This window comes from Chiroxiphia lanceolata, chromosome 3, assembly GCF_009829145.1.
Source record: "Chiroxiphia lanceolata isolate bChiLan1 chromosome 3, bChiLan1.pri, whole genome shotgun sequence".
NCBI lineage: Eukaryota > Metazoa > Chordata > Aves > Passeriformes > Pipridae > Chiroxiphia > Chiroxiphia lanceolata.
Window position 1 is genome coordinate 103,970,439 of NC_045639.1, and position 72,089 is coordinate 104,042,527.

Genomic DNA, 72,089 nt, shown 5'->3' on the forward strand with positions numbered 1-72,089 from the left:
CTTTTCTGTACACGTTGTATATGCTTCACTGTCATGTTTAAATTCTTTGATTAACTCTCTCTCTAGTTTTCACATATTCACCCTCTGTTGCTTATTCTTAGTGGATTGCTTTACTTTTCTGGTTTTGCTGTGAGTTTGTTCGCTCAGAATTTATCTATTTATTCCTTAATATCTCTGTTAATGGAATTTGGGCCATTTGTAATATCTAACATAACGGAAGTGTATACACAATTAAGTGAAAGTACTGTAAGTACCACATCAACTACACTGACAGCCTCATATTTACCTCATCATGCTTTATGGATTTGGGCTCACTGGCTCCCATCCTACACATTCCCCATGCAACTACAAAAGTTTTTGTATTTCTAATTATTTATCTTCTTAAAGGCTTTGAAGAGAGAGGAATAATCAGATTAATCCTACCCTGCTCCTATCCTCCCTTGTACAGTGGAGGAGGAGAAGTCATCTTCAAAAGGGAACTCTTCGCTGCCCAAAACTTTTTCTTCTAACTGTATAACAAAGTTTTGCTAGCTTTATTTATTAATATAATAATTTTGCAGAAGCAAAAATTAACAAATGTATAAGGGTTGAAGTTTTGCTCTTCTTTTTGTACTGCTAGAAATCCTTGTCCTGCTTCCTGTTGCCTAGCTTATAATTCAGTACACTTAGTTCTAGTCATTCACTATAATCACAAAATTCCCATGTCCATAGCTCTTTCTATTGCTCATAAATTAATCCAAACGTATGTCAACTCATCTATTTTCTATCCTTAAAGTACATTAGAACTACTAACCCCTCCCCCCATAGATAGCTTCCTTTCTTGTAAATGCTTCTCCAGCATAAAATTGAATAATTAAATTCTCTCAGGAATGGTATCTGTTCTTGTGACTTCTAAACATTTCAAGCAGTTTACATGTTACCAGTGGTTTGTGGTGAGGGGTTTTGGATTTTTTTTTAATGGTTTTTGTTTGGGGTTTTTTTGTTTGCTTCTTTGTTCTGTTGTTTTTTCAGTGGGTTTGGATTCTTTTTTTCCCCACTTCTTTTTACAACTTGATGGTTCACCTTATCAAAAAAGTTTCAGTATTCAGAGTTGCATTCCTTATTCAGCTGCATCTGATTGTATATGTACTATATATTTGGTATAGACTACAAGTTAGTTCTTTTTACATTTCCCTTTCATATCATACAAAATATATAATACTAATGTTCTCGTCAGAAAATATATTGGTTTTGTAATACCTATAAAATCATGTTGGGTTTTTTTCTCATAGAAACAATTGTTATGTTCTTTGTAACTGTGCTCCTAGCAGCATGTAGATATATTTGCTTTCAGCTTTGTTTAGAAACCAAGAATTTAAATATTTCCTCATAATTTAAAATTTACACCAAAATGCAAAATTATTCATTAGTCAAACTTGATTTCTAGGGTGACCCTAGATCACACAAAGTGTTTTGGTTTTTTCATACCAAGAATTACAAATTACATAAACTGGAACCACAGACTCCATTTCTTCTGTGGACATCAATTATTTTTAGTGACCTGTAATTAGAAAGCAACCTTTCAGACAAGTTCCTAAAATCCTGGGTTTGATCAATAGGAAAATGACATAAGGGGGATGTTCACCTCATAGTTTGCTCCAATTATGGAAACAGCTACAGTTCACTTGTATTTAATGGATTTAGTTTCATCATGTTTACATCTTAGAAATGCTACTCTAATCTACAGGTTAGCCTACTTTGACTCCAGCATCTAAGGCTGTTTGTAAAGCGGTAAAAATAGGTTAAACTAGACAAGTTAATCTGTTGTAGTAATAAAGCTGAGAACTCACTACAACACACACTGAACTAAACATTTCTGTCCTCTGGCACTTATTCTAAATGACCAAATCAAGGAAAACTTCACACTTCGAAGCTCCTGCCATCCTGTTTATACATGGCTGCCATTACAGGATTCTTCTCTCGTGACTTGAACCTCATGTTTTCATTCAATTTTTCTTTTTTAAAAAAAAAAATCATCTCATTTCTATTTATGAATAGAATAAGCATCTACATAATTGTATTTAAGGAATGCGATGGAAAAGGAAGAAACAGTGAAAACCTGAATGGGAATAGTTTTTCTAACCTTCATCCATTTTTTATTTGATTTTTAATGCAAAAAGTATTGAAGACTATGTTTTGTGACATACTGTCCAAGCAGATCTAGTTCCAGTTTTCTGTTGCTTCTGCTTAGGGCTAACCTTCATTTTGGAAGAAATCTGACCATAAAATCATTTTTGGTTAGATTAATCCATTTGTTATATTTCTGAAATATTATTCCAAACAACGGAGTACTTACTAGGGAAAATGATGGGTCTTTAAAATTAACAGCATTACAAATGCTTATGACTAAATCCTTTAACAACAGAAGAAACAGTCATAGTCAGCTGTGACAGTGAAGTCTATCCGGATTTATGTTTTTCATCTGGTCAGAAGTTGCTTTGCATATAGAAACTGGTACACATACAGTTTTTCTAGATATAAAGTCTATTTATGTGCGAGTTAAAATAGATAATGCAAAATTGGTTTTGGAAACATAAGACATAAAATAAATTAATACATATTTCTTGCAAATTATTGAAAACTATTATTTAATTGTTTAATTATTTAAAAACCTTTTTTTCTCTTCAGTACTATTTGTTCCTGTGCTATTTGCCAATCAAGGTCATTGCAAAGAATGATCTGTATATAAACATGAATGTTTATGGTTAAGGCAAAATTTTAATTCAAATTAATAAGAAGCTTGAGTTCCATATTGTTCCGTACTGTTCACTTCAGATTCATGCACAGCCAAAGTTGAACATCTTTTGTCATTGCCAGTACGTGAGGAATTGCACAGTGATGCTCTTCAGATTCTTACTTTTCCTGGGTCTTGGATAAAGTCCAGATGCCCAATGCAATTGAAGTCTTTCAAAGAAAACCTCTGAGATAATTTCCTTCTAACACGTCTGTTTAGATTGAGGAATGGAGACAAAAGAAACGCTTCTTACTGCAGAAAGATTTTTTTCCAAGAGACAAATTAAAAAATGAAGCTGGTCAACATGGGGGGGGGGGGGGAACAGGGAAGATTACTTTTAAATATCATTTTAAGAATTGTGATTGAGGAGGATCTATTTTAAGGGACTATTGATCTTTACAGGCTTATGTTTATATGGCAATTCTTGTCTCTTCCAGGCTGTGTAAGTAATTTCAGTTAATCCTAATTATCAAGTAAGCTTAGAACTCTGAAGGCTTGCATATTTGGTTTTGTTCTCAATAAACTCAAAGTCAACATCATTTCTATGATGAGCTAAAATAGATAAGAAGGCACTTATTGAGATATTGAAAGTATTTCTGTTCTGATAAAATCCAGGTAGTTAATCCAAGACTCTAGACAAGCTTTGAAAACTGATTGAGGTAAGTAAGAGCCCTGAAAGATCATGTTCTGATATGGTATATGATCCAAAATTCATCCAGATTGCAGACTTGCAAAAAGATATGGTTCTGGGAGGTTGTCAGAAAGATACGTAAACAAAAATGAAAACCCTGTCAAAATCTTCAAATAAAGAATTTTAATTCTTTAGGCATCAGAAAAAAACATAAGCCACAACCTTCTGTGGCTTTCTTAACCTTATAGTGTGGTTTAAAAACTACTTTTAAACCATTTGAATTAAGAATTCTAGATTAATGGAATATACTTTAGCTTCTTATTTTTCGGCAAGGATTACAAACAGCTGGAGAATCGACATATGTGTACTCTCCGGTCACTTTTATAAATTGCTTTTGAAAAAATTTATTTCTGGTACATATTGCTACAGAAGTTCTCATTAAAATGCCTTTGGGTCAAACTGTTACATTAATTTTATCTTGGTTCTTTAGTGAGAATATCCATACTTTTAAAGCTGAAATGCCATGAGGAGAAATACTTATCTGAGATTTAGCATGATCCAGACTTTTTCTTAGCATCCGGGAAAGGCCTGGAAGATCTACCCGGGTATATATTTATTCATACCCTTTGTAAGTTCACTTATATGCAAATGGCACATGGAATATATACAATGTTTAAGAAGAATTTTGGGGGTTTTTTTTGTCTGATATCTAAAATACAAGATGAATTACATTGCTATTTGATCTAAAGCTATTCACTCTAGAAAATCAAAACAGAACCATTGAATATGGTGTCAATAAACAATTTAACATGGACAACATTATTTATTTTTATGACTCAGTGAGAATGGTTTATAACCACTATAACTCGATTACAAAAATTGATTGGAAAGAGTGGTTTATATATCTATCAACACTGATATCAATATATATCCTTCACATATATATGTATGTGTATATATATATAATTTCCATAGATAAAGTAGTACTTTATAGATAAAGTACTCAGTACTAGTACTTTATAGATAAATACTCAGATTCTTGAAAGGTGAGAGTATCTCATTCGTTCAATTACATTTAGAACAAAAATTTTGGGTCTTTGAAAGAAATGTCATGCAGCATAGTGCAAAAAGCATATTTAAATGTATTACTTTTACAGGTATGAATGTACATAAGGAGATATGAATACAAATCCCAGAGTAGACAAATTTATAGAGTCTGAACTATGTTTTTGACAGTGGCCAGTGGCCGAAGAGTAGCACAAGTGTGGAGTAATACACCCAAAATTTCCAATGTCTGACAAATTGCAGTTTAGTTACAGACTAACATTTTTCTTTTTCAGCATATAATAACCCTTGATAACTTTGGCACAATAAATTGGCTTAATCCCTTTTTAAAATTCAATTACACTTTTGGCACCTATAGCATTCCAACAATGAGTTTGACTACAAAAATTTACCAGGTAAAAAAATATTTCATTTTGTCTTTACCTGTTGTTATTCCTACCTAAACAGAAAATTTTTCTGTGGGTTACTAACTGTGGAAACCATAAAGGAACTTCAGCATATTTTATTTGATAGCTAAGTGCAGGTACAGTGTCATGGAATTAAAGTCAGCTGGAGCTATATGTGTCAGTATCTTCATAAGTGCAAGCATTAAACTCATCCTGCCTCTTCCTTGCATTCATAAAATGAGATAATAATGATTGTTTTCTACACCCCTTGGAAGTAAGGTATGAAATAGTCATTAACTTTATAGCAAGAAAATAATGAATAGCTCAGTAATAAGGAAAACCAAAAACCATATAAAGAGCTGCAGGAACTAGAAAAGAAAGAAGATGTGGAATCTTTTCACTGAGGTTGACAGGAAAATGGCAGAGAAAGAATTGAAAGGCATTTTTTTGGCACACCTATGCCAGAGCACAGAGATTGCCTCAGTCACCCCACAGGGTCCCTTTCAATTCCATAGACTTGTTTCTTAATGTTTCTTACTCAGCTCAACTTGTTCTTTTTCACGCTCTTCAAAAATCAGCAGTAAAGGAGTTTTGACAGTATACTTTGATATTTCAGAAACCCAGTAAGGTGCCTACAGAAAGGGAAAATAATTAAGAAATAAATAAGAAAGTATTAAGTTAATAGGGATTATTTATAACATTTTTCACAACTGCATAATTAAAAACCTGATGTGTGCTCACTCAACATGGAATAAAAAAAGCTGATCCCAAGTACCTTGGCACAAGATTAGAGTTAGTATTTAGTATGAAATTAAATGGGGGCAAATATAAATTTTTACTGTTACTTTCCTACTACAAAATTGGAGTGTCCTTGCTTGTTCCCACTGAGTCATATCTTTGAAGGTGAAGATTAATCAGAAAGTGTTGCTCAGTCAGATTGTAAGAGGTAAACATGACGTATGGGTATATCAGGGAGATGCATAAACAAAAATTATTAGATTGCACGAAGGTAAAGACTAGTAAAACTTTGTAGGTGCTTACCTTGTGCTGTTGTAATCAATGTTCTGCCTATTTAAATGGAATAAAGGGTGACATTCCTGGTTTATTAAAGCAGCTCTACACATGCTTTACCTTAAAGTGTCTTGTTGTTTTACATGCATTTTTTTGGCAGTAGAACTACAGAGTCCATAGGTATTCACATGCTTTGGGACCTCTAGGTATTTCTGCTTTAAAAAAAAAATGAATTGGTCCTTGACAGTTCTGATACCAGGAAAATGGTATATATATTTCACTATTATATATTCACAAGTATCAGTATGTTAAAAAGCAGCAGTCTGCAACAACCCAGTTCTCTTCATTGATATTTCACAGTCCTGCATCTTCAAAAATAAATTTAAAACTTAATTAGTATCTAATGCTCAGTCTTTTTATAATAGGTTGGTAGTTTTTCTAAAGAAGCCTAAGTGATAAAAGAAATCAGTTAATATTAGAAGATAAATTGTCCAACTCCTACCTTCATCCAGCTCAGGTAAAAGTGAGCAAGAGCCCTCTGGGCAAGTTAAATCTGCAGGCATCCAAAGGAAAGAAGGTGATAAAGACTATCAACCAGGTGCATTTTATACAGACTATATTTTGAGTAATTCAGATACTTTTAAACACTAAGGCCAGGCAACCCATTACTATGGCCCCTGAGACTGACAGGTTTATGCAATCACCTAAAAATATTTTACAGATGAAGTCCTCAGGTCTGTGATTAGAAACTTACGTTGCTATTGGAAGAGCAAAATTTTTAACTGCTGTTAATTTGGCTACAATTATATGAAACTTGCAGGTAAAATGTATGGTTTAGTTACAAGTGAAAATGCTCACTTACCTCCAAGCTATGGTCACGCATGTCAAAAGTATTTTGAAAGTTGAATGGCAATTCTTAAATCAGCATAAAGCAGCAGAGCAAAAAATATTTTTTCATATCAAAATGGAAGACAAGTATTGTAAAATCACATTAACCTTTAAATGATTTATTTAAAGCACATATTTTAATATCTTAATTTGCAGGATGGATAACAGGCTATTTAAGGAGTAGATATATGCTGTGGCAGACAAATAAACGTAACAATACAAGTAAACTGGAGGCATGATGAAACTCATTTTTCTGTATGATAAGTAAGTTCAAAGTAAGCTTATTTACCTATTTCTGAAATTACAGATGCTAAGATCAGTTCACTGATGAGGCCTAAGTACTGCTGGTAGAAAGCCTACACAGCTTCCATCCTAACTGATATTAAACAGCTATTGACAACCCTAATGGCAGACAAAACAGGATGAAAACTGGAACTTTTTTCTCCTGCCTCCACACTTGTTTAGTCTTAAAATGGATTTCAGGCACAGAGTGGTTTAAAAACCCCTTGAGTCAGAAAGTTCAGAAAAGAAAGAGATTGAGTTTTATTTTAAGCCACAAGGAAAAGATTTTTTTAAAAGTAATAAAGAAAAGAAAATTCAGTGTGAATTTTCAACTTATCTGAAGATTTAAGCATACACACTTAATGTTCAGCCTTGCGAACTACAGCTGCACTCACAAATCCCCAATCAATACCACCTCATATGTCTAATAGAATAATGGAATGACTGAAAGCAGTGAAAGTGAGAATTTTTTCTCTTTTTTTCTTTTTTTTTTTTTTTAATGTACTGGAAAAGATTTTACTTCCTATCACGAAGGACAGGACTTGTTATCTTACATAAACTGAGAATTCCTAAAAATAAATCCCACCTCACATCAGATGTTTTTAAGCTCCTATTATTCTCTACAAACCATAACGACTTTGTGCCTCAGAGTATTCTTGTAGGACACTGGGGATTGCTTTGGTCCTGAAGGCTTGAAGCTCCTTGACTGGAGCTGCTTTTGGGTGAATGTCCTGCAGTGAAAATGCCTGCTAGAATGGAACAAGCCTCTTTTCCTTTTAAAACAGTTCTGCAAGTCAGTGTGATAGATGTGCTGTTGGAGTACCAGAAAGGCTAAAAAAACTTGAAAAGAGAAGCATATATTAGGGGGCCACAATCATCCAAGATGGCCCTAGGGATGGTCAGTACAGTAAAATGGATGCAGTAAAAGTGGAAGAAATTATGGCTTTGACTTCTCAGTGATTCTTAGTGTGAAAATATCCAATTTTCTCATTTCAAACCAATCAATTTCATGGAACTCTTTTATTTCTTCTCCTTCTCTTTTCTGCCATTATCAGCTTCATGGAAGCAGTGAGTCCACTGACATTGCAGATGCAAAGACCGTACATAAAAAAATAATCTAAATATATCTTCTGATGTAAATACATGGTATTCCACTTATTTCAGAAGATTAATAGGGGCATCTAACATAGAATTAGTCCAATCTCTTCCTACTCTCATTATGTAGAAACCAAAACTTCGGTGAGATCAGTGGAAAGACTCTTAAGGTCTGACTATATGAATGCATGACTTATTCAATGTACGATTTTGCTAAAGCAACTAACAAATTTCTGAAACACTACATCAGAGACAGCAGGGAAAAATTAGCTGTTAATGATCATTTTTCAGTCTTATTAAGGCATATACTTTTTTCTGGTATCACTTTCTCCAACCAGTCTGGTAGCCTGATTTGCCTGGGCACAAAAGAAAATTTCTTTTTCTTTACTTTATACTAATGTAATGCACGTACTTCTTCATGATAAATGCAGCTATATTTTAGTAGTGTACAAATTAAAGAAGAAAAAGCCAGACCATTAAGAGGATGTTAAACACAGATATAGACTGATGATACAACTAAACCCCATAACTAAGAACTGAATCTAAGGACAACAAACAAAAAAAATTTCTTCTGTATTCACTTTGTGCAAGCTTTGCCTTTGTCTGCTGTGAAGAAAATTATCCCATGTAAGTAATATCATCCAGGTGTATTTGGAAGCAAAAGTTAAGACTGAAAAGAAATGCTACTATAACATCAAAGTTATGTGGTGTTACAGAAAAACTAAATATTTTAAGGATTGTCCATAAACTAAGACTATAGAATCTTTTCTAAACTATAAATTTTAAATTTATAAAATACTTATTTTAACCTTCATAATTTAACCACAAAACAGAGGTAAGTTTCTCAATTATTTTAACTGCATTTGTAGAGTGTAGCATATTAAGATAGTAACCATGAGATTTAAACTTGTAAAAGTAATTAAAATGCTGTAATGTACTCATTTGTATGTTTTGCCTACATTTCTTGGGATGCCGTGAAAAGATAAACATCTAAAATGGATGTGTTTAAAATTTGTTTCATTGGAGGGGAATATGTAAGTGAGTAAATATCCTGGATTCACAATATGTCGTGAGTTGACCTTGGCCAGATTCTAGGCACTCACTAAAGTCGCTCTGAGCTTGGAGAGGTCACACAGGCAAAACAGACTCAACGTGGGGTTAATACTAAAATTTATTACTAGCAGGATAAGATCTAAAGAGTGAGAAATAAAAGTCTTAAACTCACTTTCCACCCACTCCTCCTTCCTTCCATGTTCTCCCTCTTCCCCCTGCAGCAGGGCAGGGAGACAAGTCCACCTATCAGGCAACAGGTCACCCAAATCTGCTGTCCCATAGGTTACTCTTCCATGGGCTGCAGGGGGACAGCCTGCTTCACCATGGTCCTCCCCACAGGTTACAGGGGGGATCACAGCTCTGAGTCCTTCCCCCGCTCTGTGGGGTCCCTCCCATGGGTAACAGTCCTTGACAGACCTCTCCAATGTGGGTCCATCCCTCAGGCAATAGTTCTTCCATATCTACTGTCCCGAGGGTCACTTCTCCATGGAGTGCAGGGGGGGTCTCTGCACCCTGCTGGTCCTTCATAGGATGCAGTCCTTTGTAGGGTGAGCTGTACTGATGTGGATCCCCCACAGGGCCATGAGTCCTACCTGGGAATAACCTGCTCCAGCATGGATTTTCCTCTCCATGGGCCACAAGTCTCTTGAAGGACTCCGCTCCACCCTGGGCCTTCCACAGGGGATAACTGCCTTCTTCCATGCATCCATCTGCTCCAGCATGGACTTGGCTGCACCGAGGTCTCTGCCCCTCTAAATTGTCTGAAACCAAAACAGTAATTCCAAAACATCTATTCCAGTGTGGCCCAGAACTACTTAAGCAGTATTTAGTTCTACAACTCCAAGTTATTCTACCAATAATGTAAGTAAAACAGTACAGTTTTAACAATCTTCCTTTTATTTCTAAATAACATAACATAAATTAGATATATGTGACAGTACCACAGATACTGCAATCTAGTTTTAGTGACTGCTACAGCCTGAAGTAAGGCAATCTCTCTCTCCACAGTACCAGAAGAGCAAATTTTATGCATTGGACTTAGAGTTACCCGTTATGTTCATCAATGTCAGACTGTAAAAAGTTTAGTGGAATGAAACTTAAATGCCTGTAATAATAAATTTTCAGAGAATTCCTTAGTATGCTTTTTGGCCTGGGCCAGTTGCTCCCCAAAAAATTTCCAGGCATGGTTCAGAGGTCAGTAAAAATATGCTGGATGCAGACTAAGATAATTTCATAGTGTCGATGTACTCAAATTCTGCCAGCTGGACTCAGAACTGGAGAAAAACTCTGGCATTGCTCTGATTCATACAAATATAGCTACAAATAAATATTAATAACCCCTTTTCCTGTACTTTTCAAAACTGAAAAAGAAAAGAAAATAGTTAGAGTGTCCTTTTGGTATAGTGGTACCTTGATTGCAAGGACAAGTCTTGGGCAATGTCTAAAAATGCTGAGAACTGCATTGGTATGAATTGTAGGCTATCAGAAATGACCCTTCTTCACAAATATACCTGGTATGATATGAGGTGATAAGAGGGAAAATTTATCTGAAGATACTTTCACTTAAATATTACCCCATGTCATGCTTTTTGTATATTTGTAATAGGGGCACTTGGGACCATTATTTCGTGATACTGCACTGAAAAATTTAATGGTGTCTTTTCCAGTTTTCATAACACCTTGAGATTTCTAAAATGCTAAACTCATCCTCCTCATGCATGTTTATTTAAGCAACACATTTTTATTATAAGTAAGCAGAACTTAATATTAGACATGAGGGAAAACATTTGTTTGTTTTGTTTTTTTTCTAAATCCCCAAATAGTTTCTTATTAATTGTGCAGCAGCATAACAATGTAGCTTCCACTGGGAGAAAAAACACAAATGCAGTGATTGCTAGAGGGACCTGATGTTTCATATCTCATAGTATTTTATTTTTGTAAAGATATCATTTTCAGTGCATGGCCAAACCTGTAAATTTGGTCTGACCCCTCATTGAGGTTAATCAGATGCTCTGAGATAAGGAGGACTGGAAATAACTGAAACCCTATGATAGAACATGGCAAAGACACAGTTACTGTCTCTAGTTTGAGTCTGAGGCATGGAGTAAAGGACATGTCAGGCTCTGCCAAAACAAAGAGAAATAGGTAAAGTGTAATGGCCAAAATACTTGATACGCAAATCAACATCTTGGACTACTTAAAACTGCTGTTTTAGGGGTGGTTATTTTCAGGTGTCATACTGGCAGTGCACAGAGAAACCCTCAGAATGACTCTGTGGGACACTGCTGATCCCTTAGGCTGGTAGTAAAATGTGCACATTGGTTTCAGTCAATATGCTTTCTCAGAGGCACAACTGCCCATCACGGGAAGTAGAGAACTGCTGTCTGGCTCTGCAGACCAACGTTATTTATGGGTTCCCTGGGGTACAAATAAAAATCACAGTAAAATGCTTACACAGAAATCCTTTTGCTGCATTTGATTCTTCTGTAAAGGGAAGATTTCACAATACATTTTGAAATGGAGAAGGTTTGAGATGGGTATATAACAAAGTTCCTTTTTCTCCCCAGTCTTTAACCATAACAACTGACAGATTAGTGACATTTAACCTTGAATATGTTATTTTCCAAATGCTGAGATGGATTTTTTTTTCTTTCTGTTACTATGACCTACTAAACTGTTACTATATAAAGCGATGGTTTCAAAAGAAAATAAAGTAATGACTTTGAAAGACATTATTCAAAATAGTTTCACTCCCACCGAATCCAGAAAGCATTTTCCTCCCAGAAGATCTGAACAGCACTGATGCAATTTTTTTTAAAGTTACTGAGTATCCAAAACAGTTCCTTGACAAGAAGGAAGAGGTTTACTCTCCCCTCTCTCTTTGTGCTGTATGTACAATAGAGCCCTTTTCTCTTCACCTTTGATCCAACCTTTTGGGAGACTTTTTTTTTCCTTCTTTTCTGCTATGTGATTTATCTGACACCTCCCTCTGTGCTCTCCTCACACCACATACAAATCCAATACTGACAAGCCAGCACAGTTTAAATTATTCACGCTCCAGACTACGTGAGCTGCAGTGCAACAATCAGCCAAGCAATCATTCCATTCATTGCTCTCTTCTGAACTTATTGACAAAAAATTGAAAGAAGAGGAAAACTAGAATCCTGTGTTGCTAATGAAAGCCTGAGTGAAATAATTTCCATATATGCAAACAAACAAGAAAATCTTAGCAAGAATTATAATAAATGTATAAATACATAAATAAACTAAAAATTTAATATTAAAAGACTTCGTAATAAATATCTAGAGCTATTTTGCCTATCTGATACAATAGCATAGTCACACAAAAATCTTCAAAATCTCTTTTGTTTTCTAACAAGTTGCAAGAGCACCATAGCAAGATCACTTAGACTTCAGGTTTACATGACAGAGGTAAAAACAAGATAGTAGGGACTGTAAAGGGACTCTTCTGCTGTTTCCTAGCAGAAACAGAAACTTTCTCTCTTTCTCCTCTTCCATTTCCCCCCAACTTTATTTTTTCAAGAAAGCCATTGGTAAGAAAAATTCTGTTAATGGCTTCAGGGTTACAGCAGCTAAGAAATTGCAGCTAATCGTAAACAGTTATATGGGCCTAATTCTCCAGTAATTTTAAAAGCTGAAGTCTAGTCTTTTTACAAGAGATGTACAGTCTTAGTAGCTTCTCTCTGTGTTTCAGGATTACAAGGAAGTGGCAGTTGCTGATTGCCCTACCTACTTCTTCAAAGAGTAAAATGCCACAGTGAGTACCTGGCAAGGTTCTTCTTAAATCTCATCTCTTACAGACTGCTCAGCTCAGCCAGACAGCAAAGGATATTGTACTGCTAACAATCCATTTCTCCCCTTTGTAACTCTTCATTAGATCACAGTCAGATCTTGACAGCCTTATAGAAGTAGAAGAGATCAAACTCACACAGATGTATACAAAGTATTTTAAAATAATGAGTTATTCAAAAATTATCATGAAACATTTTCAGAAAATAGGGATTCAGTTGGTGTGAAATTATACTACTTTCAAGAACTTTCATTCACTTCTGAGTTAGTTCTGGAAACTAGAGGGAAAGATGGGTGATGAGGAGGTTATTTTCAAGCAGTTCGACTTGCTGTCGTTAAGAAAACAAAGGTGTTGACTATATGGTTGACTTTTGTGTGAACAAAGGAATATTTGGAAATGCTCCTATTCAGGTTTAAATTCCATGCTAGGGGGAATGCCAGAAGTCTAATCTGAGTACTGCCTGAATTATCCCTGAAGACCAGATATCAAGCACCAGACACAGGCTCGAATAGTCTTTTATGTATGGACACAGGGAAGCATGAATCACATTTTCTGGAGTCTGAGAGCACAAGCTAAGCTGCTATAGTGACACAGCCAGAGGGTTTTATATTTTCCCAATAGATCTGAGCACTTCTGACTGAGGCACTGTTTGGCAACAGAAGGAAATACTTCTGATCCATATGTTTGTAGTTAACAAATATGTCACTGGATTCTCTTGCTTGGCCACAGATCAGTTCTCCCAGGAATTGCCCTCATGAGAACAGAGAGCTTGCTTCAAAAGAACCAGGTCACATACTAGAAGCAGTCTGGCCTTGGCAATATGGACCTCCTCTTAACTTGGAAAAACAGCTTCTCTGCTGCAAATAGTAAAGTTCATTTAAACTTAGCTCTATAGTGCTGCCTGGAAAGCATAAGTTATTTCCAGCTGTGTTAGATGCCAACAGTAGCTATTCTAAGTTGGTTCTTATATATTCTCCTGGGCCTAGCTCTTTCCATTTGAAAGGCAAGTAGGTGTTATAAACCATCTGGTGAAAGGGTCTGATAACGATGGTTTAAATTCTTCTCGTAGGCCCCCACAAATTATCGTACAATTATCATTAAGTATTTATTGGTTGTATTACCATCCACATTGTTACAACCTCTTTCCAAGATGATCCTATCTGAAGGGCATTATTCCTCTATAAGCAAATCAGAGACAGTGAAGTCAGTGGTATTGCAGTGAGGATACATCTGACCCATTTCTCACTGTGACTGTTAACATCATGAATCCCTTTCAGTTCTGTAAAACATAGAGTAGAAAGCACATTTTCTAGAAACACTCAGGAAAGCATGGGAAATCATCCTTCTATCATGATTGTCTGAGAGATCTCCGATAGTAGCACAAGACTCATTTAGAAGATGCAATATCCCAGGAAACTGGAGTATATTGCATATGGGAAATAATTGCAAGATAAAAATATTCAACACCATTTGCTTAATCTGGTCACAATTTCTTTACATTGGTGTCTATGGAGAAGCAGTATAAGATTACTCTGAAAACAGTTGTGTAGATGCTTGAATAAGTCTCTGACAGATACATCATACACGTATATAATCTCAGGGTATTTTCAAAAGAAACTGAGATAGGTAGGATGAATATGTTGAAACTCACCAAACAAGACATCTAAAAATTGTTTCCCATCTAAATAGTTGTGTAAGCTCTCTGTTTCTAATCTTTGCACAGCAAGAACTTAGAAGATTATTGAGACCATGTTAGACAACATCTTAGACAACATCTTAGCTCTCTTCCTGTCTATTTTAAAAATCCTCTTAAGAACTCTTTTCAGAGATAACTAGGCTAGGAGATTCTGTTTCTCATAGAGGGAAAAAGAGCCAAGTCTTGAGACTTGTACCTGTTAGATACTTGAAGTTCATAGTGATCTCTACCCCTCATATACATACCTCAAAGACATGCAAAGATTCGGTATTTTCCTACATATTTATCTGAAAATAATCTGATGCAATTTACATTTTTATTTACAGGTGAAGTAAACAAAACCTAAGAGTCTGTATTGCACCTGGCTGAGATGGAGTTCATTTCCCCACAGCAGCCCTCACAGTGCTGTGCTTTGCATTGGTAGCTAGAAGGGTGTTGATAACACACTGGTGTTTTGGCTACCTCTGAGCAGCGCTGGCACAGGATCAGTACTGTAACATTCCTTCCCCAGTTGAGAGCAAGATCCTGTGAGGGGGCACAACCAGGCCAGCTGACCCAAACTAACCAAAGGGATATTCCATACCATATGATGTCAGCTCAAGCTAAAGAAAGGAAAAGGAAGAGGAGGGCATTCATTATTTATAGTGTTTACCTTCCAGAGCAATTGCTACATGTGCTGAAGCCCTGCTTCCTGGAAAGTGGCCAGATATCACTGCTGATGGGAAGTAGAGAACAAACCTTGCTATTTTCCTCTTTGCTTGTACACATATAAACTTTCACTTTTGCTTTAGTAGACTGCCTTATCTCAACCTATGACTTATTTTCCATCTTATTCTCCCTCCCTTGTCTGGCTTGGAAGGGGAATGATAGAGAGGTTTGTTGGGCACCCGGCATCCAGCCAAGGTCAACCCACCACAGTCTCCTTAAAGGGAAAAAATTTTCATGCAAGTATAAAGTGCCTTACAGCAATTTTGTTTTATTTCTAGAGCTACTTAAAGAATGGTCCTCATTATCATGTGATTCATGATAGCAAAAGCAATGTAAACAATGCAAACCTTTTTTAAAATAAATATAGATACACAAGATCTGCTGGTGTGTTACTGAGGTACTATCCTAATAGAATGAGTGAACATTGCTGTAGGTCATCTGCATTAGCAGATGTAGAGTGGATCCTGTTTGAATCAAGCTTCCTTTGACTTCACCCAGGCTTGTTGGGAAAACATGGTTGTTTTACACCTGATACACACCTAAGAACCTGCTAATGAGGCTGATTTTCAACAAAAAGGAGGCAAAAAGAGAAGGGACTAAGCTGACAATGTACAGACTTCCTATGCCTGAAATAATTCGAAAGAGTAGTCAGAAACCTCAGCTCAGAAATGCCAGTTGTTGTCACTGAAAAGAAAAAGCTATTTGACAGAAAAAAATAAAATGTCAGCTTATCTTCTGAAAGTGATGGAAGTGAAAAAGTACAATTGAGTAAATATCAAGCACACTCCACAGAAAAAGGGCTCTATTCCAAAGATCTGTTGCCTATAACAATGGGTAATGTGGAATTATTTAGAAGAACAAATGTGTTTTAGTACAAACACAATTGAGCAGGTGGGTCAAATTACTATATGGGGCAGCCAAAGTACTGTAGAGTTGTAACAGAATGCAATCTAATCTTAACTCCAGAAGAACAAGCATATTGATACAATGGTTGAGTCAGCAGTGCTTTGGACATGTCCTTGAATGGTAAGTTAAAACACATTGAATAAATTTAGTCAATTGTTTGGGTACAAAATTTTACTAATATTTTAAGTCATGGGGGAAAAAATTATGTATTGGAAATTATATCTGTTTTCTTATTTGTATATTCTAGACCCTGAGTATTAAGACTACAAGCTCAAGAGCCATATTTTCAAGTTTTACTGGCAACCTAATAATTTATTAATGAAAATCAAGATTCTGACACAGCCACATGAACCCAGGCTTCAGAAAAACACTGAATGGTGAACAGCTCTACACATAGTTCTGTAACTTACAACTTTGGCACTGGTGGAGCTCCCTTGGACATCAGCAGAACCATATTGGTATATATCCACAGTATAGTTTGACACTGTATATGTAAGTGCAAAGATATCACTGGACTAATTTTATAAGAGAACTGGAACAGGGAGGGTAAATAATTTTGACTATATCTATAATACTAAAGAAAATAATGCTAGGCCCTCCTCTTTGGTCCCCAAATCAACTGTCACAACTTGGTTATGTCCATTCTGTGAAACTTGTTTAGCCCCCTCCCTAGCAATCTGAATGCATTTAAACTGCGTACTTAGCCTGTCCTAAACCCCTATCTTACACCTGGGAAATAATTTCAAGAGTGTTTGTCTGCCAAAGTGAAAAGCAGAGTAGGGATTATTGCAACATTCAAACAAGGAGCATAAGCAACTGAGTTCTAGTGCCCACATAATAGGAATATTACTGCAGTTCTACCCTGGATAAGATCTGCAGATAATGCTATTGTAGCCCATATGGCTAATGATGCTGTAATAGTCTGTGGAGCAAAGCAAAGAGAGGAAAACAAACTATGATGTGGAGATGGTGAAGGCAGGAGAAAGGATGGGAGCTACCTCCTATGGAAAGGGAAAACATTGATTCTGTTGAGCCATTACTGCCATTATTTGTTTCTGCTCTCCCAGCTGGCTTTAAGGAAAGAACAGAAAAGCTCAGTCTGCGCATGAACAGTATTCAGTAATAGCTGAAGTCAAGGTTAAACGGTTGTAGCGAGAGGCCAATGGTTCCTTGGGGAACCTGAAACCGAGGAGTATCTTTGGGAACAGAAGAAAAATAGGAGTCGATAAGATGGGAGAGATCCTGAAAATCTACGGGAACAATGAAGATGGGAGAGACTTTAGGACTGAGGAGAAAATACTTAGATTTGAGCATTAATTATTTGAGATTTGGAGGGCCAAAAGAGCATCGAGACACAGTCAGAAATCTTGTTCAGGAAAAAAAGAGAAAAACAAAGAGTAGTGAGGAAAGATGCTAGTGTACCTAAGAGTTCTTCAAAGAATTCATTATATAAAATAACTCTCCTACTGATTCTAATTTCTTCTTGTCAAGACCCCAGATTTCTGGAGTAAAAGAGGATGCCCAAATTCTTTCCTACCAGCAATATAGTACATAGACAGAATAGAGTCTGATAAACTCCATGCTTTCAACATAGGTGATAGAAGGTTTAGCCAAGGGTCTGAATGATACTTTGAAGACAGGTTAGGGGGAAACTGTGTTTTCATTGCTCTGATCCTCCTTGCTGTTTTTTGTTTGGTTGGTTGGTTGGTTTTTTAGGGGGGACTGATTTGGAGGATTTTTAAAACAGAACAAAACAAACACATTATGTTTCATGTCCAGAAGAAAAAGAAGTGTAGTCAAAAAAAATAAAAAGGATTATTTTCATTGCTTGCAAACGGTAGTGTATAAAAACAGGAACAGTAAAACAGCCAAATCAATTTGAAATGCTTGGCTCCAAAAGTTATTTTCAAGCTGGATATACAAGAACCCAATCCCTAATCTCCTGACAAGCTCTCTCCTGACGTGGGGAAGAATATACTTTCGTCAGATACTTGAAATACTGAAATACTTGAAAGAAAGATCTGGATTCCAGGAGTAAAGGAAAATTGTAATGTGTACAATGAATGCAGTCTTAAACAGGCTCCCATAAGTCCTCATGTGTATTCAAATAAAAGCTGGATATTCTTATACCTGTCTGTATGCTCAAATGAAACTGCCTTTACACCTAGTTCACCACCCAGATGGGACCAAATTATACAGCTTTTTCAATACAACTAATTCTACATACAACCCAAACCAGGATAGTGCAAACCAGTTCTGGTCCCAAAGCAAAGGTGTTAGAAGTGCAGGAATATGCCTACAGGCTAGTAAGCCACCTGAGGGACAGAATGCATTAACACTGCACAGTCATGTCATGTCAGTGCATGTGAATTTATCTAAATGGTATCAGTGCCAGCGTTGTCTTATGCCCCAGTGTTTGGGGACACAGAGGAACTGACCTATGACTATCAGCACTTAACAGCCTAAACAAAATGCATAGGATTTTCTTATCTAATTTGGGCACCTAAAAATTTATTTTGGTCAGTGGAGAGAAATAGGTAATTGCCAAGGATGATTCAATACACATGTTTAGGAGCCTAAGGTAATTAGTTTGAACTGCAACAGCTAATGCTTAGCTACATAAATTAGATTAAACTCTGTATGTAACTGAAATATCTTTTGAATATAAAATAGTTTCTTACCCTTACAATGGCTACACTTACATCTGAAAAGTCAGTGCTTTTTCTTTCCGAAGTAATAATCACTCAATATGTACTGTAATGATTTTTTAATAGGGATGAATAAATTGGGAAGAAAAAAAATGAAGGAGAGATTTAGAAGTATCCCATAGCACATAATACTATTTTCTAGAGTCATACTCTTCAAGGATGAGAATGTGACTCAAGTCAGATAGTACTTGGCCTCTTTAAGGAAGACTGCCAATATACCATGGTGTCAATTATGGTGATTTTTACTGAGCATACTCTTTGGAAACTGTACTTTATTTCCTCAAAACTGAAGTCAGGCTGCAAAATCATTTTATTTCTCCATCAGATTGAAAGAACCATCTGTTAGGAATGGCCAAAGCTATCTTTAAATTGGTGACCTACAGTAAAATTACAAAATGAAAAGTCATTATGCAAATCGAAGAGCAGAAAATTTTAACTACTTTGAAACTTTGAAAATTAAGAACTGTGTGAGAAAAAGGTGTAAATCTGTGGATCCCTAAGAAGACTACCTGGCTTCTATAAGCCTGTCTGTCTACTTTCCAGGTGTCCTTAAAATGCAGTTCATGTTGTTGAAATCAGCTACAAGAGGGTTCCACAGGGTAAAATAAGGACAGGCATTACTGAAAATACACATTAACCTATACTGATTGATCCCATCTGTTTAAGAGAAAAATATGCTTCTGGTTTTGCATCCTTCACAGGAAAACATTGGATTTGATTCCCCATCCACTCTTGTATAAATAGTACATTCATGTAATAGTTCCAAATGTAACTATTTATAATGATGACATGAATTAGGTAGAGAAATGTCAATGGCTGTTGCTTGTAACATAAGAAGTAAAATTGCATATCAACTCACTGTGACAAGCCATATCACAAAAAAGATGTACTGAAGTAACTTTTTAGGGCTGTGCATAGTAGATTAGACATGAAGTTCCCCTTAACATTAACAGAAATTACGTGCTTAGGCTGCCATTAATGCTGTTGATATTCCTTTCTCTGTTATAAAGCCACTGATTTCCACCAGAAAATAAAGCTTCCCAGTCAAAGGTGTAGATGCAGAAAATATTCCTATATTGTCAAAAGTCACAGATTGTGAGCACCAAAACAGTCATAGCTTAACATAATGGAAAAACCAGCTGTTTCAAGCATGGTTATAACACCTTTTACTCACAGTTTACTCTCATTTACAATTTAGTTAATGCCCGAACTAAATATTCAGCCTTCAAATAACATTTAAGTCCTTATCAGTCCTTTTTCAGTTCTTTAGATATAGATATGGAACTAAACAGCAGAAACTAATAGTATAGCAGTGATAAATTGTGAAGGTTTCTTTGTGAATAATCAGCCTCTCAAATGAAGCTTGGTGCTTGAAAACAACCCAAAAAGTGCAGTACAACTAGAAATCACTTATCAAGGCAGTAGTGCATAAGATATATAATCTTACATTTCCATTTTCAAACGGACTTTGTAATGGTTTTCATCATGGAGGTATGTGCAGATGCAAAATTATCTATGCACTTAATTTTTTAAAATCTCTTGACTTCAACACTGCTATTCATATTTTTTAATGAAGGGAATTTAGCAAAATCTGCTCTCTGGAGAATATAGGAAGCCTGTCAGAGATACCCATGAGTATGAATCAAGGTCTGCCACTTTATCTTGGTGGCATTTAGACTCAGTCATTTTCCTTTCTTCCCTGGCAGTTCCCTGTGTGTGTGGACAGTGTGGTGATGCAGCTTCGGCTCCTGAAGATTAACTGCATTGCTCTGACTGACAACTTCACTGATAACCTCGTAATCTAAAGGGAGAGAATGATGGGTGCTGCTCTATGGCATGATATCCTCTTAGAAGCCTGTGTGGAGGTTTCTGCTAAAAAAGTGTACAACTATATTTTCGGGTGCTCTTCTTATGTGGTGTCATTGCTTAATTTTTAGCTGTTCTTTTGTTCTGTAAGCCAGCTACATCAAGTACACTATAGAAGGTGCAAACCTGAAACACCTGCTGCAGGTGAATAAGTACTTTAGACTTTCAAGTAAAGAATAATTAGGAACAAATTGCAGTGTCACATAAAACACTATTTTTTATGATTCAGCTGTTACTTTTTTTTTATTTGATAATTAATTTACCGACTATATGGTTACAACTCTGACACAACTGGAGTCAAAAATGTAGACTTGAGGATGTGTAGTTGATTCTTATCACTACTTTTTTGCTTTTAAACCTAATCAGGTTCATAACATCAATAAAGATGTCATATGAGTTGTTCTGATAAATTTTTGGATTTATAAGCAAAACTATAAAAGAGTAAGATTGCCCAGTGTATGTCTCTGAAATGAGCAAACCATGATCCCTCCGAATGTGATCTTCCCATTGTACAGCATGACAACAGCAACAACAAACAAAAAATCTAAGAAGGCAGATAATGTTATTTAACAGTAATTAATCAGAGTAATTAATGAGAGAGGTGAGGCTCTGGAACAGGTTACCCAGAGAAGTTGTGGGTGCTCCATCCCTGGAAGTGTTCAAGGCCAGGGTGGATGGGGCCCTGAGCACCCTGATCTAGTGGAAGGTGTCCTGGCCCATGGCAGGGTGGTTGGAATGAAATTATCTTTAATGTCCCTTCCAACCCAAACCATTCTATGATTAATTAAAGATAATTTTTTTCATGACATAATTTTTGCATTTATCTAATAATTCAGGTATGAGTTTCTTATCTGGAAACGTGTCTGCACAAAATACAATCTGAAAACACAGTAAGTATAGTAAATTTACCACAAATGATAGAGATCTCCTGGTTCAGTGATGATATATGTTAGCAACCACTTTTTAAACCAACACTTTCCATTCACACATGATCTCATCCAGTCTTGCTGCTTATAAGTTTATACTGTCACAACATGACAGAGTAAACCTGAGCAGCAGGAATAAATTTTTCTTCCTAACTGTCCTTGCAATATTCTGTAGCCTTGCCTCCTTTGTTCTGTGCAGACATGGCAGGAAAACAATCCATGTGTTACTTAGGAAATTAGATGGTCCATTTTATCTTCAGTCCTAGTAAAATTCCTATTACACAGGTCTAAGCCATTTGTTGGTCATGCCTTGTCTATCTCAGTTCAATTAAATCATAATTTCGCAGATTTTTCAAATCTGGATTAAAGATCCTGTTGCTCCAACATGATAAAATGCCATTGTTTAGATAGCATAACCTCAGCAACTCAGTTCTATCCACACAGTGTCTAACAATAAAGCCCTAGACTTCACATATAACACAAAAATTTGCCAATTTCACACTTGATTTTCCACCTGCTCTACTCTGCAGTTTTCATGCATCTTGTTCATCTTTATACTTTTCACGGAATAATTTTGGGTCAAACAATTAAAAATAGCAGTATTTAAAAAGTTCCTTGATGTAAACAGTATAACCATTAAGTCAGTCTAATGCTTTTGAGTTTGCCTTTCTTAGGATCAGTAGTTTCCAGCTATTTCCGTGTTATAGGATAAAGAAGTTTGAAATTCTTCTTGTTTAACTGTAAGGAACTTTAGTTCTGACGCCACCCTATACCAGGGAACATACAGCATGCCTGAAAATGTGTGTTCTAGGTGGTCTTTTTACATTGAAACATTCAGAGAGCTGCCTTAGGCAGCTTGTGCCTTCCACTCTGCCATCCTCTGCCAGTAATCCTGGCAGAGAAAATCTCTAATAACAAAGCGATAAGGAGTCCAAATTTTAAGCTATAAGTACATTTACACTGTCAATTAACTTAGTTCCCTAATTTCTTCTCAGAAACCCACTTGATTGTCTATTTAGTTTCAAAGCCTCTTCTGGAGTGAAGCAACTAGCGCTTTCTATGAAGATGAAACTTAGGTGTGCTTCAGAAGACAATTCACCTCACGGCCATTCCCCAGTGGTTATTTGATTACCTCTTACTATTTCAGTGACTTTTGCACCTTCAAACAGTCATGTACACCTTTGTGCCTCCCCAGAGATTGCATCAGCTGATATTAGTTTCAAACTATATACAAAAAAAACCCCAAACCTCAGAGGATTTCAGACCTTTTGAAATAAATAAAATATATAAGCTAACAATTGTTTCTCTGACATCAAGACATACAATCTATGGTGCAAAGGAGACCTTTGCCTTCTGTGTTGATTGTCTCCATCAACGAGAGGAGTGTAGTGGATGTTGTTTACTCTGACTTTAGCAATTCTTTGGACAATAATAGCATCCATGAACATACTTTTGACCATAGTATCCTCGTACACAAACAGAAGAAAGTTGGAGTAGATGGGTAACCTATAACGTGGGTTGAACACTGACAGAACACAGAGCTCAAAGTGTTGTGTTGTGAAAATCAGAAAAAAGTCTAACTGCAGCTGATTACTAATAGGATTCCCTAAGGGCAGTGTCTGGGGCCAATACTGTTTAATAACTTCATGAATGACCCAGTTTGCAAAGGACACAAAACTGATGTAGAAAGTCATCAATACACTGGTGGGCAGACTGCTATTCAGACACATTGGCAAGCTGCAAAAACTGATTGTCAGTAACCTCACACAGCTCTGCAAAGGCAAATGCAGAGTCCTGCACCTGTAATGAAATAAACCCATGGAACAGTAGTGGGTGCCGACAACTGATCAGAAAGATGACTAGTTTTGCAGAAAAGGAATGGGAAGTCTTGCCAAAGAAGATGAATGAGACTCAAGTATTCCCTTGCAGTGAAGATACCAAACTACATAGAGGACTGTGCTAGCAGATGTGAAGACAGGAGGTTGAGGTTGATTCTTCCATTCTATTCACACTTATGGGATGAAATCTGAATATTGTGTATAGGTATATCCCAACACGATAAAGAAAAAAATATAGAAATGGGCCTAGTGAAGGGCTATCAAGGTTGTCAGGGGACCTGAGCACATAACATACAAAGAGAAGATGGAATCACAGAAGTGGTTCCGTTGGAAGGGACGTTAAAGATCCCTTAAAGTTTCAACCACCCTGCCATGGGCAGGGACACCTTCCAAGACACCAGGTTGCTCAAAGACTGATCCAATTTGAACACTTCCAGGGATGGGGAATCCACCTCCTCTCTGGGCAACATATTCCAGTGTGTCACTGCTCTCACGTCAAAAATTTCTTCCTAATATCTAATTAAGCCTACTCTCTTTTAGTTTAAAGCCATTCCCTCTTGTCCTATCACTACAAGCCCTTGTAGAAAGTCCTTCTCCCGTTCTCCTGTAGCCATCTTTAAGTACTGGAAGGTGCTATAAGGTAACCCCAGAACCTTCTCTTCTTCTGACTGAACAGCCCCAACTTTTTCAGTCTCTTCACAGGAGAGTTGCTCCAGCTTTCTGATCATCTTCATGGCCCTCCTCCACCTACTCCAACAGGTCTCTGTCCTTCTTATATTGAGCCTCCCAGAGCTGGATGCAGTAATCCAGGTGACATCTCACTAGAGTGGAGTAGAGGGGAAGAATCACCTCCCTGGACCTGCTGGCCATGCCGCTTTTGATGCAGCCCAGGATATGGTTGGCTCTCCGGGCTGCAAGTTCACATCGCTTGGTTATGCTGAACTTATCCACCAACAGACTCAAGACCTTCTCCTCAGCATTACTCTCGATCCATTCTCAGCCTAGCCTGTACTTGTGCTTGGGATTGTCCCGAGCCAGGTTCAGGACCTTGCACTTGGCCTTGTTGAACTTCATGAACTTGTCACGAGCCCACCTCTGAAGCCTGTCAAAGTCCCTCTGAATGACATCCCTTCCTCCAGCATGTTGATTGCACAACAGAGTTTGGTCTCATCATCAAACCTGCTGAGTGCGCACTCAATCCCTTTCTCTATGGCACAAACAAAGATGCTAAACAGTGCCAGTCAATTATACCTTCCAGTAACAAAGGAGTCTAAGGCTCTGCAAGGGATTAGCAGGGATACAAGACAGTCTGTGGGGTTGGTGAAGCAAAAAGTGAAGGAGATCACACGACCAGAATTGAGTTGGCAAGTGAAAAATGTCGGAACTGCTGCGCCTTTGCAGTCATCAGTGAAGGTGACATGAGGAAAAAACTAGAACTTTTTACAATGGGTATATTAACTTGCATTTTCTTCCACAATAAGTATGATAAACTACTTTGAAAAATACTCCTATTAAAGTCATGATTCAAAGTCAGAATATAAAGGCTATTAGAGGAGAGAAAATAATGTTTGAGTTAGAATTATGATAGTATTTATGAATCAGAATTAAGCTGTGTTTTAATTCTTTGTATTCTTATAGAGATGTTGGGAAGATTTAAACATTTATGTCAGAGAATAGAAACAAGATCCAAATAGGCCCCTTAGGTGCTTCCAATTTAGATTTCATGATATCTAAAATTAGCCTCTTGAGTGGTTCAATGAATACAGTCAGACATCCAGGTTCTATAAAAGGTACATGATGAAAGAGACATTCTGCAAACAGCACAAAATAGTCCCACGGCACCCAGACTCCATGAATCAGGTGTTTATGCTAGATACATACAGGAGGACCACAGCTGGAGTTCCTTTCTGGTAGAAGATATCTCATGTCATGACTTATTTTTTTTTTTGGAAAAAGATAATTTCTAAGGGTGACTTTGGCCACTTCCTATGAAATATTTAAGTGTTGCAGGTGAGTACAGTCCTCCCTTGGGAAGAATATACCTTGGATTTTAGTATACTTTTTTATCTAATATTGCCCCTAAAGGATTTTGTAGCAAAAGTCTTCAGATTGGTTTTTTGGGCTTTTGGTTTTTTGTTTGTTTGTTTGTTTTTTTAAATAGATCCCAGAATTCCATTAAAAGTAAGTTAAATAAAGTTAGAAATAAAATTTATATTATACCTTATTTTTAGTACATTTCCTCAAGAAAATTTTATATTGGCCATAGAAGAAAGAATCGCTATGATTATTGTATCCCTCTGTAGTGGTTTGGACCTTTGTTTTCCCCCAGAGGATAAGAAAAGTGGTAGACCCCAAGGGGTGGAAACCCCTGGAAGTTTTGAAATTCTGTCCAATGAGCGCTCCTGCAAAAATGTAAACATACCACAACCAGACCGGAAGAGAAGAGTTGTAGTTGGAGGTAAGAAGAAGGTGGCCATGTTGTGAGCCACGAGGAAGGGGCTCTGAGCCCCACAGGGGGGCTTTGGCCCCCAGCCCCAGCGGGGGGCCTGTGGGGACCTGGAACAGCATAATGCTGGGCTAGGTGCCTATAGTTATGCTGGGAGATGTTTTCTCCATCGTGGGCAGTGGCTGTGGCAATGGCTGGAGAAAGCAGCAGCTGGCACTGACCGGAGAAATGGTGGCAGAGAGCCAAGACAGATAAGAACTGAACCGAAGAAGCAACAAAGACATGCAGCACCAGAGAAGGGACTCCTGGAAGGAGACCTGAGGGAAAGAGAGTCAGCAGCTGAGTTCTACAGAGTTCTTGGGGGTAAGAACTGATACCAGACCCCCCAAAACTCCTTTGAGACCTCCTGGAAGGAGGAAGTTGATAGACTCTTACTTGAAAGAGCCTTGAAGTGCAACATGCACTGCAGAGAGGAGCTGAGAAGCTCGGTCGTCCTGAGAGCTCAGCCAGGACGGAGTGTGGGAGGTTGGCCTTGAGGGCCCTCCCTTGCTGCAAGCTACAAAGAAGCTCGCAGCCTGAGACAGGGCACAGAGGCCCTGCAAGGAGCTTGAATCTCCTGAAGATACCAGACCGTCACGAAGACCCCCTGTGCTTCGTGATATGACGTGGTGATACGACCTTGTCTGGGGTGACGAAGCCCACGGAAGACCACTCGTTTGGAGAGACGAGTGGCCGAGGGGGATACCCCCCCCTCGTGTGTGCTGGCAGAGATCCAGCTATCAGCTGCTGCAAGAGACAGAAGAGAGAGAGAACCTGCTGCCTTAGAAGATGCTGCTGCTTAGTGACTGCTACTCTGAAGAAGCTGCTGCTCTGAGGGACTGGAAGGGATCTGTCCTTCTTTCCCTCCTGGACTTTTATTTGGAGGGGAGAAGAGATCTGATCCATTGTAAATACTTATGTCATGGTAGAGATAGTTGTAGTCGTGTGTATAATGTATTGTAGTATTTATTTGTATAGTCATTGTAATATATTCCCTTTCCCCATTCTGAGTCTGGTTGTGTTTTGTCTGGAAAAAACCCATCTCACATTGAGTTGAGATGTGGGAGGGGGGATGGAGCTAGGGAATTGGAATTTGGGCTATCTCAAACCATGACACCCTCTTTATAATACCGGAAATAGAATTCCACCTACTAAGTCCTCTATCAATAATTTCTGTCTGAACCATGAAATTTCTTTAAAAAAGCAAACAAAAAAAAAGAAAAATTCAAACTTTCTCAGTACATCCCTAGTATTATGAAATGCTCCTATTGTAACATTCAGATTTAATTTGTCTAACTTGTGTTTTCATACATTAGACATTCTTGGCCATTGATGACTGGGAAAATGAGTCTAAGATTATTCTTCATTACTAAAAATACTATTAATCTGATTCATCTTTTAACCCATGTATTTATAGTCAAAGAGCTGCATTGGGAATGGTTGTACCTTTGCATCCTTTCCCACTCTGCAGCCTTGGGTTTATGCTAGTGAACTCCAGGTCAGTGTAACTTAGCTGTCTACGGTTAAAATGTTTATGTGTTTCTTGATAATTTTTGGGCTGGGCCATCTTAAACTCTCCCAAACACATCCTTAGAGCAATTCAAAATTTAGCTGGGGTGAGGGACATATTTCAATTATTTAACTACTAGTAAACACACAGATTGAATGCAGCCATCCTATATTTTTGCTCTTAGGAGAGTTTAGTAGCATTGATTCAAAAAGTATTTGTCTTGTAGCCAGAAAATGAATACCTAAAAATTTAGTCCTGTATGTAGTCAGTTGGTTGTAGGGGAAAAAAAAAAAGTAAACCAAAACCACACCACACAAAACCAAACCAAACCAATAAATAAACAGCCCCCCTCCAAGGTGTTTATAGCTAGGGTACAATACTTCTCTTTCTTGGCTAAATAATGATGATGGATAAGTGTAGTTAAATATACAAGCAGTATTGCAGACCTACCCTCACATAAATGCATACTGGAAAGATTTAACAGAGGTAAAACAGAGAAAAGTCAGAATTACACTACCTGCATTGTCACAATTAGAAGGACTGAGTGGTTTATTCCCATGAAAGACCTGGATTTACAGTAGTCCCTCATACATCATTTTTATAATATTTTAACCTGCTGAATTGTCAGCCTTGCAAATAGTACATATTTCAAATGAATTCTCCCCATGGGCTTCCAGTACTGTGTCCAGTAGTTCAAAAGTCCTTAAGACTCCTTATAGGCTCCACCTAAATAGCACTGAGATCAGCCCTCCCATGGCTGAGCACAATGTAGCTGTTGTGAATTTTGGGTATGAGTCACTCAATAAATATATTAGACCGGCAATTAATCTGTGACCAGCTTCAGTCTATGAAGCAAAGTCTTCTGTAATATCCAAGATCTTTCTATTACTGTGACTTGGAATTGAAAGTTCGAGAAAGCAGAGAAAGGATTTTAATCAGAAAGCTTTCACAAGGTTTTTGAATACTTGAGAACAATGTGAGACCCCCGAATGTACTGAAAGGGCTAGAGTTTGACAAATGTTAATGCTTTTTATATATTCACATACTTAATTCACAAATGAGCAATATCGATTGTTTCTTTAATGACAATGCCAGGCAGTGGAGTAGAGGTGATACGTAAATTGTCTTTTCTTCCCTTGATCTGAAAATGGATTTTGCCATTATGAGCCATTGTTTCTATTCAGTAGGCAGTTCACAGTTGAATGCATTAAGAACTGAGTTATCACAGAATAATGGTGACATGAACATGTTTCACCTTTGTAAGATTGTACATTTAAGCTTTTTTTCTGAGTAAATTGTATTGATTTAATATATTTCACAAATGTTCTAACTTTGAAAGATTTATATAGTCAGTACTTCCAATATACATGTTAACTGAATGCTTTTTGCTGTTAAAATTATAGAAATGACCTTTGCTTTCATACACTCCAGCTTTTGAGTGCTTAGTATAAGGTACAGCAGGCATCTAATGGGTAGAATTTAATTTGAGTGCTTTACCCTTACTAGTTCTACCCATCAACTGGCATTTTGCGCTTTTTTTTTCTATTTATTTCTGTCTTATTTAATCTTCTGGAGGTTCTTTTTGTTTTGTTTTGTGAGGGTTTTTTATTTAAGACTGATGACCATACTGTATAATTTCTTGTACAGAGTTAATTTTCGTGTCAGAAGCAAACTAATAGATCAATTAACTCACAATCATAAGCTATAAATGCAAGCAAATGCTGCCTCTAAAACAATAATTATTAACAAATATGCTTCTCTACCTCCCTATTTTTGGAATATTTTCTTAGTAAGAGACCTAACTTGCTCTAAGTATTGGCAGTCTGCTGGCAAAATGCTTTGCACCCTTGCTTAAAACCTACTAAAATTACTGAAGTATGTGCTGCATATGCCACATGAAAATTTGGACATGTTTCTCTTTGGTGACTTTCCAGGGCCAAAATTTTATTTGTATATCTGACCTAAATCTTAAAAGTAAGATATTTTTTACCTACGTTAAATAAAAATCAAACAAAATAAAGGAAAATCTTGCCTTATCAACTGTTGTCCCTTTCTGAAGACCTAAGACATTTCAATGAAGAGAATTTTGAACAATTTTTCAACTTTCTATATTTTATGTCCTCCAGTAGTCACAGGCTTAGGCTTCTGACCGTTGCATTTACACCAACCACAATATGTGTCAGTTTTACCACATGTAAATTCAGTACAAATTCTGTCATATCTTTGCTGAGGGAAAGGTAGTTTCTGGGAAACTTAGCACAGGGTGAGTTTGGAAAACTTAGCACAGTGTGAGTTTAGAAAACATAATTAATTTCACAATCTGTTTCAATCCAAAACTCCTAAGTGATGATCTGGTCCATGCAATGAGCTTCCCAAATGGCTTACATCTAGTCCTATGCAATCACTAAGATTTTGAGGTCAAAATGAAATAACAAAGCAACCAGATTTTTATCTTCTCAATTGATTTTATGAGTTAAAATATGAAACCATACTTATATATCATACTGATCTCATATTATTTATGTCCAAAAGAAAAGAAAGACACACAGATATCTGATTCCTACTTTACCTTGGCCTTAATTGGCTAAATCTGCCCTCCGCCTTGCCAGGTTGAAGTGGTCAAATATTATTACAGTCTGTCCAGAAAAGAAGAACATCCACACTTGGAGATATTTAAAACAAGGCCAGTTGGATCAGTCCTCATCACACCTCAGGCTTCCAGAAGCAATTTCTTTCTGATTCCTCCCAAGAAAACCCATATCAGCAGTGTTAAGGGTTAAGCTAATGACACAGAAAGACTGGTTCCAAAGGTTTCTTTGAAAATGAACAGCCAAAAATCTCTGATGAATTGTTGTTCTTATTTTCAGCTTAGAATTAGAGTCATATCCATAATGTAGACCAAACTGGCAAGCACCAACCAGAGAACTGAGAAAGCCATTTATAAGAACCCAAAAAAGAAGAATGATACAGATTGAAGAGGAACATATGATAAAAAGTGAAGATGCAAGTTTAAGAGGCTAAAAAACAGGAGAGGGTGGGGGGATGGATTTGACAGACAGAAAGGGAAAGCAATATGGAACTGCAAATAGATGATAAATAATACCAGCCCAGCTAAAAAGGGAGAATATAAAGCATTGAATGGAAACTTCTTACTGTTATCACCTTTGCATTCTAATCTTTGTAGCTGCAGAACTCAGAATTACAGCACATTTCCCTACTGTCTCTATTATCATTATTCTTTTTAAATCCACTCTCTACCTGTCTATCTTATTGCCCTTTCTTTCAAAAATATGGCCTTTGACTGACTGATTTGGCTTTGTCTCACTTAATATGACCCTCTACCTTCTTTTCATCTTTTCTCATGGATCAGATATGTCAATATACATTGCTGTATGTAAGAAAGTATATATAGTTCCTGGGTTTTACCATTACCTCCCTGTTCTAAATTTAGTATGCATATTACAGAGTCTGAAATATCTGAGACACTGTTATCAGTACTGTCTGGATCCTTCACAGAATATACAAGATGAGATTTAGGATGTTACTGTTCAAATAGCTGAAATATTACAAATTCCAGCATGCACCTCACTCCTTTTCTTTACCTTGATCCCTTTTTTTGTTGGTAGCTGAAATGTACCAAACACATTCCCTGGATATATCTCCACTTACTTGAAACTTAATCACATTAGAAGGAGATTTGCTTTCCTGGTGCATTTACTGCTCATCTCAGATTACCACATACAGAAAAAGAAAAGAAAGAGAAATTAGGACATATGCCTATCTGAGTAATATCTGCCACACAAGAAGCCATATATCAGTCCTATTGATACAATAGATAACATTACGACCTCAAAGATATTTTACTTAGTATGCCTAACCATAAACATTTACTTGCAAGAGCAGTGCTCGTTAAAAATATATTTAAATACCCAAATCGTATTTAAGAAGATAGAATGCCTACTACTAGAAGAGAAATACTAAAATTGATTTATAACACTAGAGATTTAGTACTGTACACTTGTTATTGCCATGTTTGTACTTGTCTCCAGCTATTAAAGTCCCTATGAAGAGCAAAATGGATGTCTGACTTACAGGGATACATGTGATGTGATACAGTATATATAAACCGCATGAACACTTGTAAATTAAGCAATGTTGCAGGCCACATGCTGACTCCACCTTTATACCAAAGGACTAGTTGGGTAATGCCAGCTGGCCCTGATCCTACCCGTGGCAGGGACCATTCAAATAAGTTAGTAGTCTAGATGTAGGTATTTTACTGCTCATGCAGATCACTAGTTTAATTTATTAATACTGTAGCTGTTGATTTAACAACAATTTGGGACACCATGACCAAATGGGTATTTTTCTGTCCAGATTCCCTGAGCTTCTCATAATAAACCAAGAAATAAGAATTTCTTGGTGTTTTCTATCTCATCTGGAAATAGGCATCCTAACATGCTAGATAGACTGAGTTCTAAAATATTTTCATCAACTATGAAGCGAGATGAATTTAGTTGTCAGAAAGTCAAAGTATATACAGCAGATTTCTAAACTGCAGCAGTATTAAGCCTTTTCTGGATAGGTGATATTACCTACATTTCAGTTCATTCAGAGTTGGAAAGAAACTTCATGAGATCATGAACACTTGTTGCTAATTCTGGGAAGTTCAATGCAAAAGCTTTGCTTATTTTTATTGTGTAATGTATTTAAATATGCTGATTTTAGATAAGTTGTCTGCCTGGAATAAATCAATGTGAAAGGTATTTTATTCTATCACATGATGGAATGAAATAAAATGGCAAAAACTTAGGGAAAAGCATTGCTGCATTTTAAGAGGTGCGTGTCAATTATTTGTAAGGTGCATCCTTCTCTTCTCACTGACTGAGGTATACCACATTTGCAGTGGCACATTACTGTCAAAGGAGTGAAACTGTCAAAACAGTTTCAATGTTTTTTTCAGTGAAAACAGTTCTGCAGCCTATAACTGTTGTAACTATACCAATAAAATATTTCTATAGTAATTCATTGGTTATATTCCCAAATGATGTATCAACAGCACTTAAACAAACTTCAAAGTAAAAGCCAGAATCTTATTTGGTATGCATGAGTGTATGCACTAAGATTTCCATACTGTATATCAACAGTCACAGTCATCTTCAAATTCTGTTTTACTCTTAGGATGGATGGGAAGGCTACACTGGATTGCAAAACAAAATTAGGATCATGGGAAATGAAAACTATCTCTCATGTGGAATGGATTATGAAAAAATAGGCATAGGACTGAATGAATCAGAAACATATTTTGTCCATATTTTACTCATATCACTCTTCCAAGTTAAACAAAGCAGTCCAGAGACCAGGTAAACATTACATAAGTAATTTCAAATGTTATTTTCCAGCTGCTTAGGGAGACATAAAATTCACCAAAAAGTCACAGTAGTTTTTGTAGCCCAAATTATTAATATATAAAAGGAAACAAAAGGAGGAAGAGTATAGAGTAAAGCAGTCAGAAGTGAAGGAATATCAGTATTACAGTATCTAAAGCAAATGTAGTGAGATACCTTTTTTGCATTTGGATTTTGATGCAGTCTTTAATTACAGGTTCACGTAGTGGTTTTTTCTTTACTGTTGCTCTCAGCTCAGAATGGCCACTGTCCATGCAATAAGCAACTATTCAATAGCTGTTTTCTCGTTTATGCCCAATGAGTGGCTCAACACATTACTTACTGCACGTTATTTAAACCTTGCTCTGAATACAGAGTTATTCATTTCCTGTGGCTTTTTTTTTTCTGGTACTTGTCAGTGTAGTATCTGAGTGCTCTGCTTAGACTAATGACTACTTCCACAACCATCTGATGAAATTATCATCCCCATTTTACAGATTGAGAACTGAGGCACACAGATACAAATGTCCAAAGTGCTCACTAATTTTCTCATTCAATCAAAGATACACAGAACCTGATTTTGTGAAGTACTAAGAATTACACAGCAGTTTAGATGTTCAAAGCAGCATCCCACAGACAGCCACGGCAGCTGTGAGTGTACACAATTTCTGCAAATCAGACCCTAGAGCCTCAATAGAGGAAGTTTAGAAAATAAAGATCACACAATTATGTATGTCTACGTGGTACGTAGCAGATATTTGAGGTATCTGGGACAGGAATGAACGATTTGGATACAAGAAGCAGCATAGTTGTGCTAATACAGCATTCTAACTTAACTATTTAGCTGTGAGAAGTAGGTTATTTCAAGCCTGCTGCATCATTTTGCTGGTCTCCTCTCACCCCATCTCATGGTCTCCTGCCTCATTCTGTACACCTGATGTCTTCTGCAGCAAATGACTCCAGAGGGCCTATGACAGTGACAAGGAGGGCTTTTTGTAACTCCACAGTCCTGATCTATTCCCTGAGGTACATCCTTCCTCTACCCTGGATGAAGCAGGAAAAAACCTAGTATATATTTGATCAGTGGAAAAAAACTAGTATATAATTATATAACACTATCAAAAAGCCTGGGCACTAGGAAGACAAATTTAGATAGCACTGCCATTTCTTTGATTGCATAATGGGCAGCTCACCTGAGCAAAATACTCTGGTTTAAAAAATAAATTAAAAAAAAAAAAAAAAAGAAAAAAAACAACTCCCTTTTCCTAGATGAAAAAAAAAATCAAAACAAACCAAAACTGGCTGCTATAAACACCCATGGATGATTTTATCACAAATTATTCAAGTCTGGCAGAATTATTAGTAACTGAAATGGAGTCACACATTTATCAGTCTTGAAATTTAATTTATATATTTAATTTTTAAGTGTTAGAACTACATTTAGTATTTTGACATATTAGACATATCTCTTTGGTATGGAGTGCTACTTATTGAGACAGAGGTACGATCATTACAAATTAAGGATATGAACAATTCCTTTGCATCTAGTTAAAACAAATATATCTAATTGCTTGGTTAATAGTGATCTAAAGGGTAAGTATAATTAAATATGGTACCCTCTTAAGTATATTTGGATGAAAGTATTCTGAAAAGTGCATAATTTCATAATGAAAGAAATTCTTTTTCTCCCACCTAGAATTCAGATTACAAATGTAAAGAAATCAGCAGTAAAGACATCTTCAGGTTTTATTTCAGCTTTATTTTTTCTTCTCATTTATCTTAGAGTCTCAGGATGTATGAACATGGAGTTTTCAATCGTGCTTCTTTTTTTCCCCCAATCTTAAATCAGGAAGTTAGCAAATGTGCTAAACAAATTCATGAATTTTAAACATGAGATAGATCAGGAGCTTAGCTAAAGTGTTGGCCTTTTCATTGTTTGAAATTCATCAGGTATCTGTTCCAGAGCAGTTTTAGGCAGGAGGATCATAGGGATTATCTAACTCTAGAGAACATTAATAAAAAAAAAAAGATTTTCAGCACTTAATAGCACTGCTAGCTTCAGAGTTTGGGACAATTAAGGAGAAATATTTCAAACACATGTTAAAATACTGTTGATTGTCACAGCAAATGAAAACAACAGCAAGTAAACACATTTTCAAGGAGGAAAGGAGTGAAAGGAAATACCACAAGTAATAGAAACTTATCTATATTAAAATCTACTGCTCTAAAAAGCAAATTTGATTTTGGGTAGAATTCAGCTCAGGTAATTCAGACACCTGACTGGCATGCACTCTCACAAAACTCCTAGCTGCCTGACTTGTGTTTTATGACCCAGTCTCTCTATCACATTCTTAATGGATGGAGAAAGAAACTGCTGAAAGAAGGGACATCTCCCATCCCATTTTGTGTTCTCTCCCCTTTATATCAGACATCTCTGTACATATATATCCACTCCTTCTTGTGGAAAGTAATGGGAACCAATAGAAAATATTAGGCTTCTCTGCATATTTGGAATGGCTGAGAGAGGCATTTTTTGCCTCTTAGTCAAATTCCAGATGAGATAATAGTAATGATAGAACCATTTGCCCAAACAGCAGATGTCAATTGCAGAAGACCACATCCCCATCAAGCAGCACAGCCACATAGTCGGGAAGTATCTGTGCAAGAACACTCTGCAGCCCTTCCCTTGAAACTGGATCCCTGTGCAAACAGATGGCCCATTGAGGATGGAGCTTTAAGCTGGGCTTGCTCTCTTCTCTGGCTGGCAGGTTAGCTAATTACTCAAGGAATGACCCCAGCACAGGACACATAAAAGAAGTTTTGCTCAAAAAACCGCTTATTTAATGAATGTGTCTATAAGGTTTAGCACCGCAGTGAAGCAGCTGGGCTACATTATTTTCTGGACTTTGAGTGAGTTTCACAACTCTAACTCACAATTTGTTCAGCATTCAGGAAACACCACATATGTTTGCAATTAAAAACGCTTGTTAATAGATGAAACGGAGTTTGATAAATGAGTGAGATTATGAAATATAGTAAAAATAACAAATGCCTACACAAAAACAGGCCAAATGATGCAATAAAGATGTATTTTGATATTTACAACCCCTTAGTGCTTCCTGTAGCCTTCTTGGCAATGCTGTTTTGACTTTGCCCCAGATCATGGGAATGTAGTGTAAAATAGGCAGTAATCAATTTCTCATTATTTTGCACCGGGGAGTTAAGGGAGATAACAGCCAGAAATTCAGCTGTGGTTACTGAGAGGCCTCCACTGGCTGCCTGGGTCAGATGGGGAAAGAAAGAAAAGCCATAGGGGAAGTTTTACTAGCTGGAAAGGAAATTGGGAAATTGTAGGTATTCTGTAAGGAAAGTTAGGAAGAAGGCATTAAAGCATATTAGAAGAGAGGTTATAATCTGAATTCTAGAATTAGAATTAGAATTTAGAAGTGTCAGAGAAAAGAAGTTGCACTCTTCATCTCTTTACACCCCTGTGTGTGCATAGTTGTTGGTGTTCCTGTCTCAACAAAAACAAAACAAAACAAAACAAACTCACAACCAATAAAAACACACACACACAAGAAACCCCAAATCAAAACACAACAAAACCAAACAACCAAACAAACAACAAACACAACTTTAAAAGGGAATATGCTAAATTCAGACTCTGGAAGTGATTACCCCACAGAGTAGAGTTTTTTTATGAATTAAACCTTCCTGACTCCATGCTATAGAAAATGACTCCCAGATGTGGAGAATCTTCTGGAAACCTGCCTTCCACCCACTGTTTGTGACACTGTGAAAATGCTGAGGAAGTGTTCATTTAAAACTGGTATGTCTGCGAGCTCATATTTGGCATGTAATAGTGCTGAACCAAATTCATTCATAGATATTAAATATACTGAGATAAGAAATATATGAAGCGCACTGTACCATATTAATCAGATGGAAGAGATGTGATTAAAAATAGATGTTTAGAGAGGTAGTACAAGGTTGGACCAATACTGCAAGGGGGAAGAAAATATACATTAAGGTTTAAAAAACTTAGCACCATTCATATGGGCAAAACTGAAAATTATGTACTCCCAAGTTGTTCATGCACTTTTGGAAATTCTACTTTAGTGTGCCTGTGCACATTTATACTGAAATAAATAGCTTTTTATTAGAGTTAATTAAAAAAAAAAAAAAAAAAGTCAAAAAAAAAAAAACCACACAATACTTAAAATTGAGGTTTTCTTTATTCCTGAAGGATTTTTTTTGTGTTTTGTACATACCAGCCAAACACTTTATGTAATACAAATCAGTTTAATTCATTCTGAATTCTTTGGGACATTTCAACTCCTTTGTGTAGTTCATATGCTTAGGAAAAAAGACCCTAGTCATCTGCAGCTGACAAAAACAAAGCTGCATTGTAAGTTAAAACACAAAATGGAAGAATATCAGAATAAATTACTTTCTACTCTGAAATTAGTTAAATGTCATGTAGTGGAATTACAGTAGGATGGACATTACAGGTGTCAGCAGTGTCAGGGGATGAAGTTATGCTCCACCTTTCCTTTATTTCTTTAATCTGTAGGAGTTTTCCCCCACACAATCTGTGCTGCAGTTAAAAAAAGCAGTATGTTCTCGCAAGCGATAGTTTGAGTAGACAGTTGTTTATTGAGCTGCGCAGCTTTTCTACAAAAAGAGTCCACAGCATGAACTGAAATTTCACAAAATTTTAAAATCTCTAAAAAAATATCTTCTTTAACTTTTTTCTCACCAACCTTCCCCCTTACTCTACCTTTATTACAGACCATCTATCCTCTGTGTTGAGTTCACTAGGACCTGAGAAGTGAAATACAACGTGTCAGATTCTTAGTGTATGTTTGGCCAACTACATTGGTCAGCAATTCTTCTGGTGTCAGAAAACCATCCCTCTCTGAAATGGAAGAGAGAAATGAATTTTTAAAAGAATTGTTCACTTACAGGCTCTACCACAGAATGAATTTAGAAACCCTCTTATGAGGTTAGATTATCAAGTGCCATTTTTTGTTTATATGTTTGCTTCATTTATCTGCAAATTTTATTAAGAAGTCCATCCCAACTGCAAAGCATTACCAATGATGTCACATGGATATATAGAGCTCTCAAAGATACTAAATTCTCTTCTTCTGAAGTGTGCTATGAAAACCTGGCATCCGCTTTGGTACTGATGACATCCTTTCCCATTCCTTCAGCACTAGTTGGATTAGGACAAATATATTGTAAATGAAAAACATTCAGTAACTAGTTTGTTTTCCACACATTGTTCTCCAAATGCTGTCAGAAAATCCTGCTGTAGGAGACTTACCTGCATAGATTGTACTGTGTCAAACACTGAGCCATGGAAAGTCTATTAATAAACTAATAGAAACCACTTGAAAGGCACATATAGTTGATTTTAAGTAGTAATTTGTAAAGCACATTATGCACTGATTTTAGTATGTCAGATTGTATTCTCTTAAATGTGAAACACTTTCTTTTGTTGACATAGAGGTTATAATATTAAAGAATGGATTTCAGTGAAAACCCTTTTTTCTGATTGTATTGTGAATGATTGTATGCTTGCTCCAGTTTTGTAGCTTTATAAAGCGGTGCTTTTGAATGCACTCCCACACATATACCCACTTGCATAGCCAAGACTGACCCTTGTAGCTATTAATATTTGGCATGGAGATGTTTTATGACTGCACAGTTCATTTTTTATAGACCAGAAAGCTCATTTTGATAAACCTCTAATTTACAAATTAACAGGTTTAGTTTTATTCTCCAGAGAATCAAAATAAATAACTTCAAAATTTGTCTCTTTTTTCTTTCCCGATGGAAAAAATAAATATAAAATTAATTCAAAAAACCCATAATTTGAAAACCAAACCACTGAAAACAGGAAGAGCTAAGTCCTAGTCATACTTACCTCTCACTTCATGAGTTTTAACCAACTGTAAAATGCTCACAACAAAAAGTAAATTGAAGACATTATAACATTCATAAGTCAAAGATGTTCTCATGAACAAAAAAGAAGGGGGGAAGGCAAGAACAAGCTATTATATTGAATTTAATTGGCCTGATGATCCACTATATGATATGCATTTTGCACAATGGAACACTACAGGTATTTAATAAAGTAACATCAAATTTGTGAAAAAAGAGGAAAAAATTTAAGTGGATCTATGCTAGAGATATGTATGTTCAGATAGTAATATAAAGCTACTTGTATATGCATGCATATATATATATATACAAGTATAGATTATTTTTCATGTACTTATGTACATATGAATGTATATCTGTATACATCAGTGTTATGTGTGTTTCTGAATATTTCACATTGCTATAACCGTAGAGTTTCAGTCTAGGACTCAGAAAGTGGCTACAGTCCAGAATGCTGGAAGGTGAGAGGGTATTACAGGAAAGCATTATTGTGTGTTCACTCTATTCCTATAATCTTTTACTAAGCATCTGCTTCTGGCTGCTGACAAAGACAGGATATTGGTAGATACTGAGTCTGACCCCACAGTGCTGTTCTTGCTTTCTCACGTAAATCATTTTTATTTTTAATACCTCAAAGTAAGATCCTGTCATATAGTAAAAATTATATATTACTCAGTACCTGGGCTCTTCAAGGGTTGTCTCAGTACGGGACAAATGTTTCATAGTGGTGCCTTATATTTCAGATGTTGAAAACCAGACCGTTGCTTATGTAGGTCTTCAAACAGGGATCATCTCTCTTCCTTCACAGCTTTAACTCTATGTGATATTGATTCAGCCATGCATCAGGAGCAGTTAGAAGTTATTTCATGCAACTATGGAACTTGCCCTTTCTTTCCCACTGATGTCCTTGCCACAAGAACATATTCCCACAGGATCATGACACACCATTACTCTTTCTTATAAAAAAGGCTTGCAGCAAGAGTTCCTTCATTTTCCCTGTCTTCAGATGAATTTTGCTCTGACAGTTTGTCCGTAAAAGGATCATCATTTGTGATTTTGCCTGCTTACAAAATTGCTTGTTGGTCTTAGATTTTTTTAAATATTTTTTTAAACAATAAACATTGTTTATTATTTAAAACAGTTAATGTTGTATCTCTGGCACAATTCAACATAATTGACCAATCTTTCCAGATTATCTTCTACTTCTTCTTTCTTGTTTTTTCTTTCTTCTTTTTTCCCTCCATTAATTAAAATGGCTATGGCATTCTCTGAATTAAATTCATGCTTGGGGAGTTTACAAAAATTCCCTTAATTCAATAATAATTTCACTATTAATTTGAGTAGTGAAGATAACCTTACAAAGATGGTACTTCTCCAGGTTGAGCCATTCTGATCCGGAGGACCTTTTATGCACATACAGAGATCTTTTCTATTTTAGCAAGATGACTAGTTAGAACTAAATATTTTCTAATTGTCATCTATCAGTAAAAAGTTTACATATATGTATGTATACATATTTATACATAAATGCACAAATAAATGTATACTTTGTGCATGAAACTATTATGATGTTACAAACTCTACAACAGTAATTTTTACAATGATTCATAAACACACTGGTTCACTAAGATGAATAAAATTTCGGGTAGAACTTAAAAAAAAATATACATATGACTTTTCATCCTATTTGACTAAATTCAAGTTGTGTTAGAGACTGCACACTTATTAGTATGCAATATACTTTTCTCCTTTCTTTTTAAGCCTGAGTCAACACAGTCATGCTGTTTTCAGTCAGTGCTGCAAACATTTCTTATTTCATAAAGAGACCTTTTAAATTTTAAGTAACTTGCATATTCTTAAAAGCTAGCAAGATGAGTGGTAATTACCATGTAGATTTGCAGACATTAGTGGGAGATTTTGGTCTTCTACTCCTGCTGATACATGCTAATTAGAAAAAAGAAGTGATATTGTTAGCAATAATCCTGAACTTTGTGTGGATACAAGAAATAACATGCTACTACTGGGTCTTCTATGTTAAGCTTGAATAGCACGTCACTCAGGTAGCAATGCCCAAGTTTAAAAAAAGGAGATACTTTTACAAGAACCTTGCTGGAATGGTCTCTCTGTATTCAGTACTTCAGAATGAGCAGACCAATGCTCAGTTCCATTCTAGTTAGTCATTACTGTGTCCAAGATAAAGATTAAATTATCCCTTTTATGACAGAATCACAAAGAATAGCTGAGGTTGGAAGAGAGCCCTGTTTAAATCACCAAGTCCAGCTCAAGGTTAAAGGCTCAAAGCTGGTCTTGTTAATAAGCCAGATTTCAACCTTATGAAGACCATGTTAATTTTGTGTTATAAAGCAGTACCTGACCAAGATGAATAACTGACAAAATTTTAAGTATGTTATTTAAATCCTATTGCTTCTATTAATCATGCTTGTCATCTCTTCTTTCATAAGTCCATGTTGGCCTCTTTTCCTTTTACTGTCTGTGCAGTACACGTTCATTTTATATTGCCTGGTAGTACATGTAAACTCCATTTTATTATTTTAAATATTGTTGTAGACATTTTTTCACTTCTTAGTGATATGAAATTAGTGAAATTCAACTTACCTTTTAGGTTTAAGTTTTCAACTTGTCTAACTTAAAAACGCTGATTTTTTTAAGTTGCCATTTACAGATACAGATTTAGCAGCATTTCTAAACAGTGCTATGTTTGCCCCACAGTACTAGCCAGAGCAGTGTACAAGTTTTAAATCCTATGACACACTTCTGTAGCTCTGGCTTGCCATGGAAAGCCAAGACAGCATCCTCGTTAGGGAAAGTTAGGAACTGGAAGGGTAGTAGAGAAGCATGGTACCTTTTTTTTACCTCATTTTCATGACAGAGAGTCATCTTCAATAATACCCATAAAATACTACGAAGGAAAAAAAATATCAGACCTTGAATCCAGCTGCAAGCTTCCCAAAAGAAATGTTAGCCACTAAAAAAAAAAAAAAAAAAAAAGTGAGATTGTAGAAGTTTCCTTCTTTGTAATTTCTACTGCTTTTGAGTTATGCTTTGTTACTTTTTCTTGTATTTACCAGAACACGAAGAAATTGCTTCTTTAAGAAGGTGTTCCTGCTTATTTTCTCATATCAGATTGATAAGGAATAAATGAAAATCGCCAGTTTCACTGATGTCTGAAAATGCATAGAGATGCTACTCACAGAAAGTCTAATCTTTTTCAGGCTGAAGGAATACCATATGTCTCAGCTGTGGTCTCTGGGTCATAGTTACACAGTGACCTTAAGTCATTATCACCTGGCAGGTGTCTTCTGACCCATAGGAAATTGGTTTTCTTTTCAAGCTTCACGTCCTATGAGATGCTGGATTTCCTACATATCCATAGCACCAACGCAAGGCTTGCTAAACAGACAGGTTGAGAACTGAGCAAGCACAGACACCAAACAACACTTTTGCTCTGTTAGAAATGGCTTCTTCACAGCAGACATGGAAGCTACACATAAAAATCTTACTGAAAACTTGGATAGTCTTTTGCCTTTGGATAGGAAGGAGAGTCAGGTTTCTTATGATGTCATTAAAAATTACCCTAAAAATGTCACTGTATGAAGGAATGCAAATTCAAGGCTTGAGGGGAAAAGGGAGAACTAATGGCCTTTTTATTTGTTTTATACCCATTTTGGAAATGTGAGAGAACTGCTTCAGAATTAAACTGCCTGATCCTAAAAAAAGCTAATAATCACCAACTGCTATTGAAGCACTTAATTCTAATTAATTCCTCATTAACACTCAGTTAGGATGCCACTCCACATATACCCAATAGGAAGAAATAAATGAGATGAACAATTGATATTCTGTGCTACTGTATAGGTTTTTATTCCATGAAGCTGTGTTCAGCATCAAGAGCGTCTCATCTGGCAGTGTCAGAAATCACCTCAATGTCTTCTTTGTGTTGATCAGAATGGATTTTTCTAATATTTGGGAAAAAAAATTTATCTCAAATCAACGTATTCTCACTTTATGAAAGAATCCGATACTTTAATTTCAACCTCTGAAAAAGTGTTATGGATTTAGAGTGATAATTATTTGTTCTCTAAATTAGAGGGATATTGTACCAATTTCTGTTAATTGTATTTTGTGTTTGAATGGAAAACAAAGTGCTTTTTGAGAATAGGCATTGAAGTTGCATTGTTAGTTCAATGAACCTTCACTTCTTATAGTTTGCCATTAAGTGTCTCTACAATATTGCTAGCTCCAGTGATTTTACCGAGAATCTCACAATGTATGGTGTTTTAACACATACCTGCTGGAATCAAATCAGCTTTTACTTGATAAAGTGAGCTTCTCCCCCTCATGTTAGCAAACAAGAATTTAGGGAGGGGAAAAGGGGATACTTGTCACAGTACATTTGGGTTGGTAGCATTTGTCTAACATCTGCACTGAAACAATATCTATAGATGTTGCTTGCTTTTGTTTCTGTTTTATTCAATGTTAACCATGGTTTTGGAAATCTTTACGTACATCACTTGATTCCATCTTACCCTGATTCAAAGAGAAAGACTTGCATTCTGAATTCAATTTCCAAAAATTATTGAGGCTTGAAGACTTCACACTGCTTGAAGTCTTGAGGCACCATCACTGTCTTATAGGAAACATTGTAATGGTGTTTCATGAATCATACCTGTAAATACTTGATCGTACATATCCTAATGCATTCTAGAGACATATCACTGACAATTTATAGAGTATAGATTTTATAAATATATGAATAAATATATAGAGGTTTATACATGTACAACTTATAACAAGCTACTGTGATAGCTATGGAGATATATGCTCACATCTTATAAATATCATGTCTTATAAAATGGATGAAAAGGTGAAAAAATCAATCTCATGCTCAGAGATACCAGCATTATCAAAAAATCTTGTGAGTTTAATTTCTGAAAAAGTAATTTAAATCAACAATTACTGTCTACCTTGGACCTTTGAGCCAGAGTTACAGTCAGAATTTCTCACAATCCACCAAACAACATTATTATCAGGACTTTTAACTAAATTAAATTAATCCTATATTTCTAGATGTAGACATTTTTCATACCATCAGATGACCAGAACCATCAAGAAAAACCTATGTACAAATATCTGGCACAGATAGTTTTTAAAATGTGCTAACTCTGACAGTGAATTCAAATTTATTTCATTCAAAACGTATATTCTGTGACAAATAGTGTACCTGGAGCCTCAGAGATGTGGTGCATGCAAATAAAACAGAAATTTCTTCATGATTTTCTTGTCACTCTCCACCACAACTCCATATACTGCCTTTTTAAATAATCTACTAGCATTTAATATAAGTTGACCTTCTCACAACAATTCCCATAATAAGGACAAATTTTCTAACCTTTCCAACCAGCTGGAACCACATTTTACAAGGACTATTAATTGAGTTTGTTGTGATCAGATAATTAATGTGAGAAAAGTATTTGACAAAAAGGATGGATTAAAAATTTTTAATGATGTATCATGAATTAGACAGTAGAATGCAATGAGGACCTCAGCTTCCTGCTCCCCATATTTCCTGCTGAAAAAATTAACAGTCCAAAGGTTTTCAGTGGCTGTTAGGAACATTTAAATGTACAATTTCCTGGTCTTAATTTGAAGCATAATAAAACACTTTCATGGGGTGTCACACATGGAAATGCATTAGTTCTCTCAGCAGATATGGACTTATATTTAAAAAGAGTACATCTATCAGATGTTACATTTTTCACAGATGCAGAAATCCTTCAGTGCTATAGACTGTTCTTCATAACTATTTCAAACTCATTTACCTATGAATTGCTCCATCTGAATTCCAGTGGTTTGAGTTAGCTATTCTGATGCAATCCTGAAGGATGGTGTGAATTGTGCTTCGGCTGATTTTTCACTAAACAATTCCTCTGACAGCAGCCTGGATTTGATGGAGTAATTGGCTGACCCTACAGCTGTGACTGAAATACCTGCCCAAAGTTAAGGACAAATGGAGCACTCTCTGAGACATCTTAATATTCAAAGAATTATAAATTTTCCACTTTGGCATAAAGTTTATACTTACTGTGTTTTTGCTTTGTCTGAACCATTTTCCTGTTCAGATAATGAATGAATTTTTTTTCATATATGAATATAAACTTTGAAAGCTCTAAAAAAAGGTTATTTATCTACCATTATTCTTTGTAAGATATACACTTACAAGAACTAACAACATCATTAGCTCACAGTCTGATCCTGTCACTATTTCAGAATGGAACAGTTAAAGAAAATACTTTTTATTCCTAGCATTATATCATTTGGGTTTTTTGGTTTGTTTTGGTTGGTTAGGTTCTTTCAATCAGTATGATTTATTATCCAAAGTCTTGTCTATGTAGCAGAAAAAAAAAACATGACCTGGTGTAGGCTGAAAGCTCACAACAGACAGTGAAGTGAAAGGATTGGATACTTTTTCTGAGGTCTTACATGATGTGCAGACTATACTGCAGGGGCATTTCAGAGTGTCAGGTGTGCTCAGGAAGCAGGGCTTGCCTATTTGTGTGCACCCTTCCTAAACCCGAAAGTTTTCCCTGTGCTTGTGTAGGTTACTCCTGATTGTTACAGCTCAGCTTCCAGTCCAAGTTCGATTCACCTGTGTGAATTAATGAGTGAGCAGACACAGAAGACATGCACACACATAGATGAAAAGACATACAAACTCTGTAAGGTCTTCAACTCATTTCAGGAACAAATTATTTTTATGATTTTGTTCTTTGAGGTATATTGGAACTTTCAATCTTAATTAAACTATACAACTTTACTAACATGATAGTATAGCAATAATATTACATTTCTTTATGCAAATTATAACACAAATTGACCATGTGTTCAAACTCATCATGTCAGATTGCCCTTCCATTTCTGAACAGACAGTAAAAATGTATTTTAATGTAATATGAGGCTGTCACTGATGTCATTGTAAGAAGATCAGATAGATCCTGAAGTGGTAAGCTTGGGAAAAGAAAAACAGGGAACAAAAAAGGCCTATGGGAACTGCCATCTACTTAGAACTGCTAAAGAAGAAGCACACGTATGAGTTAGGGCATCTGTTCTCTCTTCTCCTCCAAACAGTTTCTGACAATGTAAAGTCCTTAAAGTTCATTTCCACAGGAGGAGCGACAGGAAATACCCGAGATCCAACAAAGTAAAAAAACAATAACACCAGTTGCAGCTGCCTCCCCCTAACCAGCAACCCTGAAGTGGGCTCTTGGCACCTGCATTTCAGTGAGCCCTCAGTGGACAAAATACTTTTAGAAACCAGTTTGTGGGCTTTGTGAACAAAAGTAGATCCATTTCTAGTTATCACCTTTCTGAAGCCTCTCTTTGCACACCACACTAATTTTGCAGGTACTACAGAGCTAATCCAATCTTACAGGGGAGTCAAAAGGCCTCTCTCCTCACTAAACATAGGGAACGCAGCTTACCCAGCTGGAAAGTCTGTGTATTGCTGATCTTTATCACTCAGAAGTTTTATGCTCTAGATCCACTATTCACATGTGGAACAAGATCACAATTTATTCTTCCCTGACACCCGCTTGGTGACCTGACTTGGGGACCTGACAGATCCGTTCCGGGGGCTTCCACAGCCAGTGGAGCTGTCAGGAATTCAAGACTCTGCCCCTGAATAATTTTTGTCTGCTAAGGTGCACTCCACAGTCATCCAAACTTTGCAGTGAACATGTTGCCTTCCCTCTGAGTCAAAGGCACATTCCTGTTAGGGCTTGCACTACAAAAAAATTGTCTGTGCCACTGTATTTACTCTGTTGCTTGAGCATCTGTAATTGCTGCAGTTGTATCATTCTGAACTATCATTCTCATTCATCAGTCAAGTGAAGTTTCCAGATTGCAAGGACAACAAGAAATCTTAGAAGGCTCCATTCTAAAATATTCTCCCAAAACAAATGCCAAAGGGAAAACATAAAGGTAAAACGTTTATCTAAAGACTTTGGTTAACATGTCAGAGTCAGGTAAATTTTCTATGCAAATTTCTTGGTCTTCACCCAAAATAGGTAGTTACAGGTAGCAGCTACTACTTTTCTTATTAATGCTATTGTGCTTCTAATACTCAAAATACCTTCAGTTCTCATTAACTTCAGGAGAAATCTGTGATTTAAGTGAATTTACTTAGAGATTAATCTTGTAGAATAAAATCCAGGGTAGGGAGGAGAGGGAAGGGAATGTTGGGGGAGAGTATTTTTTCTAAATCCACTGTTTGCTTTTAAAATAAGATTTAAAATTAACAAAAATTGGAAGAAAATAATTTTGGAGATAGAATGTCTCAGGTCACTTAAGTGTAGCAAAAATGTGGAGAAGCTTCTATTAGCAGTTTTGTTACTTGAAATTACTAGAAATACAGTAAAACCAAGTTTGTAGGGAACTTGGGCTCTGTCCAATTTCAGTGAAAACACTAAAAAAATCAAACCTATTGATTGAAGTGGGGTTTTGAATAATACTTTTTTTTAAATTGTTGATTGACAGTAACCTATGCTATCACTACCAAATATGTCCATATCTTTTCAAAATGAAAGCTGAGCTACATGTCTTAACAGGAATCTTGACAAATAACATACAGTTAGCTGTTGCTTAACATAGAGTAACTCTGCCCTTGTCCATCATTAATCTGCCTTTGACATGTTGCATAACTAAGCCTGGGAAAACACAGGAGCCCAAGGCACGCCCAAGAAAGAAATGAAAATCCAGTGAGCAAATACACTTCTGCTAATCATCACATAAGAACAAATTTAGAAAGCATGCTGATTTGAACCCAGCTAAGGAAAGTTCCGAAAATCTGTTCTCTTGCTGACGAGAAGGAGATGGAGGAAAAACATTACGTGAAAAAAAGATTAATTTAGAAGCCTACAAGTATATAATTCTTTTAGTGGCATAAATAACACTGTGACACACGGAAATGCAACAGACCACTGTGTCCAAACGCGACTGACCCAGAAGGAGTTTGATGTATTTCAAAGAGAAGGGGAACTGTGCACGCACCCTGAACTTCCCAAGCTGGAAGGACTGAACTGGTAGCAGGCTAAGATTAGCTGAGCATTGGCTCTGACTCCTTCCTACCTATTACCTCAAGCCCTCTTGAGTCAGAAACTGCACGGTTAGGATCATCCCGGACATTCCCTTCACACTGAAAGCTGACAAGGAGTTCCTGTGGGAGCTGAATTTTAGTTGTCAGCTCAACTTCTGTCTGTAAGGCTGTGGACAGTAGGCTCAGGGTTAAGGAAATTTTCAAACAAGGCATATATCTCACTCACACAATAAGAAAATATATACTTTTCATACTTCTCAGCAAACACCTTGATTTGACCACAGGAAATATAGCTAATATGATACACAATGACCAGCCACAGTTCCTGATCTAACTTAGCTTCTAGCTTTAAATGAGCCTCTATAAACCTTGGAAGTTACCTTAATATTCTCTAGTTCATATCCTTATAACTCAACTTTAGAAAGTTACCCAGGATAATGAAAATCCCACCTAGAAGTGAATTTAAGCTAATACATGGGAGTAACTGCAGGCATTTACAGAGTAGGAATTGACATTTGAACTAGTGGTCTAGACAGCCCTGATAGTGAAGAGAAATAGGTATTTCTCAGTGCCATTCATTATTTCCTAACATGGATTTATAAAACAGGCATGAGAAAACTTGGTAATTCCACTGCCTGTTTCTCCCCACAGATTACATGATGAGGCTAAGGCCAAAACGTAAGCGTTTCTGTAAACATCTAACAGCAGGCGATAATGAGATCCATCTCCAGTAAACGAGGCTTACCTTGCTGCACTTGCTGTCCATTTTCTTTTTTATGTACTCCTTGTGCATTGCCTGGATGTTGTTCAATTGTTTTGATGGTGTGTTAAAACATAAAATGTTTCAGAACTCCATGTCTTATTCTGGAAAAACAGTGAAACAGAAGAGCCATTATACTCATTTTAGCCATCTTGCATCATTTCAGGTAGAGATTACACTTTCATGACTGCTTGGTGTTCACAGTGCAAGGCATGGCTATTACAATCAGTCTGGAGCTGTGCAGTCCTCTTGTTTGATTTACACACGTATTAAAAAGTGAAAAATTATGACCTTTAAAATGCATCAATAGGTGCATTATTACTGAAAGAAAATAGAAAAAAGAACCCTGCACTTCTCAATGTATCTGAGTAACACACAACTCAAAAAATTCAATATTCTTCAAAGCTTTGTGGCTGTAAAAAGAAATGTTCATCTCAGTCGTGTGTTGTTTGTTTCTTTGTGGGTTTTTTTTCCTGAAAATTTATCCAGGAAGAAACATTATCTTTCCCCAATTAAGCTCTTCAAAACTAATCCAGCTTCAGCAAATCTTCACAACCAAGTGAAAACCGTGAAAGGTTTAAAAAGGAAAGTTGACATGTACTGTCTGGCACTGCTATTAAAATCTTGTAGTATCTTTTAAAAGTTCTTGGAAATTACTTCATTATTTAAGTTTTTTTTCTTTTTATGTCTTTGAGCTGAATTTTTGACAGACATATTAACATTTCCTTTGTTCATATTTGAGTGTTGAATTATCTTTAATTGCCATGAACATTCCGCCTGCATGAAAGAACTAATAAACCACTGCTGTCAACTTTGCATGGATATGTTCTGCTTATACATAAGGTATCAAAGACCGAGAAGAGGAAAAATTTACTGTAAATAAATTAATATAAGTGGACCAAGGAGCCTTTTAGGATATAGGATGGATTACAAGTTATGAAAAAAATATTCATTTTTCCATGGACTTTTCAGAATTTCCAGTCTCTTTTAACACATGCCTAAGGAAAAGAAACAAATTTGACCTTTCCACATAATGGCCAAAATAATGTATTATACTTTCTCTGAGACAGAAATAGCTTTTCAAGCTCTATACTGGGGGGAAAATCATCTTACAAATCTCCTTCTGTTAACATGAGCAAAATGCTTAAAATAGAATTTTTACTGATCTACCAGAAAACAATTTTTGATTTATTTATAAAAATAGCCAATATTCATATTATTCAAATGTTAATTACATATTATTCAAATGATAATTACAGGTTATTATACAAATACCAGTTACATGTTGCAGATCTAACCATGGCATGTGAGGAAGTCTTTGCGTGGAAGTTGTGGGCAAATATAAAATACAAAATTGATTACAGGATAGTCTGGCTGTGTTGACCTGTTTGGATTGTTGGCCAGGAAAAATACACCACTTTCACGAGTTGCCTGAAAGGAGAAATTCTAACCCTTGTAAACCCAAGCTTAAAGTCATTCCTTACTTCAAGACAAAGCAGAAGTAAAATTGCAAGCAGTCACTTTTCTATGTCTCCATGTGGAAGGGCTCAGTAGCCACACACTGTACAAGACAGAAATTGGAACGATATTTGAAATCTATAAAAGAGTCTATTTTTAACGTACCAGAATCAAACTAACTTTGGTAATAGTTTTCACACTATGTCTATTGCTTGGAGTGTCTACAGGCCATGTACCTCAGCTGGTCTGTGCTGGCATGTCATAATCTTCCTTAAATCCAAATGCATAATCTTTGTTCTTACAAAATTTGTCAGAAACTGTAATTTAAATATATAAGAAAGCTTTTAACAATTTAGTTAAATTACGGCCAATAATTTCACCAGAGAAATTTAAAACTTCAAAATGAAAGTGTTTTGCTAAAAAGGTTGTTATGCTGAATGCTTTATTTTTTTAATTTTAAAATCATATTGACTCTGACAATTAATGAATAGCAAAAAGTACCTTAATAGCCCTTAACCAACAGGTCAACACTAAGCTATTTCTCTGACCAATTTTTCAGCTCAGCTGAAGAGCTGTGGTACCAGCGCTGCAGAGACCCTCTACCCATGGTTGTCATTATCTTTCCCTTGGTCAAAGTCCAGCTGGCACATGTGCTAGTGTGCTGGATCAAGGCCTTCCACAACATCTCTGAGGCAACCCTACACACTACCCTAAGGTTTTATTCACTGCCCTCTGATAAGCCACCAGACAGAAAACTGATAGAAGGATGTCTTGAACGTTTTCTCTCAGATCCCCCTCTATTCCAAGCCGGTTCCTGTCCCTTGTCTCCAGTGTAGTCTTCCAGATGGTTAGCAACTGGGAAAGTTCCTTTGACTCACCATTCTCCTATGCAGCAGGAAGTTGATCTCAAGCACCTTGTTTATATGACTGGATAAAACACAGGCAGGGCAGAGGCAGGTACTGGATTCTTGTAATCCGTATTTATTGTCAGCAGCCTCACTAGCACAGCTTTTGTCCCTGCCACCTACCATCCTCCTTAAGAAACCCTGGACACATTTAGGAGGGACAGTAGCACAGGCAGAGGACTCTTCCAAGCAGATGAAAGGCATCCTGCTTGGACTGTGAGACAGTATCATCATACACACACACACACACACACACACACACAGAGACACACATATAATGCATACACGCACACACATTCATATGTAATTTATACACATGTATAGTTTATACACATGTGCACACATATGCACACTCACATGTGCTCTACTACTTGCCCTCTGAGTCCAGCACAGCCCCTAGACCATCTGGTTCAATAACCCAGACTGAGAGGTTCAGTACTTTCTGCCCCACAGAAACAAATGCACTTCTGGACTCATTCATGGTAAAGAATGTAAAATCCAGTATTTGGAGTGTTTTCAATGGAGAAGATGGAAAACTTTCATAAGAAATAAAAGATAAATTGGTTTTGTTTTGGTTAATTTTGTTTTTTTTTCTTACACTGAAGCCTTTCTCCCTTTTCCCTTTATAGATGAAGTGCTAAAAATACTAACTCTAGAATTGTATTCATTTTACCTTTATTTAGTACTCTTTTTCCAAGTCCCAATCCCATTCCAAGATTTGCTATTTAGGAATTTTTTCTGTGATTGCAATAGAAGCAGAAGAGGCACATAGGCAAAAAATGAATTTATAGATCCATTCAATTCAAAACGAAACCTGGTAGTCTAACATATCTTAAATAACTAGAACAGAAACTTGTATTAAATATAGCCACTTCTGAGAAGTGGAAGACAAGGAAATAAAAAATACTACCACTGCAGTCTGAAAAACAGAGTATTCTTTAGTCAGGTTTTGCTTCTCTGAGTGTGTTTGCATGCTTTGCTTTATTTTGTGTTATTACTTAAATTTGAATTTCCCTACATCCTTCATCTTCACTTTCCATTTATTGACAGTTCTCTTCTGAACATATGCATTGTCTTCCTTGCCAGAGTCTCTCAATTCGTTTGAAACACTGTTATATTAAACACTTAATTAGTTTATTTCTCAAAACAATTTTATCATTTGCCATGGATGAAAAATACCATTGGGACAGAAAAAAAAAAAGAAACCACACAAAAAGCAGCAAACCCATAGCCAATCATTACTTTAGAGTAGTTACAATACTCTACACAATAATTCAATAACTTCAAGACATTAGCAAGGACACAATTTTTGATCCTAGTTTTGAGCTGTCATTAAACTCAAAAGGAATCATCAATCAGCGTTAAAAAACCAGGGTCTTTGAAACACACTTTTTTCTTCTTGAGGCATATAGTGCTGTGCACTAATTAACTTTATACTGTATTATTTGTCAGGTTATCAGTTATTTATGACAATATTAGCATCAATAATCTTATGAAGTATAGGTCACCATTAGTTAATTATGCATGATCAAATCTAGGAATAATTTCTACATAGTAAAACAAAGCCTTCACAAAGGATGCACAGATGTCTGAGTTTAAAATAAATATGGATATTTGGGGATCAACAGACGAGGTATGGCAGTTCAGGAAGATATCCACCCGGGATTAGGTACACACCTAAATCACAGCAAACACCTCCTTTTTAGTTCTACCTTTTAATGAAGTTATTCTATTTCTGATTTAGTCTATTTGTGTCCTTTTACCATCTTCCATATTGCAGCATTACTGGTCTTGCTACTAATTTTATTAATGTTGCTATTATCCATAAATTCCAGCAAAACTCAGCTTATACATTCTTCTTCTGGAGGTATTCCAGGCTAAAATGTGCCCTAAATTGGTGGCACTTCCACTGGACTCCTAACACACATGCACATGGATACACACATATGCATGCAACATACACACAGTCATCCAAAATGACCAGCTATGAATTAAATGTATATAGCCTTAAACAACACTTTTGTTTCTTTCGTACCAGGAGTTTATTCCATTTGGATTTTTCTTGATTCTTCACTCAAACTCAGAAACTTAAATTTATTTATATTTCTGGGTTGTCTACCAAAAGACGATAGAATTGTGCCTCTCTGTAAAAGCACCTAACACCCAACAGCCAGGTGAGTCAGCAGCACAGCTCTGCAGCCCTGGGTGATGTACTCAGACCTGATACACTATAACACTGCTGGTCTACTGAGTATTGCACCTCCAAATGGAATAGAAAAGGTGAACCTTCTTTCACAAACTGAAGCTAAAGAACAAAGTAGATGATGAGAAACCAAGAAGTCTAAGTGCTTCAGTCTAAGCACTGTAAAGAGTCAAAGAGAACAAATGCTGACAAAGAGGAAGTATTCCAAACATCAAACAGACATTTATGTCATTTCTGGCTCTGCTAACATGAACTAATTCCAGTGGAGCCTGTAATACCAGTTACACAACCCTGGAATACCATTGCTTCAGTGTGGAGTGGAGGGAGTTTATGGCAGCATCTTGCTGTGTCTTTGTGTGCTGTGCTCCAACTGCTCTAGTAGCATCGTTATGATTATTAGTTCTAACGTTCACTAAACATTTTCACTGCCTCATCTGTTTTATGACTCTTGCAGTGAATGTATTCCATTATGATTAGTAAAACAGAGGTATTTAGAGAAGTATTTATGGATTAAATTCTATTAAAGTTTTAAGAAGAGGATATTTCTAACAGCGCTTATTTATTGTATGACAAATATCAGCCACAATAACAAAACCAAGAAGAGCTGAATGCACCAGCTCCAGCTGGCTCATACTTATATTTCTTATTAAAAAATTTATAATAACTCTGCTGAATCCCAGTCTAAATACACACAAACAAGGCTGAATGCATGTACACATATTGAAAACAATGGTGCTACAGCCATTTACACCTTTTCAGCATTTGTCTTTCATTGTGTTAACACATCTCCTAGTGTTTTTCAGTCCCAACTTGGAACAGCAGGTGTTGTTCCGTGAATTATACCCAATTACATTTGTTTTCTGTCGTGAAATATTTTTCACAGAGGAGTACAATGAGAGTAAACCTAAATAAAATCTTAATAGACAATAATCTCATCTCAGGTAGAACAGCTTGAGTCAGAAGTAGTTTTACTGAAACCAACAGCACTGATCTCCATTGCCTTGTAATGGATAAATAAAGCAGAACATGGACATTTTATACTCATTTAGTACTGGACCATGAAACAAGTTAATAACAAGGAAAGTCTGCCATAGCCTTTTTACTCTTCCTGTTCTGGGCTAACACTACTGGTTTGCTAAGCACTACACAGCTGATTGCTCACTTCCCTTACTCCCAGTGGGATGGGGAATAAGGAAAGAAAAAATAAAAGCAAGAAAAATTGGGCGTCAAGATAAAAAAAAAAAAAAAGGTTAATAAATGAAGGATATGTGGTAGAAGAGAGAAGACACAAAACAATCCCAAGTGTTGCAAAGGCAATCACTCACCACCTCCCACGGGTAGAACAATGCTTAGCCAGTTCCCAAGCAAAAGATGGCAAACCTCCCTAAAATCCTCTCTTTTCCCTTTAATTGCTGTGCAAGAAATCTCTTTGGATAGTTGAGGTCATCTGCCCTGTCATCTCCCCTTCCGACCTCTTGTGCATCCCCCAGTTTAATATCTGGAGTGGGGGCACAGTGAGAACCAGAGAGCCTTGATGCTGTGAAAACACTGCTAGAAAATTAGTGCATTATCAGTTCTGTTTTGGTAACAAATCTGAAACATAGCACCATATGAGTTCCTATGAAGAAAATTAACTCTATCCTAGATAGACTCATTACATCTTCCTTATTATAAATTGGAATCATTCTTTTAGTTATTTTTTTTTAATTTAAGCTGAAGTAATAATAATTGGTAACTGAAAAAAGGAATCTAGTGTACACACTTCAGTGATTACCCCTGTGTTATTTGCAATTGCGTTGCTTAAACTATGTTATTTAAAAACAACTAACATTAATTCTCTCTTCTCAGTTTAAGCTTCTATTAACCTGTTTCTAATCAAGCTGTGGAAGAATTACCACTTTCATGAGTGTTCTAAATTATGCTGGCACTTTTTTTTTGGAAATGAACCAGTCAAATTCCTCACAGGTCTCTTCCAACTCAGCATATTCTGTGATTCTGTGAAATATGTGTGGCAATATATTACATGTATAGAGCAAAGGAACCATAATGGACATTTTAATTTCTGCATACCTTAGCACTGCTAAAGCAAACACAGCAATTCTTGTGGCTTTAGATGAATGCACATGTTCACCAAGAGTATAACTTAAGTTAGTTTTCATGATATTTTTGGAACATGGAACGCACTTTAGAGTTCTGTGCTGTGCTCTGTAGCATCGGAGGTTGGTCTTTGGAAGGCAGATCTTAGGACATGCAGTACTCCTAGAAGAGAAGGACTACTTTGCTAACATAGGCCCTCCTTATTTCTAGCTATGAACACAAATAGTAGAGAGATATGAACCGAATGTTGGTAACCAGAAAAACAGTTCCAGAACCATAGAGAGGCTGTTACTGTTGTTGTGGACTATTATTGGAGTGCTTCCAGGGCGTGGTAACTCTGCTTCCAGATCAAACTGGGTTGTGTGGAAGGGGGATGTTCACTGGGGCTTGAACATACCTCCCAGTCCTTCCAGCTTCAGGGCTGACACAGAGGAGCAGCTGAATTGTCTTATACCCACAGCAGCATCGCATCTCTGTGCCTGTGGAAGGCCAGTGGGAGAAGCAGCACTGCTGCAAAGAAGATATTTGAAACTGATTACAGATCTCAGGAAACATTAACCCTTGCAATTATTGTTGTTTCTAATAGAAGAAAGCAGTCCTGTACAAAGGTGCTACATTACCTTGCACAGAAACATATTACCATTTGCTAGTTCATGGTTTGGGCCTGAAATACTCCTTTGTTATTAATTTTTTGTTTAAGTGGATTACTGTTGTTATTCCCTGGCTGGACTGGAAGTCTGATGACCTTCAGGTGATCTTGTTAATTGCGACCAACACTGCAGAAGGCCTATGGGTTCCCTTTTCTATGACCAGACTTTCATAATGCATCCTACTCTTTTTTTCTTTGACCACTTTGTGCAGCTGTGATGCTGTCTACAGAATAAATAAAACAATCAAAAGAATATGATGCACATTTTAATTTGAAGTGGAACAGTATTTGCAATCAGCTTCCCTTTTACCTAATAGCCAAAAAAAACCCCCAGCTCCCAAACTATCACTTTTCATTAGCCATTCACAATCCCTTATTCCCCTTCCTCCTGCCTTTCCCTCTTTGTCACAGGAATCATAAACCAGCCATGTTTTAAAACACATTCTCTAATTGGTCCCATTAACCGTCATCAGTATGACATTTAATTACTTCTTCTGCAGTTGGTCAACATATTGGAATTGTGTTTCATTTAATCTATGTCAAAACTCTACAGAAAGTCCTGTTACCATACTTCACTTTTCTGTTTATTTTCCAGTGCAGTATGTGTTATAATGTGTTGCATGCTGAGAATTCTCAGGTTATAAAGTACACAACCAAAATCATTGCTTAAAAGCTTTTGGTGATTGCTTATGCCTCTCAGTCCTAATGCATCAGTGAAATCTTTGAAAGAAAATTACAGTGCATGGAGATTTTAGAAAATCCATATTGTTTATTTGTTTATTCATATATTCAATGTAGAAAATAATCTCACACATTATTATTTCTATTGAAGCAAAAAATCTCTTATATTGTGCAGAAAAAGGGAAGGCAGTGTTACAGGGATTAATAATGCATCTAATATGAATCTCTTGGTAAAATTAAAGATGAAACGAACAACATAAAAATAGCATGAAAGTTGAGACATCAAAACACAAAAGCATGGGCATTCTTAATTCAGACTGCCATTTCACTTTTATTACAGATCTTTTGTTCCTAGGTGTGTAAAAAAGAACTACACAAATCCAGAGCACCTTTGAGCCAAATTATTGCATCCATTTATGAAAAAAAATATCTATAGTTCAAGAGCTTTATTAAATACTCAATCACATACCAGTAACTTACTGGTGCAGAAAGGTAGTAACATAATGTACTATTGAGGCTCCCTGACACTTCATATTACAAATCCCTGTTTTCATAGCTTATAATTTTGCAAAATATTAATGAATTGGGATGAAATTTTCTATGACAGATGCCTGCCTGAGGCTGTTTCTTTGGTGGGCAATATTCAATCAATAACTCAGCCGTTTGGGGGAACTGAATTAGGGGAAAAATAACATTTAAAAATGTTAGCTACTTCACTGTACAAAGACAAACCATGCTTTGAAGCCCAGACAGCATAGTTGCAGTCAGGATGCTTTTTACCATCTTTTAAAAAACAAAAAGAAATTCGACCAGCTTTGAACACGAAAAGAAAATTATAACCCTCTGCCTGCACACTCTGGACAAAAGCTTGCTAGGATTTGTTTTGACTTAACACAGTTCTCAGTGCTGTGCACAGAATTGCACATGTTCTAGGCCTCAGAGTGACTGAGCATGTTGCACATCACTCCATCATGTATGAGTCATCCCAACTGAATGAATGACCACACTTAATCCCTCTTGGTTCCCGCACAGCACATCTGCACAAAATTTGCTGTAGCTCGCCCATGGCTAAGGGGGAAAGGCTGGACCAGGATGATGTTAATCATACACTAAACTCAAAGACAAAGAACCAGAATCTCCTATGTGGTTAATTAATATTCTACTGGCAAATAGATGCTCAAAGAAATGAGTGTAAAAAGTATCCACTAAACATAGTCACCCAATCTGAAATACCAACTTCATTCTTTATTTTTCAAATGCCGAATATCATAAAGCTTATTGATATTTGTTCTTTTCCACAGAACAACACAATAGAATGGTCATTTCTGGGGGTAAATGAGACCACTTCTGGTAAGGAGACATCACATGATTACTAATGTGAGTAGTACTGCAGCATTTAACATGCTTGATGACACAGATATCTATTTTCATGAAAGTAATGGGGAAAAATTAAGACAGCAACCAAAGGAATGAATGCCAATGGATGGGGATGATGACCTGGCAATGAATGACAAGGAAAACTGAAATACTTTGGGTTTTCCTTAGCCTTACCAGACAAGCCTGTTCCCAGCCCTCTGCTCATACCAGCCTGGTTTGGCAAGAAGAATAGTTGGGTAACACCAGGCAAGGGATTACTTAGAAAAACTAGATTATTCAATTTACCGAGCCTAAAAAAGGGCCCAAGGCTGTAGAACGGTTGCCCAATGTAATTATAAAGTTGCTTCCTAACTATACATGGCAATAACAGATCATGGCTATTTTTAAGAAAAGTAAAAAGGACAACCCGAGGAACTCTCAGGTGGACACACCAAGTGCATCCCTGGTGGGATGGAGGATGCATATCCTCCTATCATCCACTTACGAGCATGCAAAGGACAAGGCAATCAAGATCAGCACAGATTTACAAAGGCAAATCCTACCTGACCAACATGATTGCCTTTCTATGACAAAATGATGGGTTGGGAGGATAAAAGGTAACAGTTCCTTTAACTTTCACTCACTAAGGTATTTGGAAATGCCTTCCTTCCGCCAATTCTTAGGGCTGAGAAAGTGTGGTGGGATAAACAGTCTTTTAACTGGGCTGAAAACTGGTTGCAGTACTGGGTTCCAAGGCAATATTCAATGGCTTGAGGTATAAAGGTTGGTAATGAAACAAATACTCTAGGGTTTGAAAGGAGTTCAATATTTTCTCCTGGATGATGAGGTAGCATGATCCCTCAGGAAATTTGCTGTTTGACACACCAGATGATACAGATTCAGCTCTAGGGGCTTTGAGAAAAGCGAAAACTGGACCAACAGAAGCTTCGTAAAGCTCAAGAGGGAGAAGCCCTAAATTCTGCATGTGTGGTGGAACGACCTCATGATGCAGTACTGGCTGAGTGGCACCTGACCAAAATGTCCTGGGACTTTACAGTGAGGATGAAGATGAATAAGATAAAGTGCATGTTGGGCTACAATGGCAGAGTTGAGGCCAACACTTAACATGACACTCTACACAGCATTGCAAAGGCTGCAACTGGAGTGGCATATCCACTTCTGGGGTCCACAGCTCAAAATGAGCATCGGGAAACTGTAAAGGGTCCATCTGAAAACAAACAAGAGCATGTGGCCTACAAAAATGGAGGGACCTGTAAGTCTGGAAAAGAGGAGGCTAAGATACAACCCAAAAGAAGCCTAATTCCTGAAGAAGGACAGTTAAAAAGATGACATGGACAAAATATGACAGACAATTTAATAAGAAGCATCTGTGCCAGATGGTAGCTTGAGGAATTAAAGCTGGACATTATGAAAATCTTTTCTCTCTATACAGATAGAATAGCACTGGAGCAGTTCTACAAAGTGATGAAATCTCTATCCTTTCTAAGACAAGGTTAGAAAAAGTCACAGTTGATGTAGATCTAGGATTGATGTTAGCCTCACTTTGAGCAGGAGGGACATCACACGGACTACCAGATACCCCCTCCAGCTACCACTTCCATGAGTCTAGGATGGAAAAAAACCCCCTTCTACTAAGTCTTAGTCCTTTCAGATAGTGTAACTTAGGAAATCTGAATTGCCTAGGAATAAAAACACAGCTGGACAAACATTACAAATAATTTCCATGAATAAATATTCCATTCTTAAAAGTTTTTATAGTAATTATGTTCACAATTCCTTTTGCACTCCATTTCCACAAATTAATTTTACCTGGAGAAAGATTCAGTGAATTCTAACTACTGGATATCAGCTATAGCAAGCAAATTTTTCCTCTATGGTGGACCATCTATTACTTAAATCTTATTCCCTCTCTCTCTGCAGAGTTTAACTTCTCTTTAGGGTCTTTCAGTTTATACAGAAGGACTGCTCTGTCAACAAGAGATTTATTGATATAGAGTTCTGCTAAGATGAAAAAATTTCTTAATATAATCACCAGGGCAATAAGTTGTAGCAATTCACAAGACTTGCTGATTCCAAAATTTTAAGATCAGAAACAGGGATGTGGGAAATTACCTGATACTGTAACAGTTTCGCAAAAAAAGGTGTAGTTGGGTGACAATCTAAATGTGAATTAACAGTGCCACTCTGATGCAAAAAAGCATAGACCATAATAAAAGGTAGAAATAGTCTGACAGACTGTAAACAATTCTTCTGTTCTACTCTGCTCTGTTCAAGCCTCAGCTGGGTTTCTTTTTCCAATTTTGGGCACCACAGTTTGTGAAAGATTTAAAATTAAAGAGAGCTCAGTGGAATAGTAAGAACAACTGGGATTCTACAAAACATAACGATTGAAAAAAAACCATGAAGGAATTGTGATTCTTTAACCTAAGGGGAAAAAAAAAAGACTAAAAAGGGGAATTTCTTCAAATATATAAAAGGCTGCAAGTAAGAGAGAAGGAATAAATTATTTTCCATGAACTAAGAGCTAGAACAAGAAATGACGGGTTTAGACTGCAACAATGTTTGAAATTAGGATTAAAATATTAGAAAACAGTAATACAATGGTAAGAACAGTGAAGTGCTGAAATAGATTTTCTAGGAGGTTACGGAACCTTGACTGTAAAGACCTTCAAAAGACTGTACGTGAGCTCCCAGTGCTCACAGAGATTTGCTCAGGAAGGGTACAGATTAGATAATGAATATATGAAAGTGTTTCTTTTTTATTTTTCCTTTGACTATATGGAAAACAATGACTTTATTTGACTGTTTCATAAAATACATTTAGCATTAGATTGCACTGTTCTCTCTTAGGGTTAATACTTTTTGTTTAAAAAAGATAGTGTTTTATTTCTTCTTTGAATGTGATTTGGTTTACCTTTCTTCCACCTATCTTGTATGGATCAGATTTTATCCTGAAACCATGAAAATTCCCACTATTTCATTTACAAAGAGGACTTTAAGAGAGTGTCCTAGTTAGAAGAGCTGGGACCAGTTCATCACTGGATGGGTGTAACCCAAAACTGTGTATTCTATAGCCTTCCATGCCATTTCCCAGAAACTGTTATCAACAGACTATTTACACCCTCTGCCCATAGAGCCTGACTCCTCAGGCTATAAACTGGGTGTTAAGAGGCCTGTGAGATAGGAAGGTGCCTCCCTGTCCTCACACTCTTTTGTGGAGCTCCCCGCCCTGAGGAAAGTACTGGGCATTCCTGCCTGAACTGGAGAATATATAAACTTGGAGTCTTGGAACTTTTTTAAACACTCGTGGGATCCAGAGGAAGACTGCAGATCACCACTCTCAACCAGACTGTAACCGCCACTCTCGACCGGACTGCAATCACCACTCTTGACCAGACTGCACCAGCACTCTCACAAACAGGTTTTCCCCTCTCCCTTTACTTTGGACTCAGGGGGCCCAACGAACATCACTCTGTTCACGCCCCAGGGTGCTGGGTTATACATTTGGGTTTTGTGGGTTAAAACCAATTGTTTGTCTGTATAATCGTACTTATTGTATTATTTTATTAAATTGTTATTCTGATTTATAATCTCTCTTTTGAGTTGGGTTCATTTCCCCTGATGGTTTACCTGTAAACCAGCACAGAGAAGAGTCTCAATTCTGTGCCACAAACATTTTCAAACTGTATGTACTTTTTACAGGCCTCTATTCATAAGCACAAGTAGTAATCCAGAAATTTCTTATGAAAACAAGAAGTAATTTCTGTTAATGGAGATTATTCAACAAAACAATTTTTCTCAATTATTACATTTGATAAAATAGCTATTTTTAATAAGCTGTTTGTGAACAGAAGGGTGAAAAGAGGCAAGAATGAGAAATAATGTGTCAAATAAATTATTCACTAAAAATCATAAGCCCAGTTAAAGCTCAGATGAACATACATGATTTACACCACTTTCAGTACTTACTACAGTTGTTTTTTTGCGGACTCTTTCCTCCTTATTGGTTTCATTTATCTCTAATCCTAGATTAGACACATAATAAGGCCTAATCATATTTGGTGAGGGAAAGTTATCAAAGCCCAGTTCTCCTGTTCAGGTGTCTCTGGCGTTATAAGGATTTACCAGTTTCTGGCCTAGAAAAGTATTTCATATGTCCATATCATGTATAACTATAGTCATAAACCCAGCTCACATGCTACTGTCAGAATGGTTTATTTAAAGCAGCTATGTTTTTTTTTTTCTTTTGGAAAATACTCTGCATACCAAGAAATATATTACTCAGTCTTCAAAAATATTTTTCAATTCCAAGTTAAATTCAGCAAAGCCTTTCAGTCCAAAAATATTCAGCATTTTTGCAGATTCTAAATATTTTGTTTTGACATTAGCATTTAGTCTTTATATTTAAGGAGAAAAAAACCCCCATCTTTCAAAAGAAATTTTCCTTTTCCACTCACTTATGCTTCATATTTAATTATCTCCTTTTTCCAATTAAAAATGTGCATGTTTAAAAAAAGTCACTCTTCAGGTCAAAAAGATTGACTTAACAGAAAAATACTTTTTTCATAGCTTAAATTTTTCTTCGGGGTGTTTTTGTTTTTTGCTTGTTTTTTTAAAGTTGGGTAAAGTTTTGAAAGCAGTAGAACTCTTAAGCTGCCTTTTTTTTTTAAACTGAGCTAAAAGAATCACTGGTCATGTCAGGGCTCTATAATTGTAAATTTCATCATATTCTGGACATGGGGTTACCATCTCAGCCTCAAGTGATTATCTCCCAATGAAATGGTCACAGATCAACAATCTCTACAAGCTTATCCCAGGGATCAGAATCTTCAAAGGCCTTTTATCATTAGCAATTCTCTCATACTCTGCAAGCACAGCAGAGAGGCTGCATGGGCCATGCTTTCACACCCAGAATTTCATCTATGTTGTGAATTATTATCCCCCAAACTTGATGATGTCCAAAATAATATAATTCTTACAGCACTGTATGTAAAACATAAGTGCTAAGGAATAGGTAAGTGAAATGCAATGAGTATGCAATTATATTATTTAAATGTATTTGTGTTTAAAAGTACCCCCATATCTTGTATTTGTTGTATTTCACTTACACATCCCCTGCAGAGATGTATCAATATGATTTATTGCATCAACAGTGTTGCACTGTCTCCCCAGATCAGCAGTGACATTGCACTACTGTCTTTCATCTCCTAAATTTCCATCTCACATCGCCACAGATAATTATTTTTTCCTTGTAAGGAACATCTATGTTTCCTATATTATTTAGCACCCAACTCATTTCATACAAATTTGTATCCCATTAAAGGTCTGAACAGTCCCCAGAAGAAAAAGACTTTTGAGAATAACTGAACAGAGACAGCCCTTGTCCTATATAACCAGAATCAGGCAACACAGAAGATAAAGTGAGGTGAAAAAAGTATGAATATTCCCATTGACATAGGTGAAGGTAAGTAGTACAGAGATTAAGGGATAGAGTCAATAATGGATTTAAACATCTAAAGAAGGATTTGGAGAAAATGGAGATGTTTAGGTAGAAACTGTAATCTGAAAAGCAAAGCAACAGCTGCTGCCTAAACTTGGAGGCACTTAAATCCAAGAGAGACTGTAGATTTGAGTTTACAAGAGGTTAGTGCTTCTCATTATAGGCATGCCTGAAGTTTCCTGAGTGTAAGCAACACAGCACCTATCAACAGGGGCCTGCTGTGAACTCCTGTTAAATCCCTGGAGATCCTTCCCAGGGCTCTGTGCTGTGTTCTGCAATGCCAACCATCCACCACAGGCCTGAGCATAACACAAATTCATGAGAGTTTAAAACATGTCTACCACAAATAGTGATGCACTTGACCACTCATTCTGTAATCAGCAGTCAAATCTTAAACCAAATACAAGGAAAGTAGGATCCAGTTATTTTTTCTGTTTTGTGGGAAAGAAATGAAGCACCTATTTTGGGAGGAACATTCTCATCTCAAGGTTATTTCCATTTTTACATTAAATAGTCTTTGAACTACAGAAATAGGAACCCAGGTTTCTTTGCTTTTAGATGAGTACTCTAATCTCTTAGTTAAAAGTTTCGTTCATGTTCCCTTAAATTATTTTCTTAACAAAGGCAAGGTTACAACATGGGGTTATAACTGGAGAGTAACCAGATAGCCTCTATTGTGTCTTAACTAGTAGATACACTTAAACTAAATGACAGTTTTAAACCACTGTGGCTACAAAAGAAACTGAACCCAGGATTTTCACACTTAGATGAGTAATATGCCCATGTTTTAAGCAGAAGTGTGCTTATAGTTCTTTAAACAATAATAGATGGCACCAGCCCAGCTCTCAGTGACATGACCAGGGTCACAAACAGACTTTGTACCACAACTAAGAGTAAAACAAACAGGTACAAAACCAGTCGTATCTCAAGTCAGATTTTTTTCTTTCCTTTTCAGTACAGTTTTTTTCTCTACTAAAATCAAATTAATTCCTGCTTTTGTTATAGGGGGGAGGAAGAAGTTAAGGTAAACTACTGCCATACCTTATGCAACTTGTCCTGAGTATATTCTAATAATTCTGCATCTTCTAAACTTAGGGATAAACATAAATTTTGCAAGACTTTTTACTTACGCTATTATTGAAGCAACAACACAGCTAAGTAAAATGAGCTGTAGTCTACACTCATTTATGCATTATACATAAAGTAGTATGCTACAACTCTAAAAAAACCTCTTGTAAACAATAAGTCTATATGGACATGATCATCAAAAAAAAAGGTATAAAGATAACAGGGTTAACCTGCAAGTCAATTAGGTCAGCCAGACTTTTAGTCAAAAGAATGATATATGAATAGATACTATCCAATGGGCCAAAGGTTATTTAGAGGCTGGGAAAATGTTATTTGGAAATTACTATCGGAAATAGTAATGAATTTACAAATTTGGACCACTCGATTTTTATTGAGCGGAAACTTCTTTTTAATAGCATCACAGTGCAATCTCAATGATTTTATTCAATACTTATACACCTTAACAAATGGAATTAATTCTAATTGTATACATTTGTCATTTCTAAGCATGTAAGGCCGTATTCTTTCTTTGAATGCAGACAGAAATCTCACTGGATTCAAAGAAAACTGTGTGCATGTATCTCATGACAGCCTTTTCTGTATTACAGGCAGGATGATGCTGGTCTGGGCATAAAATTGATATGAATTTTGAATGATTTAGGTCTACAGGATTGGGCTCTGTATTTGAAAAAGAAAAATAGAAGCTTTCTCCAAAAGATATTTATATATAGCAAGGCATGATGCCATTACTGTAGCCCTGTAACTCAGTCAAAAGGGTTCAGCTAACATATAAACCGTGAGAGTGAAGTTCAAACTGTTTATGAATAGCAACTGTCATACAGATTGAATTTCTTCTTTGCTATTCAGTCAAGGGGTATTTGTTATTGCTTATAATATTTAGAAAATCATTTTCGAGTTCAGGTATTGAAAGACTCACAGATAAAAAATATTTTATAAAATATTAACTAGGCTAATAGAAAGAAGCATAGGATGCTCATTTTATTTAAACATTTAATTTTCATGGGAGTCCTTCAGGGCAGCAGAAATATCACACAAATTATTAAAAATGAGGAGAATTATAATAGAATGTAGTTACAGAACAATGACTTAATAAAGGATCCCAAAGCACACATGAAAATGGAAAGAGCCAAGGAAATAACCCTGTTATAATACATGCAGGCAGATATTAAGTTGCCTACAGCTTTTCAATTTAAAAATAATAATAATAATAACAAAGAAAGTGTAGTGGACAGTCTCTCCAGTTTTAAAGGGGAAATAATGAAAACATGTCATACTTGAGAAAACATTTTGCCTTTTCTCTTTCAGTAGCTTGGAAAATAGGTAATAATAAGATAATCATAATTAAGTAACCAGTGTGTACTTAGATATATATTTATTATGTATTTCTCATCAGGTCATTTAGGGACAGACTGTCCACATCATCAGTGGAGAGTCATACACCAAAAATGTCATTTTTGTGAAGAAACCACTATTTTACTTCTTATAGTCTGATATTTCTAAAAACATTTCCAATTTATAAAACTGATTTAGGAAAGCCCTGCCTGCAAAATGTTAGTTGAAGAAAGACACTAAAAAGTTGATTTGCCATGTGACATGGTTCACCTAACAAGATTGCATTAGAAGATAGTAACAAATACTTTTTAATTTTTTTTAACTTCTTTTGGCTTTCTGTCAGCTTATTTTCTGAAGCTGCACTAGTTTCTAGAGATACTTTTTCCCTGTACAAACATCACAATGTCATTTTTATTTTAGATTTATTTGTAGCTAGAGCTAGAGGAGACTAGAAATTTTCCTACTAGACTGCCATTATCATCCTCCTTTTACAGAAGGAACAATGTAACCACTTTTATTAAGCCATGTCAAAATCATATATTCAGAAGGGACCCATATTCGTGACTGTTACAGTTTCAGAGTACCAGCTATGAAGTGCCAACACCTTTAAAAAAGATGTTTTTCATCTGGCAGGTATTCGACATCTTGTTATAGCAGCACCGCAGATTCAAACTCACCCTGTAGCCACATGATCTCAAGATCAGCTATGAAAGAAGTTGAAGGAGTAGGTAGATGGGGTGAAAGTTTGCTATCAACTGGAATCCTCTTATTCATGATAAAATATAATGGAAAACTGTGTCTTTATTGAAAAGAAACAACCAAACAACCCCAAGCTCAAACTCTGAATAAAAATTCCCTTATTATACTGAATGTACTCTGACCAATATATAATTAAACTATCAAATTTAAGATCAATCCTACTTTACTAAGAGCTTTCAAATACACAGCCACTGCTTCTATGGCTACAATCACTTGGTTAGGTTCACCATAAGGCTAGACTATATATTATATTATTTCATAACATAGATAAAAAGTAAAACAAAATTTATGTAAATATTATGAACTTTTAGACTATGTTGCCAGACCAAATAAAAGCCTGCATAAGTGTAAATATTGTGCTATGAGTAAGCAAATTTTCCCTAATTGACTGTGGTCATGTCTGCTTAGAGGGTTTCGATGTTGTTGTTGGTTTTGTTGTTTAGTTTCTTCTGTCTCTATATGAAAATGATGGCATGTCAGAGCATTTTGGGATGTTCAAAATGACTTTGAGAATTAAATAATGCTGGAAATAAAAGGATCAAGACATAAGATTCACTGTTAATTGATCTAACTGCACGTTCATCAACATCCAACTCTTGAAAAGTTTATAAAGGATATTGTTCTAATCCTGGGGAAGGCTTCTTTGCATATAGTAATAATTTAAGATGTAACATCTCCTTCTCGCCCCTCCCCTATAAAAAACCCCCTATGCATTCACTTCAGTTTCCATTTAGCGTAGACAGACAGACATCTAAATGAAAATCTAGTCCCTCAGTTATCTTTCTTTCATACTCCAGTGTATGAATATGACGCCACTGTCAGGGCTCCAGCAAAATCTACAAGCTCTTCCCTCACTTCCTTGGAGTTTGCTACCTGTTCAAGATCAGCTCCAATAAGATGAAGTTTCGATAAGATGTCCAGGAGAAAAGTAAATTTAATGAGGAAGAGTTTTGAGAAGGCTTGGATGGGGCTCCAGCATTGGGCCAGGCTGCTTGAGTTGGGATGGCCTTGCATGACTGCCATGACCTCCCCTGGCTTGGCCTCAGCTGGTCCTTTGCCAGGGCAGGGGGGGCTACACTTGGGGGAGAGGGCACCTCCAGCTCCCCAAACCCTTCCCCTATCCAGCACCCTGCCCAGCTACTCCCTGAGAACTTCAAGCAATGAGGTTTCCCCAGGAGCTGGGTAGAGTCTGAACAGTTGGCTACACAGGGCCAGGTCAGAGGTCCAAGGACGACTGAAGTATTATTCATACTATTAATTGGCCAGCATGGCCTTTGGAAAAGCTTTGGCATGGGTCAGATATTATTCTTCCATACATTTTAGGGATTAAAATGAATTAGGAATTATCCCTAAGAGGCAGTTTGGACGCAGCTATTTGGTTGTGGAGTTTAGAAAGTATAGATGGACAATTATATGGTTATACTGTACCTCAGGGCCAGAGAATTTTACTTACAAGTGACCCTGTGAATGCGAGAACCATAAAATCACCAGAAGCAAATAGAAGAGCAGAAAAGAGGCAACAGGAAAAACTGACCACAATTATCTTCTTGAGTGACTTATCCACCATGGGATAAAAATGGCAAAAGCTGTCCAAGGCTCATGACCAAAATCACAGAATCACAGAATGGGTAAGTTTGTAAACGACCAATGTTGGTCATCTAGTCCAACCTCCCTGCTGAAGCAAGGTCATCCTAGAGTACATTCCACAGGACTGAGTTCAGATGGTTCTTGAATATCTCCGCTGAGGGAGACTCCAAAACTTCTCTAGGCAGATGGTTCCAATGCTCAGGCACTCACACATTAAAGTTCTTCCTCATGTTCTGGTGGAAATTCTTGTGTATTCGTTTCTGCCTGTTGCCTCTTGTCCTGTCGTTTGGCACCACTGAGAAAAGCCTGGTTCCATCCTCTTGACACCCTCCCTTCACATATCTGAGGTCTCCCACAATAGTCTCAAGGTCAAATAGGCCCATCTCTCTCAGCCTATCCAAAATCTCATGACTCTCACAGACTAGTCAGACGGAGAAACTGTACTTAGTTGTGCAGCGTGCCTGCTGCTGTATGGCTAGCAGGGCACATGTTTACCCAATAGCAGGGCCCATGTTTATCCACAGTATCTCAGATCAGAACATTTAGTCCTGCATGGTATGTGGACAATATGTATGCAAAGCTGTTTGCAAAAAGTGAGCAACTCTATGATTTACTTTTGTTGTGGTCCAGATCACAGGTTCCTCAAAGGACCAGCATCCTATGTCTCTGAGGCCTTAGGTACACTGAGACGGTAATAAAGGTATATGCACAGAAGAAATATATATGGAGTATGTACATATGGATACAAATGGAGCCACTTTAGAGAATTTCACGTGAAGAGGATGCTTCCTGGTACCCTTTATGTCTGGGTGCCTATGGGCAGTCCAAACCGCAAGCTGAAACAGAGAAGAGCTTCCAGGCATTTGAGATTCAACATTAACAGAATCGTAATGGGCCAATTTCAACAATTTGAACTTTATAACAGATAGGAAAGTTCCCCCCCTTATCATCACTTATTTTATCTCTGGTTGTTTTTTCAAACATATTTCCCTAAACTTTTCTGCACAAAATACTCTTCACTCATTAAAATCAATGGTGGTTTCAGCTCCACTTTTAGCAACAGGGGTCCAAAGCTCCCTCAGCTCAAGGCAGGATGACAAGAACATTCAAAAAAAAAAAAAGATTTTAAAAAAATAAGCTACTGGGTATCTATTTTGTTACATATTTTAAGAGTTTTTCACTGTATTAAATTAAACATAAATGCAACAGTGACAAAATGCCAAGGATGGAAAAAGGCACAAAAAGAAAAAATAGCAATAGAAAAATGTAAATTCACTCCCTCAGAGTAGACCAGGACAGAACCAGAGATATTATCAGGTTTCTTTCCCTTGCTCAGAATGCAGAAAAAATTGTTAGGGTTAGTAACAACGAACTAGGGTTAGTAGCATCACAATTCCCTTGTCCTGGTGCAAGGAGAGATTATGACTCTGGTTAATGAGGCTGAAGCTGGTCAATGGGAGTGTGAACAGTGATGCTACACTGCCAGTGCCATCATCTGAGACAAGACAAGCCTGCACTCACTGCCTTGCTAAATAAGACCCCATGAGCTCCCTGAAATTAAACGTCTAAAGGAGATGATAAACCTATTAATCAAATTAGTTCAGGCAAAACAAACATCCCCAGTAGTGTCCTTTAATCACAGCTATTTATAAGTATGCTTATAAGTTTGGGGGTTTGCTGGTTTGTTGGTTGATGTGTTTTCTGGGTTTTTTTAAGGCAACATCTTTCCATGTATTAATTCAAAACTGTGATTGAAGAGAAATTGAGGGGAAAGTTCTTCTAGAGGGATGGAGGTAGAGCATGAAGAGAATGGAAATGAAGTGAGAAAATGGGTGTTGGAGATCTGTTGAATAGAGGTCATGGAGGGATATGGATTGTAATGGATTGTAAGTGCTTCAGCAAGAGACATAACACCCTCATTGATCAGACTTGCAAAACCAGAGAAGACCCCCCCAAAAATGCTTAAAATTTGGCAGGACTTATTCCACCTTCTTAGAAGTGCAGAGCCTTTCTTATACCAGACTCCATCCTTCTGCACCTGCAGTTTGCTGAAGCAGTCTGTTCTCCGCTATTTTGCATGGAAAGGATGAAATAATGTTTTGTTTGTTTAGAACTATCTAAAAATTACTCCACATAGCCTTGATGATTGGCAAACGTGGGAAGTGCAAACTGTGCGAGTGCAACCTAAAAAGATGCAGACTTTAAACAGAAAAATGTAAAGTGTTTAGAAAACAGAAACTGTTGATGAAGGTCTATGGAAAATGGCTTTCAATTTGGACTAGCTTTAACAATGAGGCACATGAACAGTTATCAAAAAAAGTCAAAATATTTAAACACTGTTTTGCAGCCTTAACTCTAAACCTATTAGAGTGTTTCCATAATTTAATTTAAAATGTTGCAGTTGAGGAAGGTCATACTGTAAAAGAACATATAATTTCTGACAATCATTAGAAAAGTATTTACACAATTCCAGAGATAAATAACATCCGTTATACTTAGTCCTGTGAAAGTTTAAAATGCATATTTTAGAAAACAATTTTTTTCTTTTTTTTTTTTTTTCAAATTAACTTTCTAGTTTTACGGACCCTGAATGCTACATTCTTAACTGCTGTAAATCAGCTTAACTCCTGTGAGTCTCTGGCCGTAGCTCCAGGTATATGAGACATGGGAAGCCTGTAACCATCAACAGATTAGTATAATTGCCACAGTGAAAAAAATAACCGATACCAGTCTTTGAATGCCACTAAACACACCCTTTCTTCTCTTCCATTTATGATGTGATGCCTTTGCATATGTTAAAAAAATTATGAGAACAATTCTTCTATATTTGAATGTCTACAGAAAAGGGTCATTTTTCCAAGAAACTCAGTATTTGATCCACATGAACTTAGTTATACAGCTCGTACCCTGAGAAACTGAAATTCACTATATTTATTTAAGGATGTACTTCTCTCTATCACAAGAATAAAGTGATGGCATTATTGTTCTCAGTTAATTAAACCTGAAGACTGGGAAAAGGACAGCAGTAAAGAGAGATATTATCTACTGACACACTGAAAGCAGAAATACTTATGTCTAGATGACAAAACTATTTCCACTGTGAAGAAAGTAGTAGATTTACTTCTAGCTAAAAATGGTACTTTAATATGATTCACATCTGAGCCAAAGAACGTCATTAGATTTTTTTCATGAAGTGTCTTAAAATATTTAAATTCTCACTTTTCAGAAGTTCACATGGTTAGAGCAGAAGACTAAGAAGTCGGAAGAACCAGGTTACAATCCCGTCTTTGACATATCCTCATGGGAAAAGGCTTTCTGGGTTCCATTTCCATAATGTGCAAAATTAGATGGTTAAGTGTGCTTTGTTACTGGCTACTACAGATGACGGATTTTAGATTTCATACGTTTTCAGAAGGAATGGACGGCTACTGTCAGGCAGTCTAATATTTTACTTAAACCATAGCATGTCTGAGGACACACGTCCTCAGTCACATCTGAGGACAACCCAAAACTGCTACTTCATTAAGATGTGGAAAGACAGAGTCATTTCACGTAATGCCAACCATCAAACATTCCGACTTCACATCTAGGCGATGGCAAGAGACA